Below are 65,312 nucleotides of genomic sequence, written 5' to 3'. Positions count from 1 at the left end.
AAAATAGGCCTGCTAAAATTATTCCTCAAAATTGCATTACATGCAAATTCTAATTAATATTGCAAATAAGAGGCTTGTCATGGAGACAATCCAATTACCCGTTACCTCGACATCTCCAGACTAATTGCTGTGTAATAAGTTGATATGTTTCCTTTGTATATATACAAATCGGCTGAGATTTTGGTGAATGTCAAACAGTAATGTGGAAATGAACAAATTTCCAACTCAGCATAAAAAATTTTTACCATTACAATTCATTATCTATTTATAATGATACACGGTTATATATTGGTTTAAATCATCATTTTTCTCCAGTAAACAGCTGTTTGTGGGGAGCAGCCATAAGTTTACACACGACTCGGACAAAGATCGACTGGATATGTTTGGTGCTCCGCAGGGTAGTCAGACTTTGTGGTGTTGGTCTAGTGATAGGCTTTGTGTCATAGACACGAGATAGCGTGTGATTTAATAAAAGTAAAAATTAACGTTTTCTTGGCTTTTGTCTTCAGAAAGGTTAAACGGCTTTGGAAACACAATTTTCCTTGGAGAAATTTCAAGAAATAGTTGCAAAGATCATGAATTTAGCTTAATTTTTCTAAATGCTGATTGGGTGGACATCTCCATGTGGTGGTGTCTTAATTTGTGCTTCCTAATTTGTTGCTGTCTTAACTATGATAAAGAAGGCTACGTATGCTCTCTTACAGGAGCATCATCCACAAGGCAATTCCATTTACCAGATCAACATGATAAAACACATCAAGAAAAAACATCCCAATCTACAGGTTATCGGAGGAAATGGTAAAGATAGTCTAATATTCATTGATAGGGGATGTATTTTTCCAGAATACTGAGTTTTAATCATTATTGATAGAAAAATAATTTATTTGTCATTGCAGAATATTGGGAAAATATTGAGGAAATGCCCATATTGATAAAATTATTTTTAAATCAAAGTTTTACTCGTTTGATACAGTGTTAAACATGTAGCTAGTAGACTAGGGTGATAGAGTAAGATATGTTTTTGCCAGGTACTTGGTGCCCAAATGGCAGCTCTTAGAGGGCTAGGACTCATTAAAGAAAATTTCAAAATTGGTAGTTTATTTATTTAACAGGTTATATTCTTCTCTTTAGGTTTGAGTTGTGATTAAATTTATCATTGTTTCTTCCAGTGGTCACAGCCAGCAGTCAGAAAGCTAAGAACTTTGATTGACGCAGGTGTTGATTGGCCTTAATCGAGTAGGCAATGGGATAGTGGTTCCATCTAGTATCACACAAGAGGGTAACATATTCTAACTGACTTTATACAAAACATATTATTTCGTTCACGAGTAACATCTTTTTCACATCAAATTGAATTCGCGACTGAGATCTCTTTCAATCCTCTTTGGTTCTACATAACCTATATATGAAACATTTTCAATGGTGATATATTTTTCGCAATTTCTTATCACCTGCTCACAATTTTCTGTAAATGTTCTCTATTGAAATAGATTAATGACTTTTTTTTGTTCTAGTTATGGCGGTGGGACGACCTCAGGGCACAGCTGTGTATAAAGTGGCGGAATACGCTCGTAGGTTCGGTGTTCCAGTTATTGCAGACGGGAGGGCGCGGAATCTCAGCTGTCGGCCATATCATCATCAAAGCTCTATCTCTTGGAGCATCCACAGGTAAAAACACAAACAGAAAAATCATCAAAAACTTTTTGGATTGTGATGCATTTTTGTCGTCGTTTCTCATAACTCAACTGAAATAAGCAATATTGAGACTGCTATTCAGTCTTTTCAGATGCAGAAAATTAAATATTTCTTCGTCTGCTTATAGAGAGAGAAAAAATATATTTTGTATGAAAACATTTTTTTTTTGACACGTGTTCTCTGAAGTTTGAAAAAAATTACCATCAATTACCAAGTACCTGGTTCAAGAGAAATAACTCTCACATAATAATTTTAAAAAAGTTTTGAAAGATGTTATTATTAGAGAAGAGTGAAGCGTGAGGGAAATAGAGTTCAGATACAAAACACTGTCTTCATAGCCAGAAGAACCCTTAAAATGCAATCGTAAAATGGCGGAGTAAGAAATGAGAATAAGAAAATGAAATACAACATTTGTTTATCCAGTGGATGATGTCAGGCTCCATGTTAGCTGGGACTAGTGAAGCACCAGGTGAAAATTTCTTTGCTGATGGCTTTCGTCTGAAGAAATACAGGGGTATGGGGTCTCTCGACTAGCCATGGAGAAACATAATAGTAGCCAGAGTCGATACTTCATGGTAATGATCACAATCCTTGGTTAATAGTCGCTTCTTATATTTCAGGTTATTTTATCTCGACTTCAATGGTAACCTCATCACTATTGGGATCTTTTGGATAAAGATCTGAAGCCCGATATCGCATACACAAGTTACCATCAAACGTTGCAAGCAATTGTTGTAATTAAGAAATAGATGATTATGTGAAAATCAATACACCTTGGTAGCAATTCAGGATGAAACTACTCTCTGATTTCATATTACAGAGTTGTCCTGCCTTGCAGATAGATATTGTGATGTTATGAGAGTGATAGTTTCTAATGTCAAACTGAAGAAATTTATTCAATTTACATGCACAAACAATCACAATTGAGATACCTAGCCCAACAACATTAACAGTTGAGTCATCATAAACTAAAGATTGATATGATATTTCCTTGTCAACATTAAGATTAATTTGTAAGCCGCCTTGAAAGTTATATACATTGAGTTTTCATGCAAAACAACAAACAACATAGTAAAAAGTGAAAAGGTTTTTAAGTCAAGCTTTGTATTTATTATTATTCAGAATTAATTCTTTAAAGATGCACCACTGCCGACAGAGCATAAATGGAATTCATTATTTGAACTATGATTTGGTGTTAATGGTGTATATAAGTCTAATTAACACAAAAAATAAATAAATTATTTTGCCTTGGTGGCATGCGCAATCAGTACTTCATTCCATATAGGACATAGTGACAACAGTAATTTTTTTTAGGGGAGGATGCTATTTTAATATTTCTAATTCATTCAACTTGAAGTAAAATAAGAATCTCAAAACTTATAAATGTTGGTAATCGGTGTAAAAGTAAGTAAATTTTGTAACATGAAGAAAAATTACTAAATCGACCTGATCCAGTTTTTGTTAGTGAAAAAATACCATTTGTCGGCTGGATGGAGCATCTTTAATAAGGTCCTATTGATTTATTTATATTAATATCACTAATTTTTTCGTTATACTATTAATACATATCCTTGTTTAAACAAATTAACCATTACAAGGGAAAAGTACAAAGCAAACAATTAGCATTTGATGCGCTGAACAATATTTTCAACGAAATTCATTTTAATCCAGTAAATAGATGTCATTTCATCTCCATGGTTAATGTTTAAAATTTTGTGTTTTTTTTCTTCTTTTTGAACATTGCTGGATTTTGGATTTCCTGGAAACCAGTTTATAATCCCTTGTGGCCGTTTTAATTTCATTTATTTCATTGTTCGTTTTGGATGATTTCATAATTCAATGCATGGTTTCAATCTATTTATGTTGTTTTTCTGACATGAAAATCTTGTTAAATGAATACAGTATTCTTCCTTACAAGTAATTATCCCAGTTGTTTTTCCTTGGCCAAAGTTTAAGTAGCCAATTTGTTTGTTGATGTAACATTCTTATGTGTACTTTCATTTCAATATTGTTTTTCTGGATGTAGGTTGTTCTCAAAAACTTTATAAAATATCTTTAAATTCAACCCTTAAAAACAGAATATTGCTTTGACTTTCTTGCATGGATTATTTCCTGTTGCATGCTTGATATCCTGTTTGGAAAATATTAATTTGAAGTAAACAGTAGTTACTAATTTCATTTCTCATGTGAATACAGTCAAACTTTGTAATAATGCTATTTAATAGACCTTTGCCTTACTGAATTATATCAGATACATTATTCTATATTTAAACTGTTTTTCTCAATTTCCAATTTTGACTTAAAAAATTGTATCTTAAGGCTGTTATAGGTTTCTTATTATTACGTGGGTTTATTTTTTAATGATGTGTACCTACAAAAACACAAAAGTATTATCTCTGTCAAAATGACTCTGCTTTTCTTAGATTAAAATGTACTTGATGCCAATGTTGACGAGGTTTGACTGCTTTTAATATATTAAATTTAGTGGAAATTCAGGTTTGCTGTCACATCCTGTCCTTAACATTTCATTTCATTTCTGTCTTTTTCCTGCCTGTATGAAAGTATTTGATTAAAAGCCAAATGTGTTGCGTTTAAACTTTAAATTGCATAATTTGCTGAACGTTGTGCTATTTGATTTTGTTTGAATCTACAGTGAAAGCGACAAACTGAAAGTAGCCCAGGGTGTATCTGGCCTCAATTTGTCGATAAGGTGATCCATCCACAAGTTTGTGCCGTATCTGATCGCGCAGGGATTCCAGCACGCATGCCAGGACATCGGGGCACGCAGTCTCTCTAATCTAAGGTCAGTTTATACTGGATTCGTTTATCCCATCATAGTTGTGTGTATTCTCTGTCTGGTTTAGTGAATACTTTTCTGCTGTTGTGATGTTGTTGCTCTTAGACTTTGTTATTGTAGAATTAAAAAATTAAGATTTATGTTCAATGAGTCGGCCATCCTGTTACGGCGACTGTCTCTCGATTGTTACATGGAAATATTTTTTTCATGAATGTAAGAAGTCGATGTAAGATTGAATGTTAAGAGTTTGAAAATTAATCCACGATTTCAATACTTGTGATATAAATCCCTGTTGGCCAATCATCAGATAATGTCTTTTTGTACCGCAAATGTCTATCTATCGATTGTACATCCATTTGACAGTTACCCATATTCTATCAGCGGATAAGCCCTCTTTACCCTAGAAATAAATGTTTTTTCATACCTAGAATTGGATTTTCAGAAAAAAAAAGAAAATGGCATTTTATTGTCAGTAGTTTGTTTTGGTGTTGTCATCCCATTGTTTAATGATGTTACCAGGCAAACGGAATAAAAAAAAGAAGTGGGTGGTTGCTGCCGTTTAAAAAATGGTAATGAGATATGTGTGAGATTTGATCTGCTCTAGCTTTGTAAAACATATACACCCATGTAATGTGATATAAATTTTGAAGACTGAAATGAAAACTAAAAAAATGGCACCATACAGGTAGCCATACTGGAATTTAACTTCAAGTCTGGTTTAAAACACATTTCTCTGCAGTCTTTTCATTGGTTATATTAAACAATATTTAGGGAATCCTTTTCCTTGATTTATTGATATTCAAATTTTTGTTATAAAAGGAAATGAAAAAAATCAAGTCTGCCCAAAAAATATTCTTACCAATTTTAAATACCAAAACCAAATGAAAAACTAGTTTTCAATAATACGCCGCATATTAAGATCAATTTCATCTTCTAAATAGGTTTAATTAAAATTATAAATGGTGTTAAAAAGTTAAGAAGTGTACAATGTTTACTGATGTATTTTACAGTAAAGTTCAAGACCACCACCTAAACTTGTGACCGCTAGTTTCCTCAAGTACTGAACCTTCCTGAAGTTATTTCCAAACCGTAAATTTCATGTGTTAAGCAATTTTCTAATTTAAAGTTACATTGGTAAAGAAGAAATTGTTTAAAAAGATCTAGTTAATCTCAACGCCGGCAGTGTTTTACACATGCTAATAAGCTTGCTAGTGTGATAGCTATACTTGCTTGTACTTGGACAATTATTATACTGGCTTGAATTAATTAATTAATATGTTTTTTCATAAATTTGGAGTGGGGAGTCACATAGTAACCTGTTGCTGTCCTTAATATCATTAATCCCACTATATGTCATTGTTTTGCTGTATACAAATCTCAATAGCAAATATTTGTAACATCCTATTTGTGAGATTATGTTGCTATCATTTTGAATTGTCCAACCAAATCAGAACTGGCAGAATTCCTTTCATATCTGGAATCCAATTTGTCCCAAGTTGTCAATAATAAATTTCTACATGAACTGATAATGCATGCGACAAGGGACAAAAACTGTTGTTTACAAAGTGACTTTAACAAGATAGAAATTACACAATTGGTAGGAGTGAAACAAAATTGGGAAACAACAACATGTGATGTTGTCAGAATCCTCGTTGGAAATGAGCATTGCATGTAAAGGGAGATAATTCCTTATCTCATATTTTTGAAAAATAGTTTATAAATGATATGTTTATTTGCAGAGAACCTCAGATTTTAAAAATGTAGTAATTTGTTGATACATTTCATGGTTCTATGATGAGAAGTATTTTGACTGGGGAAGGCAAGATCATAAATAAAAATCAGACTCTTTCATGATAAAAAATCATATATTTAAAGTCTTTTATATTTGGTCCTGAGGTTTGCTAGGCTGCCAAATTATTTTTTAACCTGAGAGTTATTCCAGCTATTTTATATATAATATTGTTCCAGGGATACCAGCCATTCATGTTCCGAAACCAATACTCGCCCCCTTGCAGCCCCAAACATACATTCCCCAACACAGGGAGCAACTCCGCTCGGAAGACAGATCATGTTGTCGAGGTAAATCGATCGTCAAGTTTATCACACTTATGGTAACTCATTCACCCCTGGAAATTTTATAATGGACTGGTCTAATCTTTGATTTGGAAGAGTCTAAAATGTGTGTTTTTTAGGGTAAATGAGTTAAACTCTTTATTTAGTGCTAATTATTGGATATTAGATTTAATCAGTTGAAATATATGGTCTTGTTCAAATAGATAAAAAATGAATTGTTTGGGTTCAGAATGTCCGCGTGGTTGGGCAAAAGGCTGCTATAGCTTATGACTTTCAGGTAGTGGTTATCTGGTGATGGCCTTTCATAGCTATAATTAAGGTGGCAATGATAATCACATACTTAAAATTGGGTTCATGTCTTTATACAGCGGCCAATTTCTTAGGCATACTGCAAATATGTTCACTTTCTTTTTTTCCTAATTATGTATTTTTTGATTGCAAGTTGTATAATTTATGGGCTTTTGCATTGCATCTAACTACCAAATTTATCAAGCAACTTTTGGCTTTGCCTTAGATCTATTTATAAAGCATATTGTATCAAACTCCTTTCACTACAATTATATCAAACTTTTGATAACTACGAAAAGTAATTTTGTTAAATATTGGATGACCTATACGGCACTATTAATTAGTTAACAAAATTGGTACTAATAATTCCTTACTTATAACTTATACAACATAAAAAAAAAATGCAAAAAAAAAAAAAACATATGGTGTATGTGAATTGATGAACGATAATATGGTATACATGTGAATTTGCAATGAAAGCTTTCATGTATGAATTCAATGTACATATCATAATTCTAGATTGAAAGTTTTTAAAATTATAGTGGACCAAGCAATTTTTTTTTTCTTTGAAAAACTTAAGAATTATGTATGGCCCTTTCATCCTTCTTATTCCTGTGAACAAAGATTATATTCAGACACATAGCCTATCTGAATTCCTTTGATTATGAAATCATTTCAATTCATAAAATTGTCCTAATAATTTCTGCTGATGGATCCATGGTTAGCAAAAATAAAACCTAAAAGATATGAATTTAGAAGGTTGTTCATTATTTATACAGTAGTAGAAAAAATCTTAAATGTTGATTAATAAGTTTAACTGATGTTATGTCCAAGGAAAAAGTGGTGTATATGTAATTTAGGACTGTTTTATATTAAAAGAATAATTTAACGTTAATAGTCAAATTTTAGATTGTAAAAGATTTGGGAAGTTGTATGGCTTACATAGAAAAAATATTGTTTCACCGGGTGTAGTAATACCTATTATTACTTTCCAGTCTTTAATTAGATATTATTTGTTGTTTGGATGAATTCATTTATTTGTTTTAACATGTTAATGTTATGGTTCAATTTTATGCAAATTTAAATCAATTTAGTTTTAAAGTGCTGATTATGATTTATAATGATCTTCTGAATATGTTACCAAGGCAAGTTTATGGAATATAAATGTAAATATTTTGTAGTTCATGTAGAAAATTTAAATTGTGATGTAAACTAACATGTAGACAGAACATGTTGTGTTAGTGTTATTTCGGACCTGAGAAGGCCCTCTATAGTGGCATGAATATTTATTCCATAGAAATGATTTTGATTTTACATTTGAATTTATTTTGGCCTTTTATTCGGATATTAAATATAACGTAGATTTTTTACCGTTTTTCTCTCATTTATGATAAAAGATAGTAGAGTTGACAAAACCAGGGCAAAATTTTTCCCCCCCCCCCCCCCCCCCCCCCCAGCAAAAAAATGTATAGATTTGTATGTAAAACTACTGTTATTTAATACATTGATGATCACTCTGTTTTAGAGGTAATAAAATATTTGTTGGCAAACAAAAATAATTTTCATAACCTGATGAAATTAAAAAATAGTGACATCAATGCTTGTATTTAAATTTCTTTCAGAACTTCTTAATAAAGTAAATTTGTTTTAACATACAATCCAGTGATTTCCATGGGATTCTTTTACCAAATCAATAAACAACATACAGAAAAGATCTGGTTTTCAGGCGCATTATCCAATTTTCTTTCAAAATGGTTATTGAAAAAAGGTTTGGAGGCCTAACAAAGAAAAAAATTTAATCGAGGTTTTAATTTAAAACCAAGTTACAAAAGTTGTTTTAAAACTCCAAAGAAAAATTTAGCGAAGTATTTAAGTAGTATTGTTTCTTTCATTTGATAGATTTAGTTAAACTTAACCCATTTTACTTATACTAATGTTCTACCTTTTCAGGTCAATGATGTTTTCGGGCGATGCTAAAGTTTGAACGGAGAACACTTCAGCACAAATTGAGGGAGGTGTACACAACCTTCACAGGTAAATAGACCAATGTTTCTGTCACATTTATTTAATTTTGCTATTCTTTATTTCTTTCTTTTTTTTGTAGGTCAAATTATTACTGTAATGCTGATTTTTCAAATAACTATAATATCATTGTTACGCCCCTATAAAACAGTTTCTATGTAAACTCTATTGACAAAAATGACAATAAATGAACTGTTCTGTCAAGTGGTCCAAAAAATGTTTTACTGTTAAAATGTGCTGTTTGACCATAGTGATGTCACAATGGGGTATAATAAAACAGTTGTTGACTGGGTTTTCGGGCAACAGATGATTTGTTGGACCTTCACACAGCTGTCGACCTCGGCCTTCGGCCTCGGGCTACAGTTTGTTTTCATGTCCAACAATCAGATGTTGCCCTCAACCCCAGTCAACAACTGTATACTGTTCCATATTCATGCTGATTTGTTATTTTGTTGCCAAATGTGTGGCTTCAACACTCGGTGTTAACTTTTGTTCTAAAAAGTAAAAAGACAAGTCCTTGAAAACAAAATTTATTTTATTTGACTTGTGGTATAATAGAATTTACAACTACCTAAATAAAAAGTGAATTAGAGGGTGACAGTGCCTAGTGTCACCCCTTAGTTTTATTTTATGACTTGTGGTATAATAAAATTTACAACTACCTAAATAAAAAGTGAATTAGAAGGTGACAGTGCCTAGTGTCACCCCTAAGTTGTTTTTTGACTTGTAGTATAATAAAATTTATTAGTGCTTGAATGAAAAGTGAATTAGAAGGTGACAGTGCCTAGTGTCACCCCTAAGTTGTTTTTTGACTTGTGGTATAATAAAATTTATTAGTACTTGAATAAAAAGTGAATTAGAGGGTGACAGTGCCTAGTGTCACCCCTATGCTGTTTTTGACTTGTAGTATAATAAAATTTATAATTACTGAATGATAAGTGAATTAGAGGGTGGACAGTGCCTAGTGTAACCTCCTGAATATCAAATATCCACTAGCTTCAGGTGACAGTGATATCCCTTGGATGTCAGACACACCACATCACATCTCTACTTTTGGTAGGATTAGAGATTCTATAGTAAGTAGGGAAGTAGATGATGACAGGGATATGTTTTTTTGTTGTAGTTTAACATGTCCGTCTGTATAAAGGTAAGGTAGTGTGTTACCATTTTGGATCAGGGACCTGCCAGGTTATTTTTTTTTGTGGTGACATGTAATTGACTTTTTAACAATCACATTTTTATCATCTCAACTTTGACAGCATTTCAAGTCCGCCTGGTAAATATACCATTGTCTCCTTCATACTTCATATAATAACAATCACGCTAAATATTACAATGTACATATTATATTACAATTAAGGGTTCTTCCTAGAAAATGGAAATGATGGCCGACAACTCTCCCAACACAACACTCCCCGAATACCTCCCTTTAATTTATATTATTTATTTATTTCTCGTGCATTTTTTTGCTTTTTTTTCTATTTGATGATGCAGCTCTATAGAGGTCAAATTGCGAAATGCTTTTTAAAATGACGTCTTATTTTAATCCGAATACGCCTAGATACTTGATATTGGGAAAGTAGCATGTTTAGATAAAGAATTAAAAACATTGAACCAAGTTAGGTCAAATGAAATATAGTATAATGGATCATTTTTAAAAAAAATAATGATAGTAAAATATGCTTAACTCTTTTTCATATCATAATCACTATATAGTACACCACACTTATAAGACCACCAAAAACAAGCCAACAAATCATCAGGAGACCTAAATGACGCCCGCTTTTTAAACAAATTGATCACCAATATCCAATAAGTCTAACCAAACCTGAGTACATGTATTGATATACAGTAATGTTTTGATAAATTACTTGGGTATAATATCAATGACTAAAAGAATCATACTTTTTTTTCGTTCTATTTCCTAAGTAATCATCAGTTGAAATAATATATGATTTTTATTCAAAATAGCGCTTTTACATTAAATATTCAAATTAGATTCTTAAAATAACGATTTTTTAACAAGTACTAGGAAGGCATCTATTATTTCTTGAATATGCTCAGAATATTTGTTATTCATAACACTGTTTATAATGAATTTAAACACATGTATGTTTTAATCTGTAGAATTCTCATTCCCATAAATCTTGCTTCATATAATATTTCAAAATTAAACAAGAACAACCAAGATATGTAATTAGGTTTAATTTAATGGTCCTTCATTTCCTGAAATACATCTGGTATGGGGTAGTTTTACGATAATATTAAAAATTAAATAAAAATAAAATAAAAAAACTTTTTTCAGATCATCAGGATTTTAACAATCTTTTGAAAATGTATATATCTTCTATTTGGTATCTTTACTAATTTATCGTGATAAAAAAAAGTTTCTTCTAAACCTCCTCTGCCTGTAGGACATGGTACATTTTAAATATTCATGTCATATTTGGTTTTACTCGGGTCATTGAAAAAAATCTATGTGCTATTTTTTTGTGGCAATTAAGTTTTCGTTTTTTGAAACAAAACGGATTTCTCAAATCTTGTAATTATCTTCTTATTTATGCATTTGTTTGTTTATTTATTGAAGTGGTGAGTGAATTGATAAAAAAAACTATATTTGAAAATAGATTTTATAGAATGATTTTGCAGGAGAAAAAATGAAAATAATGAAAATAAATAAACCAATTTCAGAAAAGTCTTGAGGATTTTCAAAATGTTTGCCTCATTTTTTTCCATATACGTTTCTGTGATATGTTATGTTTCATTTAATAAAATGTGACTTCTGAGATATGTTACGCTACTTTTTGGGGGCACCTGATTTGTTTTGAATGCTGTCGTATTTCACTTCCCTTTGATAACTATTTAATTCAAGAATTATTAATGCTGTTTTACCATTGTGATTATATGTATGTTAAGTTTTACCCTCTGACATAAGTCTACCTGCACAGAGGACTGCATGGAATTGCTGAATGGATATTAATTATCTCCCTTTAAATGGTTATCTCCCCTGTAAGATTTTATCTTCCCTGTTTGATGAAACATGACACTAATACATACTTCTCATAAATTAGTGAAGGTTAAAGCTTAGATTTTCCATTGCTCTCGCTAGTCTGTCTGCAAACCCATCTTTCAAAAACAAAATCCTATTTGCTTAGCTGTATGAAGATACGAATTTGTAGGGTGTATATCCAAGAAACTTTTAGTTCATGTGTTGCTTGCATTTTAGTTTTTTAGTATGCAATGGTTTATAGATTATTTCACACTGAAAAAGATCTTTTCATTGCCATGTGTTTTATAGCTGAAGATAGAATTTATTTCTGAATTGATTATTGCATATTTCTATTTTAAAAAAAAATATGTGTATACTCTTCACTTCAAATTACCAATGCAAGTTTTGAAATATTACGGGGAACAAAGAAAATGAAAACATAGATTGAATGTTCAAATTATGTGCACACTTAACAATAATACCAAAATTAAAAAAAGATATATGCTTCATATATAAGCATATTATACAATATATCGATTTTCTAAAGCAGTATTGGTATTATTTTATTAAATAAGCTATGGATTTTTTTTTTCAAATTTTCATGTCTTATTATGACCTTTCCATCAAAGGAGGTGTGGGGGTTTACGTAGTGTAACCAAAGTCTTTTCCATCTAGCCCCGTCCCCTTGCATCACATATTCATTTCAAAGGAACACACGGGATTCCTATTGTTTAAGTGTATCTTTCAGAATATTTAGAAAGTTTTATTTGCGAATTTCGTATGAATATAAGTATGAAAGAAATAATTTACTTACGTTTGTGAATTGAAGTTTTATATGACACTTTGAGGAGGGCCCATATGTATAGTGTTGTGAAACATATCTCGTATATAATACTTACAATGTACATCTGAGGCCATATTTGTGTTTTCTTCTGTTTTGTGTCCTGTTGAATTATGAAACCTATTTGAAAATTAAAAAAAAAAACATCCTTACAGAACTAAATATTTAAGATGTTCAAATTTATCTAGTTATGTACATTGTTCTTCAAACATATTTTCATTACAGTTGGTTATATTGGTAAATTGAACCTCAGGAAGAACCAGGTTATATTGGTAAATTGAACCTCAGGAAGAACCATATTTCTCTTTTTCCATAATCTTTTATATCTCAGTTGTTTGTGTTTGTTTCTCTCTCACGGGACTTAAAACCACAAGCACATGGACGCACAACAGAACAAAAGCACAAGTTTGGCCTAATGGTTGAGGCTTTAAGTCACCTTATTTTCTGACAAATTATTTTATTTTACAGCTTCGAAAAGAGGTTGTACTAGGAGTAGCAATCCCAAGCAGTGGAAGTTAGAAAGATGACAACATTCCAATCTGTTGGGAAGATTTCCGCAAACACAAGAAGGGGAGGTAACTGGGAGCTACCAATTGTTTCTGTAAGAATTATACAGAAACCGTAAATATTGCAGCGAAAGTTCGTCTCTTTGTTGTGTGGTTGTCTGTACAGTAGAAGGTATACTGGGTGCTATTTAGGATTTGAAGGTTAATACTGCATTATAATAACCTGGCAATAAGCTAACATCTATATCGGAAGCTTGACTTCAGCAGTTGCAGTTCAGCAACTATCCTTCATTAATAAGCATGTGCCCTAATTTAAGTCAAAATATTTTACATGACATTAAGGCGCAATACATTGTCAGACATGTATCTATTTTGAATCTATTTTTACAGAGATTCATAGCAAAACTTTACATTTGTTTTACATGATAAGTGCATATATTATGAGAAATCCTTGACAGATATCAAACACATAGCATGCATTAGGACTTTTCATTGGTCCCGAGGTGAAATGACCAGTCGGGTCTTCATTATAATTCAAGTGAAGTTTTGACAAGTTAGGTGGATAATTTAATGCCCTATCATTGATCTGAAGTATTTAGCAATTCATGCCTTTTCACTGATTTATACATTCAGATTTAAAGACCAAGGTGTGTCAATAACTTCGTTAAACACTTTCACTATAATTATTATTAGTACTATATATGTATTATTTCGACAAGGATTTCTCCATTATATTTATTTCTAAGAATCACACAGACTTTGTAGTGTATTAAACAAAGTCTAATAGTCACACATATTTCATAGAGTATTTAACAAACTCAGCGTTTCTAAGGATATAATTATATAAACTATGAATTAAACAAATGAATTATATATAAAGAAAATTTCCAACATTTTATATATGTTCCTTCTTTCAATTCTTTCAATTCCCAAAATATAGAGGGCTGAAATGAGAAACCAATTTATTGATTATAAGTAAAGAAAAGGGACATTTTGCTGTAATCCACCAATTTTTTTCGCGCACATAATATTTCGCGTCTTTGCTATCTGCGGCATTGCTATCTGCGAAAACATAAATTCGCGATCATGGAGTTCTTTTTGGCAATGGTGAAATGTCAGTATCTATACAATCGTATATTATGGTTTTCGTCCACGTATAAATCGCACCGGTGTATAAGTCGCACTCCCAATTTTCAGGAAAAAAAACGTTGTGACTTTTACTCCGGAAAACTTATACACGAATAATTCATTCATATATACTTTTATTCAGCTATTTAAGAAACATTTGAATTCACGTTCAAGCTCTTTCGAAATTACGCGAAAGTTTGTCTCTCGCGAAAATGAAGTGATTTACTGTATAGATTGCCTTTGACAAAGTGTTGTTTAATATTGATTTCATATTCTTTACAGCTTAACTCTATTTATTGCTTATGAAGCTTTATATACTGAATCTCAGTACCAAGTGCTATTTCCATGATTTTGCCAACATCACTGTTTACTTCTCATGATTGCATCAAATTACACATCAGTTCAACATTTAATAAGATGTTTAATAATTCAGAGATCATTGTTGATTAATGTACATTCTCAAATTCAAAATGATATCGAAATACACTGTACAGCATTGAGCAAACCAACTTTCTTTTGCGAATTTCGTGATCAAAATTAAGCCTTTGCTTTCGTTTATATTCGCAAATATAATCTACTACAATTGATAACTGTATTTAATTTTAGTGTTAAATTTATATCTGTGAATTTAATTTCATCTCCGTGAAATTTATTTAAGACGGAAATCGCGAAATTTAGTAGCTACGAAAGAAAGTTGGTTTACCATTTTATAGTTGATTAAACATATAATTCATTAAGTGATATAAACATGGGGACTGTTCACTCTAATTTATGCAGAGCTAGATCTCAAAAGGGACATTTTGGAAAAGATCTGAATTATGTATTCTGTCTTGAGATACAATGTATTACTACAAAATGTAGTTCTTTGGACGGTAAGTAAATTTTAGCATATTCATAAATTAAGTGAATACTACTGAGACTTTACTTATTCGTACGATTAAATGTGAAGTCGATGAAAACGGAAGTACTGGAATTCTACATAAAATTGAACTTCCAGAAATACTTGTTAATACATTTTGTATGATCTACATCAATTGAACTTCTAGAAATACTATCTTGGTTAGAAACTATGATATTGGAATAGGAATGTGCTTCGTTTAAAAGTAAAAACTGACACATTTCAAAGTCAGTTACGTACCTTTAATTTCTAGCTCTGTTTATTAACATAGAGGGAGGACCAACGATATTAGGGCCAAAGCAATATGTTTTCGAACTTTTACACATTAGAATAAATGATGTAATGAAATTACGTGATTTAATCATTACGGTATACATTAATGCTCTCGTAGGGACCATGTGAAGTAACTACAACAGCGGTTGTGCAATCTGGTTTTCTATATATCAAACAATTATTAATAATCGTAAACATTTAAATTGTATCAAATTTATATGTTATACTATACTATAAATGTTGTGTGATTTTCAACTTCATTCATGAGCATGTGTCCACACACGTATTGAATGGTTTTAGGCAAATGCTAGTCTAACATTAGAAGGGTCAAACGTTCATTATTAAGTTTATAAAACAGCAAAAAAGAAATTTGTTTCATTTTATTCTTATTACTGCATATAATGCATGTAACACTTTCTTCAGTTATATCGGAGATGTACTTAATTAAGAAAAATGCATTCCAATTTTTTGCTTTGAAAGTAAAACGATTTTTTGACTTTCTCACAACAAAGAACTACCAGTATTGTGTTATACAAACCGAGATATTGATTGCTTGTAACAATTCAAGTTTTCTTGCTAAAAGCAAAAATTGAAATTAAGCTACACTGTACATGTATATCTGCTCTATATTACATATGTAGTCTTGTATCATAATTCAACATGCCTGTAAAATATCTACTTTGTTAAATAAGTCATCTTTATAAGTAAAAGAGGACAGTAATGAAGCATTGTTTTAAAGTATCATGAATTCATTACGAAACAAATTTTAAGAAGCTGCAATAATGTCTTGGAACATCGCAATTTATGATTTATGATTAATTTTCTTTTGTGTGACTGTTTGACCTTACTTCATATTTATACCGATACTTATTACTTGTTTATTTTACCTTTTTTGCCTTCATCCTTATTTTCCTCGTTTATTTTGCCTTATGACAGGAAGCTGGTGTTGCCTTATTGCACTCTGTTTATCTTCACAATTTTTAAACGAAAACATTTACACCTGATTTTGTGACCGTGATGTAACGATGAAACGCTTATCTTACTACTTTAGATATCTGGATAGCTATCGCCTAGCTGATCAGTAGTCGCCTTTATTAATCAATATATTACTATGAATTAAGGGAGTCCACTGGCTAACACTGTCTATTATTTCTTTATAATAGAAATATGATATTGCTAGAATTTCATTGTACATTGCTTAAGTACTAGAACGCACTAGAAAAAATACCAATGTCTCTCCGGGAATGAAAAGATAAAACAAGATGCTTTTAGTAATACCAGATTATCGAAAGGGGAGTGCGATTCATTTCTGAACTAACCATGGTTTGTAAAGCATGGCTGTCTTCTCGTGTCAAATCGAAAGTTTATTGATGCTGCCTTTGTTGTTCATAAGTGCTTAACCTATATCAGTGCTTATCTTCTCGGCCTTTGAAATACTGTAAACCAGTTTATTTTAGTGGTGATTTTATTTCCCGATTTTCATTCCTAATATGGTCTTTACAAGTATGACGATTTATTTTCGCAATGTAGTCGTACTATTCTGCTCTAGCTGAATTTGAAACATTTTCGAGGTATTTGACTTCGGCGATTTCTGATCGCTAGCGACATTTAATTGCAAAAATAAAGTGGTTCACAGTAGCTCTTTATAACAGGAGTGAGCATTGAAACTATACTCTTCATTATTAGATATAAATTAACGCTTCAACGTAGCACATTTGTTTTAAAAAAGTAGTTACTTGATTTGTTTTGAGTCTCCATACATACCACCATGTTGAGTGTACAATGACGTAATAATGTTGTCGACCGGGTTTAGACTGAGCGGAGTAGAAGCTATATGTTATCATTACACATTACGTATATTTTGCACATATTATATGTTAAGTTTTCCTGGCATCCCTATAGCAACACAGTGTTGTAAAAATGTTAAAAAGCATTAAAGATGTTGTATTGATTTTTTTACATATTATTGTTCTCTTTGTCATAAGTATTTTTTGTCATCCTAAAAAAGACTGAATTTATTTTGAGTATACATGTATGTACCTATGTGAACATCAGGATATTGTATAAATAGATACGTTGAAATGAAATATAAACTCTGTTCTATGTTAATGAATGTTAATTGTTGGGTATAATTAGATCCTGTCAATAATGCTCATTTTGTTCATCAATAAATTACTACTATTGTTGCTGTTGTTTTGTCTTTCATTTCATTATTGACTTTGTTAATTATCCGAAACTTCACAAAATGCCTTGCTAGAACGCGCCCATAGGTGCATCAAAATGTTACAGAATACATCGTATTTTGAGTTGTTTGGTTTCCTATTATCAGCCAGGGTCATTTAAGGAACTGCCAATTTTAGGAGGTAGAGAAAATCCTGATTATTCGGAGAAAAAAACAACGACCTGCGCCAGTATCTGGCAAATGTCCCACATGAGACTCCAACTGTAGACCCAGAGGTGCAGGGCCTGTTGCAAAAATTCGGGACATCTTAACCATTTAGTTGGGCAATAAGAACTACGAAAAAAAGTGAGCATCTAAAGAAATATGTAGTAAATAATAATCTTGCTCAAAAGTTTCGTGAAGATTGGTTCCAAACAAATGAAGCTATTACCACTTGAAAATTCAGTGAGTGTGTCTGCTGTGTTCATCAGGAACTTGCATGATATCTCGCTAATACGTTATCAGGTAGTTCGTTACTTTAATGTATATAAGGTGAATATAATAAATTTACACTGTTTCTGGAAATCACAAAAGTATAGGGAATTAAACCCTAGAAAGCAACATTGTTTATTACTAATATTTTAAACATTTTGTTAATATTTCGGGATTAGCTTTCTGGTACACGTGTATATCATGACAGAACGAGCATGTAATTATAAGCATCATCTTGGCGAAAAGTATCAGTAATAGTAGTCACATGACCAAGCCGTACATGGTCGATGCGTCATACACGTAAGTTGATGACGTATCGATTTCTACATTCTCTATTTGTACACTCTAACGAGGATAAACTGGCATCGATGGGGGTCAATGTGTTCGTGGATGCTTTCTTAACAACTTAATTAATTTTAACCTTTTAAATAATTTTATCTAAATAAGGTTGCAGACTGAAGCTTTCATGTATTTGAACTTGTCTTTAAATTGAAACATGGACCCGTATTCGGCACTTGAGAAACAATTAAGTTTGAATTAAATGTGAACCAATATACCAAACAAAGCCTCACGAAAGTTGCGAATTATAGGTAGTGCTATACAAGTGACAATTATATATGTAGGAAGATTTTTTTTACGAGAGGAATATTTGAAATTGGGTAATTTTGAATTGTAAACATTAAATATCATCAGATTGGGGAAAATAACGAAGGAAAAAGAACGGTTTTACGGCTGTAGACTGTAAATAATTCGACATTGATTATCTATAATTTTGTGGATTTATAGACTGACTAACATCTTCACATGTATTTAAAACACTACCAGAAAAAGACGGGCGCGTGCTGGACCAAAAGTAGCAGTGTTTTTCATGCGTCTGTGATTTCTGTATGTTAAAAAAAAAGAATAAAGAAAATATAAGAAGGCAATGATTCTGGGGTTTTGAAGGAAAAAAGTGTATTACGAAACATGGACCCACGAACTATTGGCTAATAACTTTCCGTGATGTTATTTTTATTGAATCAAAGAGCTACTAATTAACATTGCTTGTATAAGAGGTCATTTACTGGTCATTCACAACACTTTTGGGATTATTTTGGTTGGCAAATTTTACAACTGGGGACTGGTTTCATCTATTCATTCAATGACGACTGATTTTCATAAAAGGTTGATATTTTGATATACTCTCGAATCGAAATACCTCGGAGATATTATTCACAGTTTATAATGCAATTGTGTTCTCATGGGCATTTCTTGGTCAGACAAACTAACAAATCATGGTGAAAGAAGCCTACAAAAAGCGTTTATAATTACAAAATCAACAATAGTATCTGTATGTGTGCCTAGATCTACTGAAACAAGGGCCAATTCATGTAACAATTATTAAACAGTGTTTTTCTCCTAGCTATATATCTGGGGGTCGAATATATACCCCCATTCCGAATGGCAAATACCCTAATTCTGTTCCAAATTATCTCACAAAATTCCCACTTGACATTTGATTGACCATTTTGAGTATCAATTATTTTGGGCGCCATTTTATGATATTTCTGTTGGGTTTTTTAAAATGCATATTATGAGAAATTGATCATATTGTAAGATATATTGATAAAGTTGTCATGTATGAGAGGAAAATGCTTCTCAAAACTTGTAGTAATCAATGTTTCTTGGAAATTGGCAACCTTACTGTTGCATTTGAACCAAAACCACCAGGAAACTGTTCAAACGACAAAGTTTGTTTTTATATTATGGCCACTATTGCTCCATCGGATTACCACGAATATCAGCGAAATTATATCAAAGACCCCAAACAACAAAAACTACACACGAATATTTCTGGTTATACAGTATGTCAAGTTCTTAACTCGTGAAGATCAATGATATAATAACTGATGGGGAAAAACCCAAGACAGTATTATGGGTTTACACACAATTTAAATCATTTACGGGACTCATGATCTTATCTAGTGATTCTTCTCCCATATTTGTGTTATCCTGTAACATTGTGACATTTTGAAAAGGTTACTCTCGATCAATAACATTTAGTATTAACATTAATTAGGGTCAATAAAACTGGTCCTTTTATGACGCGCGATAATTTCTTTGTATTCGTCTACAATTCTACAAATTGCTTTAGATGCTTATATATTATATCGGTTTATAAAATTGTACGTGCCATAGCTGGACAAAAAAACCTAGCAAGGTATTTTTTCTTCATTTACCTATTGAAAACAAATTTGTTTTGATGAATGAAGCTGTGTAAATCATCCAAAGGCACTGACAAACATGTATGATGGCTTATAAACAGTAATTACAACAATGTATGCACTGTAAAAGTTATTGTTTTTATGCCTTATGTACGTTTAGATGAAAATGTATATGCAGAAGTTGTTTTGTTATTACTAATAACATTGCATTAATGTGAAATGAAACGGTAGACCACAACTTGTTTTTTTCGGTTTGACTATGTGTAGCAATTTTCGTTGCCATATAGACATTCCGTGTGAGGCCTTATTTAACTTAAGACATATATATTCTAAGTATTGAAATTCTCAAAATGTTGATAATATATGGTGGTGAATATTATATTAAAAACTGTTCTTGATTCCTGAGTATAAAAATGAAGGCATACAAAGCTTTAATAGGTGTGCATGCATGTATTTCATTACCTTCATGTCTTGAATTGTACTACCGAATAATATACTCGTTGAAAACCCTTTATTTATTTGGTGTTAATATTCCTATCGCGTATCCAGTGCTAATTAGCAACAATTCGACAGTTTTGAATATATAGGCATGCCATGGCGACCTCACCTCATACCTGGGACATTCCGTTGTTTGATAAAAAGCCAATTAGGCTCTAATATGCCCACACAACAAAGTTCTATCGCTTCCAATTAGTGTCGCCTCCCCATCGGGGCGTCTACACTACCTTGTCAACTCTACACGTTGTCGGGTTAACGTACATGTAATTGTATGTTTTTATCAGGTTTTATTGTTAGCAGGCACTGTGATGAAGAGAGATGGGAGCTTGGATATACGAGGAGAGCTACATGTCCCATCTTTTAACGACATCATTCATTGACATATACCTCTGAATTCAATAGTGATGTGCTGCAATCAAATCAGCCTTTCAACCGGGGACAATATCACCATGGAATATGATTATAGAACGGACGTAATTGAATGTGTAATAGACCAGTTAATTTGTACATTTCATTGGAAAAGGACATTACTATTTCTTAACGTTAATGGCTTTTATAAATAAATTCAAAGGAAATTGAATGGACCAAAGCGAAATATTGACTATAAACAATGATTTACTGCAATTCATTCATGAACGATGATACATCTCCGCCTAGAAGTATGAAAAGCGACAATAACAGTGACGAATCAAAATATGATGTAATTAACGATGTCTATTATTACACAAGTGATACAGCTTACATAAACGATGATGATAGTGATGAAGATTACGAGGAAAATGATGACGAGAACGATGATTTACAGCGACGATGATGGTGACAATGACGACGATGATGACAATTTTTTCCAATGTTTCTGCTCGTCTGCTAGTCGAATGGCGGGAGTGTATTGTGGCTGTGCGGGTATAGAACGTCATGATAATCCGACCACTGAAGGTGACATTGAAGTTGTCCTAAATAAATCTGAACCGAGTATAATATCTGACCCTGATATTACCACGGCTCATCGCGTAACATTCAACACAGTTACTACTGATGGTACAAGCTCTTTTCACCGTCCGGAGTGTTATATACGACAAATCCAGTGTCACAAAGAGTACTCATAAAAGTCTCACTCCAGAATCCACAGACGAAATCGTCAACTCTGCAAACTTTGTTCCAGAAAAGCTTTCTATTGAGTTGAGATCTGAAGACCTTCCAGATGATAGACTATGTCCATCGCCATGTGTTATGGAGAAAATATATTCCATGGAAAGATTGGGAAAAGTAAACGACGTAATGTTATATAAAACAGACCGAAATGATATTGTACCTTCATCTGAAATGCACGGATATACTTCCAACAGCCAGGAGAGTGCTTTAAATAGAAGGGATTTTCATAAGAAAATAGGTCATACAGATATGTTTTCCGATAGGTTGCCACCTAAAGGTATTCGATTTAGAGGTGTTCCGAGTATTGTGGAAGGAATTTCTCCCCGTAAGAATTTTCGTCAAAAAGAAGATTTTTCTGATTGCCATGATGGAACAATATGGTCGATTGATTCTGAAAAACAAAGAGACGTTCCGAATGATGATAATTACGCAAGGTCAAACGTCAACAAGCATATCATTAACGAGTGTGACAAAACGGTTGATGGTGTATATAGTATACAGAAAACACATACAGGTGCATTTGGAGCAAAACAATTTCAAGCCAACATCATAGGTCGTAATTATCAATCATCGATACAGCCCGAGGATGCACTGGGCATTCACCAATGCGGCTCTAGACAGAACATATCATGTACAACTGCCCAAATCCAAGGGGAATATAGCACTAGAGATAGAGAAACAGGGCCAAACCAAGATACTGTAGTATTGCCGGGTTCTAAAGAATGGCTGGAAGGGAAAGTTAAGCCTTCCGCTAAGCATTTGGTTGAATATATGTGGTACATGAATTATTCTCGTCAATCGAGCGAAAACGGAGATGCAGACCCGTACAGTAATGTCATGAGAAATTGGGCAATTCCAGCTAACAAAGACCAAACAACACTCGATAATGAGAATGAAAACTTGTTATCGGCGTCAAAGACCAATTATTGGCATGAAGAACAACAACAAAAACTGTTGGCGAATTGTTATAGAGAAGGACAAGAGGACAGACAGTACCAGCATGAAAGGGTGACAATGAGGGAAGAGAATCCCTTATTTGTGTTGACGGGGACACCAGCTGACAGAGCGGGTTGTCTCAACACGATACCATCAGAAGCTGTGATGACAGTTCAACCTATCGATCAAAATATACTTCACCTGCCCGCCTTCCCAAAACCACGACGATCATCATACCTATCAACAATACCGGAGACAGAGCACTCCTTCGTCACTGATGAAACTTTAAATGAGAGTGAAAAAAAGAAACATACATCGGAGGGAAACATAGATAAAGTTTTCTGGGAATTTAAGCCAACTCCTGGAAAAAGAAATTGTAAATCCGGAAAGCGCCAAGGAATTTCTAAGTTGGATGCTAATACAATAGAAAGTCTGAATGGAAAGGGACGGGAAAAAGAAAAACATTTTCGTGACCCGGATTTTTACACAAAAAAGAAATTTCGTGAACAGGAAGAGCGGAAACGTTTTAGTGAACCAAAAAGGGAAACTGGAACGGTTATAAGTGAACAGATAGAAAATTCAGACGAAACTTTACGTCACTCGGAAAAGGCCACTGACAAATGCTCTGATACATCAAAATCAGAAATGGAATGGGGATCTAGAGCTCCTTTCGTCTTCACAGGAAGTAGAAAACCATCGAAGCAAATATCACCAATTAAGGAACTGGAAGTTCTTGAAAAAGGTAAGTCATTATTGCATGCTCTATATTTCTTTCTTATATCAAAATATATGAACCTTTGTAAGCATTTGTTGACACAACTGTTAAGTCATATTGCTTACAATGACACTACTCGTTTGAACCACAATGTCCGTGAAAATTAAGTCTCCTTTATGATATTTTTTAGGTTTTGTTATTGTCAAATGATTATAAGCAAATTACTAACTAAAAGGTGACCGAAGCAAGCAGATGCCTTTCCCGATTTTACCAACGATGAAAATATTACTCATTCCTTTATTTGTATATGTAATAAAAAGAATAGGTATTCTCGAATTTAGCGATGAACACATGGCAAGTGCAACAAGTTCGTATACGAGATGTGGTGAATGTTACAAAGTGATTGTTTTTTACATGTACTACTTAAATATAATGTACCGTAAATCACTTTAGTTTCGCCTATACAATTTTTCACGGCATCTATAGCACAATATATATATTAATTACTTATACTTCGTATAATTTAGTAATAATTGTATTAACACAAAGTTTATAACTTTAAGCCCTAGGGAAAATTGGGGAAGAATTATTAGTATTCCTATTCTGATAAGTGATTTAGAATGAAACTTATGCGGGAACCCATCTCTAAATATTCCTTTATTTGTATATGTAATCAAAAAATAGGTATCCTAGAGTTTTCATTATGAACATTTAATGACTTACAAATGGCAAGTGAACCAAATGTTTCGTTTACGAGATGCGGTGAATATTAGAAACTAATAGTTTGTACTACTTATGCATTACCGTAAATCACTTCATGGTCGCGTGAACAATATTTCGCAACATCGATATTTTCAACATATTCACGCGAATACATACATTCGCTGTCATGTGCTCTTTCTGACATCCGAATATCCATATAAACATTTTACAATTACGCGCAAACATTGAAGTTTGCGTTCAAACCTATACGCAAAATTACGCAACAACTTGTATCTCTCGAAAATAAAGTTGTTTACAGTACAGTGAAGATATGGAGAGATTCTACAAAATAAGTAAATTAGGCTGTCTATTGTCTATAAAAATTCTGTTTTTTTCAAGCTATGACGTGACTGCTTATTAAGATTAAAAAAATACTTATATTTGGCTTGTGTATTAAACATGTGTTGTATTCTCATGCATATCCGCACTGTGTGTCTGTAATATAAAGGGCACTGTCATCTTATGGTTTCTACAATAGAATTATATGTGAAACGAAACAAAATGCTGAAAAACGCATTATAAAATGTGTCACGATCAACTTCTATTTACATCACAAATACAACTGGCGTATATTATGTGGTTTAAACATAAGTGTCAAAAACGATGGAATAATATGATCTCCTGAAAAATTACTCTTTATGATCTTCAAGTGTATACTGTTTTGCTGAGGTCTAGTTAGTATATCAAGTTTCATTGAAATATGAAGCGAACATGTATATCTAAAGATGTCTCAGAGTACAATTATTTAAATGAGCATTTGACATGTAAAGGTAATTATAGAAAGATACGTTGGTCGTTTAAGATAACACTGGTATAAACAAACCTAATGCAGCGTGTATTTTTGTAATGAGTTGTCTGTGTGTTACTATGTCAGTCCCTGAAGGTCATAGAGGATTTTATACATTAGCATTATTGTACAAAACCATTTGGTTCATTTTTCGCCACCTTAGATCTCATATATCAGTCATAGTGACAAAGATTTGTACGGATGATATTAAGTGAAAAAATATTAGAGTCAGGTGCTCCAAAAGATAAAACATTTGCTGTTTTACATCGACCTCAACCGTCAAACAAATATAGGTCACAGTATTACCTAAAATTTATATCTAGGTCACAGTGACGCTCAACATATTTATCTAGGTAACAGTGGTATCCATCACAATCTAGGTCACAGCGACACCCAGCATACAAATCAAGGTCATAGCGACACCCAACATACAAATCTAGGTCATAGCAACACCCGACATACAAATCTAGGTCACAGCGACACTTCAACCTTCATCAAAGCCAGAACGAAATTTAACATAGAAAACTATGTCATAATGACACCCACCATACTAATCTAAATAGCAGCGAAGTCTGGTTCGCAACGAAACTCAACATACAGTCATAGTAAAATCTATACCTATTAAGTAAAACTATGTCATTTTCTTCTCTGTCATCATTTCGAATGATGGCGGAAACACAGCCACCATGTTGCCCTGAAAAAAATCAGGCATACTTTGACATTTTACAAATATGTTTTTCAATGATATTATGATATAAAACTTATAGATATAGGTTGATATAGAAGAAACTGCTCTGACTGAACATGCCAAATTTCTGGAATTTATTTCTGTCAAATATTGTTGTATTTTAACGCTGAAATGACGAATACTTATATTAATCCTTACGTGTACAGTGCGTAGAGTTGAGGTGGTCGTTGACCAACATTGTAATTAATCACTTTTAAAAAGGTCACAAAGTATGTTATATCCACCTTTATCAGTTGTTAGAAACATGAAACTAATTATAATCATTGTCAAAATAGCTTGACTTGATTCTCTTAACGTTACCAGGTTTTTGACCTGGTTAAATAAACTTTCTGATTAACATATCTAGAGGCTCTGTGGTAAAACATAAAATGTGAGTGAAACAGTTTAGTACATATCTATTTAGCACACAATTTTGTTATCTGGTTTAATATTTGAGGACAGCTTTCTCCCTCTCTATATTGTATTTATGTACAGTATTATATAGGAGTGTAAAGCCGTGGTAGAATGTGTTTTGAGTGCATGTATCAATTCTTACGATGCATTTTTCAATCTTAGAGAAAAAGCTGAGGGAATTAATGTGTATCTAGCAACTTGAATCAAGTTGTTCGTTCAAAAAAAGATTAGGCTAGCCACAGTTTAACGGCAATTTTCAAAACAAGATTAAATAATTTCTGGCGATATAGATTTTATAAAATTTTAGAAAATTCTTAAAAACTTTATTCTTCACCTACTGGTGAAGATATAAACACAAATTTTGCAGCAAATGAGAAATGATTTTTTTTACTAATAATGTGATTAAGCTAACCATGCTTTGAACAATTTGGCCCTGATAAAGAAGCTAATCTGCATAACATGAGCCGACATAGAGTATTGTCAACTTGAATAGCTTTTTATTTGTTTTCGCTATTTCACCATCACACATTCTACTTTTGTAATGTTGTTAGTATGCCTATATTTATCATATACTGTATAATGTTTAAAAGTTATTTTCTTTGTTAATTATGGTGGCCATTTTAGCTCGCCTATTCGAAGAATAGGGGGAGCTAATGTTGTCACCCCCGGCGTCGGCGTCGGCGTCAGCGTTGGCGTCCCATTACACGTTAAAGGTTTTTGAGCAAGTTTCTGTTTCGTCAATTGTTTAAGCTTAAGTCATCATAAATGTTTAAGATTTTATTTTCCTAATTTGTATGGATGCTGAACGTGATAATACAACCAATTTGGGGCCCTTCAGGTTTTTTTTGAGTCTGTTAATTTGTCATATTTTCATGTTTAAATAGTAAATACTTGAACAGCAACTTCTTCTGAATAGGCGAGCTTTGCTGTTCTCCAACAGCTCTTGTTATAATTTTACAATTATTGTAGCTGTGAGTTTTGGTATGGTTAGGGTCATTAATTCATACTAAGGGTTAGTTAGCATTGATAGAAAACATCTGTTCCCGAAAACATTTATGACAAACATTTTTTTTCTGTTTAAGCTTGATTTTTATGGACGTGTTTTGACTTTTTAATCATAACAAACGTATAAATATCACAAAATATAATGCTTGATGTGAGGATTCAATTCATAGGTCACACACGTGGTTTTGTACTCTCATTTCACGGGAACACTGCTCCTTAGTTGATAACTATAATGACAAGACCAATGAACGTGTCGACAGTAAAACGTAAATGTGCCGTAACTGGGCGAAGATTTTGACATGCTATTTTTCCTTCAGTAATATATTAAAAATGATAAGGTTTACTAAATTAACCTGTGAAAACCATTAACATGGACAGACAAAAATGTACATGTATGATGCCCTTATAACAGTAATTAGAAAACAGACAATATGCACTGAACAATTCTTGTTTTTATGTAATATGTGTGTTTAGATGGAAATATACCTGCAGAAATCACTTTCAAATGACATTGTACCTATAACACTGTAAAAATGTTAAATCAAATTGTAGACCACAATTTGGCATCGTGGTATAACTCGTTTCACTGCACTGTAGATGTGAATATAATGATTTTTGGCAGCACTGCCATTTTCAGCTATTATTTGTACTTGTAAAATTAAAACCGTTGCATTGTAGGTATGAGAAATACGGCACATATAACTTAAATATGACTACAACAATCGACATATTGACGGTAAATTTTACATCAAATGTTCACGGTATTGGACTTTGCTTACTGTTGCCATAGTTTTCTTTTAATATATTCATTGTTTTCTTTTCTGTATGTACCACAATCTGTAGCGATTAACTTGCTGATTTAATTGTTGGAATTCACAACCTGCTCTGAGAACTAGTAGATTGTATTGTCTGTGCATTGAAATTCGCTGCAATCAATTTTAGCGATTTCTAGTGCATTTACATTGTCATGTAAGTTACATTGTCAAGTAAGGACGTGTCAGGTTTTTTGGTGAAGGAAAGCCGGAGTACCCGGGAACAAACACCGAACAGCGGTCAGTACGAATTCGTTCGTAAGATTTTAATGTACTAGGATAAGTTGACTTACATTCTTAATTAAAAAGAACAGCATAGAAAGTAAAATATATATGTATATCATTTGAAAAGGAAATTGTTTTGTCATATGGAAATGTAAATTATATTGCCGTAATGCCAGGTGGGTTTTTTTTTTTTGGGGGGGGGGGGGTTGTCGAAATTTTCGAGATTTTGATATATGAAATTCGTGGTCTGGTTGCAAGAGTATATATATATATATACATGTTTATAAGACGCAGTTATCAATAATTTGCGAATCAATTTTTTCCTATCTATCAATGTCGCGGAAATACTTTCCCACAAAAAGAAATACCCATATAATAGTCGCACATACGCGGGATACTTCCATTATTATTTTGAATATGAACATGTCCATTGGTTTAATCGTATACGAATGCGCCGTAAGACGACTGATGTTGTCTACTTCCGCATACTTTGTCTTTTTAATGCCATTTTAATCGATCATTTCGGTGTAAGACAAATGTGTTTTTAACCAAGTTTAACATTTATGCTCTTTTTGTAAATATACTTTGAAATGAATGTATCAGAACTCAGGTTTAGTTGCCTTTTAATCTTATTGTCCTCTTGACGTAAATACATAAATACGCAAGAACTATGTATATGAGACTCGAAAGATTTTCCTTTCTGTAACATCATCTCTTTGAGGAAATTTCAATTATACATGTGACCAACTACATTGAACTTCACATCTAGAGAACATAGTATCTATATAGCCTTTTGTAATGACATGTATTGACTGAAAATTGACTGATCGCCAGCTGTCAATCAAACCGCACCTGGCTTTGCATTTTGTATTGTGTTGTTACGATGTTTGATACGACCTTGATAGGTACACGTGCGTTTGCGGACACGAGGCGTGGCGTTACACTGTCAATGAAGTGCATTTTAATGTAAATATTTACATTTTGCACAGCGACACGAGCGATCTGGAGCTAATAAATGTTACACCTGACGAGCTCGGTCAAAATTGAAGTAGTTGAATTTTTATATGAAACTTATGAAAAACTCTTTTAAATGTCTGGATAATTGAAAGTAGACTGAAAAGCTAATGAAAAACATTGCTTAGGGACTATTTCTTTTCACATTAACTTGTGGTGAAATTCAAATGTTTCAAAATTATGTTTTACTTTGAACTAAATGTAAATATAACAATTAAAGGATTGTTAGATTGCATTTATTGGAGATATAATGTTAAAAATATTCATAACGGGCGCTATTTATTTATCTGCTTCCCAGATTGCATTTATGTCAATAAATGCAATTACAATCCTTTAAAATAACGTTAAGCTTACTAATTAACGCATATTTTCAACTGTTAGACATTCCGAAAAATAATGTACATTACATTAACGTAAACTAGCCTTTCCGAAAAAAAAACAAAATAGCATATACAATTTACCTGAATTGTCAGTCCTAGAGTCGTCAGTAAGATAATAGAGTAAACAATTTTTTTTTCAAATGAATACAATTATGTATTAAGACAGTTTATTATACGTTTTATCATGTTTTATGTACAAACTTAATTATCGAATTGTCCGGAAACTCGATACAGCATAAATAAATTACAATTTATTTGCAAAGAGTGGAACATTCTGACGATACTTGTTTTCGTAAAATAATCATGTTTTTGGCGCATTTGAATATTTTGAATATACCGGCTTAATTATCGAATTGTCCTGAAACTGGATGTAGAATAAGCAAATCATAATTTATTTGCAAAAAGTGAAACATTTTGACGATACTTGTTTTCGTAAAATAGTCATGGTTGGCGCTATTGAATATATTTGAATTCTGCATCAAATATATCAAAACAGTGTTCCATATTTTTACTAACATATTATTTTTCATATTAATTTCATCAGATGAGCCACTCTTGCTGCCATTCTTTCTGATGAAAATATTCAAAAGAAAATATATTTATTCCAATTCTATGATCTTGCATGAGTGGCTATGTAATATGAAAATTAAACAAGTAAAATATTTTGATAGAGGCATATCAAATTACTAAATGAGATTCAGGCTCTTATAAAGCCTTCTGATATAATAATACACGTATAAGAGAACTTACCAAAAACTGTCCTTGGATTCAATTTTACGTTTCATCATTTGAAAAATACATACCTGAAATGTTGTGAAAGAATGTACAATATAAGATTAAATAGTGTTTTGATTGCGTTAAAGGTTGTTTGAACGCAGTTGGAGCGCTTTTGCTAAATGTTTCAAAATAGGTGGATGTTGTCGTCGAGTTCTCCATTTTTAATGATGCCGAAGTTTATAGAAAGCACCAAATGACAGTCTTAGTTACTTCCCTTTATCCATACTTAGGTCTAAGGCAACAATGACCGAACGATTTGTGAAAAATAAATGTATTGATTATTCTGATACCTGGTACCTCTATCTTCATAGACCCCAGTCGTTAGCTGATATCAACAAATTCTGGCGCGTTTTGTGGTCTGTCTTGAGCACTTGCAGTCTATTAGTCTATTCAAAGAGCCAATACATTACATAAATCGTTAATGAATTTAAAATAGCAGATGAAGAGTAAAGAATAGAATAGGATAAGAAATAAAAGTTGTGTGAAAAAATGATCAGATTATATTTGAATTACTGAATTAAAATGATAAAGATTAGAAGCCTCAGTGAAGATTATTCTCTCTGAAAACGCGTATCCCTAGAAGATGCAAAAGAGAACTTAAAATGATTGCAGACAAACTCAAAAGGTTATAAATTCTTGTAAATGATTGACCCAATCCTAAGCTACATAAATATTTTGGGGAAATAATACTTTTTTATGACAATAATCTTAGTTTAGGACATTCTGTAACTTTTGATAAAAACTAACAACTTACGATTTATTGATCATTAGTTGGTGGCCGTTAAAATCCTTAATGTTTTTTTTAATTCGGATTAAGATGAAATGTGAGAAAAGTGAAAAATGTTCTGCATTAAAAATGATGTTATGAATGAAAACAATTCATAGAGTCGTGCTGAAATTAAGTGTGTTTCCAGTTTTCCGGTTACATAAATGATTTTTCTGTGAAATAAATTTGATACTATGAAGGTGTTCGTTATTTGATTATGATGACATTTTTATATACGGTGATAATCAAACTTACATCGAACATTGAACTCATGTACTTTATGCTTATATAACTGCCAGGTATTGATAAATGTTTCAATAACGTCATTGGTAACCTAAAGGTCATTAATCAGAGTACATCTAAAATAAAGTTAATTAGTCTGTCAAGTATAAAAGTTCCACGTGATTGAATAAAAGGTCAGACAATGCATTAGTATCCGTAACCTCAGTCACTGGTCAGTAACTAGTCCAAGCAATGTCGGCAAGAGGGCATCAAATCCGAACAAAGAATAATTGTAGATCCGCTTTGGTTGATGGTCACAGCCCAATCTTTTTACTTGGTTTTTTTTTTTTTTTTTTATTTCGTCTGAATGGTCGAAATTCTCGCTGGACACTTACTATAGTAGCTACAATTACGTTTATAAATATGAGAATGCACAAAAATCCATATATTTTTTTCTATATTTTGTCTAATTTAGTTAGTATGAATTTTGTTATATTTTTAATGATATGAAATTGGCCTCCGCTGGCCGTCCGAGATTCTTTTCGGGCTATATCTGAAAAAACCTTTCAACGCAGCTTCTTGAAACTTTCTGTATAAATCAGATAAGTGCCCTCATTGTGCCCTTTGCTTTTGCGGACCTTTCATTTTTGTTTTGATTTTTCGTTACCACGGAAACTCGGTCAAAAATACCACGTTGACCGTTCGTTTTGTTTCCGGGCTCTAACTCTAAAACCGTTCAACGCAGCTTCATGAAACTTTCTGTATACATCAGACAAGTGCCCTCCTTAGTTGTGTATTTGGCTATTGTGGACCTTCCTTGTTTGGTGTTTTTTCTGTAACCATGGAAACTTCGTCAAAATACCAAATAACTGTTTCATTTTACGGCCTTTAACTCAAAAACCGTTCAACGCAGCTCCATGAAACTTTCTGAATATGTCAGACAAGTGTCATAGTTGTGCCTTTTGCTATTCCATGTTAGGTGGGTTTTTTTGTTACCATGGAAACTTGGTCAAATAACAAATGACTGTTTCTTTTTGTTTCCTTGCTATAACTCCAAAACCGTTCGATGCAGCTCCAGGAGACTGTATTTATCAGATTACTGTTTCTTTTTTATACCTGCTGTTATTTTTTTTCAGTTTTACAATACGCACATACATTTAAAGTTCTTGTAAGAAATTACCCTACCTGTAGATATGATTTTTGAGAAACCGAACCAAATGGTATATAATTACTTCAAAAGAATACCGGTACTAAAGCCGGTGAATATATTGCACTTTATCGAAATATAGACATCTCTACTGCAATCTGTGATATACATCGACGTTTTACTAAACACTGGATAACTCTACAAAGTCAGTAAACCTTAGTTTTTGTCCTGCTAAAGATTAAGGCTATTTACAGATCTGTATCCAATCTAGCAAGGCCTGTTGGTCCATACCTCGACTTTTGTTTGCTCAAATTCTCATGAAATAAACACTAAACAATAGATTGGCTCTTTATTCTTGGCATACAACTCTTACAGAGGGGGAGCCGTTTATTTTAAATGATTTGTCATTATAAAGAAATATCACACCGTATTTGAAATTTCTTTAAGCATTTAAGCAACGATGAGCGAAAACAACGCCATGCTGACCTTATAAGCATCAGGCCAGGCGCTCTTAAATATCGGTTAGCTCTAACGTGTTTGTATTAATCGACTTGGTTTCCAATCCTGTTTGATTGTGTATGCAAATCTGTTTCGACGTTTGTATAATTATCCCTGATAGAAAAGAGGTGAACCTTGCAGTTATTAGTCCTGGTTTCTGACATGTGTCAAAATCACTCTCCAAGCCATCGCTTTGGCCTATTTTGTATAGTGCTATATAGCTAATAGGTATATAAGTATGACCTTCTTTATATGAAGTGCATGTGCTACGGAGAAGATATTAAACAACAAAGGGACTATAGCTTTCGACTTAAAGATGCTCCACCGCTGACAAATGGTATTTTTTCACTCTCAAAAACAGGAGCAGACGATTTAGTATTTTTCTTCAGTTACAAATGTAAACTACTTTACACAATTACCACCATTGAAAAGTTTGAGCTTCTAATTTTACTTCAAGTTAAAAATATGAAAAATAATTAATTGCATCCCGAAAAAATTCCGTGTCACTATATCCTATATGGAAGGAAGTACTGATTGCGCATGCACCAAAGGCGAAATAAATTATTTTATATTATTTTTTGTGTTAATTAGACATATATATATATACATGATCAAACATCAATTATTGTTCAACTGATGAATATAATTTATGCTTTGTCGGCGGTGGAGCATCTTTAAAGACAAAAACAGTAAAGGAGAATGAATATCAATAAGAATGTCTTACGGTTACGTTACCATATACTCAATGTTAAGAATGCACATATGTCAACATTTTTGTACATAGCCTATATTTCGCTAGAAAAGTAAGTATTTTTTTTATAAAGATTGAAGTTTGTGATTGTGTGAAAGTAACGTTATAAGCCAGAACTATTAAAGCAGATGAGGACAAGGACGTTAAACTACATCAAGGGGTCACTTTGCCATATATATTATCGTTATCAATTTTGAGAATTGACAAAATTTCCAAGCATAGATATGCCAAGATCTTGTACACGTAAAACAAATCAGGACAGATAATTTTATAATAGTGTCTTTAATGAAATTCTTAAATGAAATATTCTAGAAGGTCAATCAAAATAAAACCAATACAAACCTATGTACTCAAAACCGTTTTACATTTTCACAAATTCATGTCAACTTTTGTATACCAGCTTTTAATGCTATAATTCTTGACTAGGTCACTGTGACCTACATTTCAAATTTTTATCTATTTTCGGAACTGCAATTAAAAAAACCCTGCTAAAATGCAATTATATGAGCTCAAAAAAACTGGATGTCTTAAATATCATACGCAATGCTGACCCTAATTTATCATCATGCAAAATGTTTTGCTTAACAATGTATGACCGTAAAACGGTGCAAAGTAATACCCTTCTTTGGGTACATTGTAAATAAATTATACAAGTTTTGGTTTTGTTTATTATATCTGTAAGGACGGCCTCCCATGTATGCGGTGTATTGCGTGTATGAAGTGCGTAGTGCGTGTTTTGGGAGACTGCGGTATGTTTGTGTTGTGTCTTCGTGTATAGTAGATCCCTCTCCGTTTTATAGTGCTATATCACTGAAGCATGCTGCCGAAATTACCAAGCAACAGGTCACATTGTATTGAAGTCGTCCAACCACTCCCTTTATGCTGAGCGCTAAACAAAAGCTACTACTTTAATAGACCATGGTGTATCTCGGCTAAGGGACAGAACCCAAAGCATTTATCACAGGGGCAAGCGCTCAACCATTCCATGCAATGTTTCTGAAATTTGTCAAAGAATATTTTGTTAAGGAAACAAGATGGACATTTTCCCACAAACGTTAAGATGATTTATCAACAGCTAGTTCAATATATGCATGTCGTACGATCGATAATCAGAGGGGGGCTATATTAAGGTCGATGTTAATTACAAGCTGAAAATTGAACCAGGGATTGTTATGATAAATATATACAACTGGCAATACTCATTATAAGGCACAACGCGCAGAGAGCATCAGCGTCAAGCGTTGACAGTCTTGATAAGCGAGTTCGTATGGTACAACTGGAAGTAAGGTTGTCTAAATTTGGTCATGCCATGTCTCCGTTAGGGACGCATCGGTAATCTCGTTAGAGAATATTGAATCTGGGATAATCTCCTATATTTACCGTTACTCCCTGTAGTCGGAGTATTTCCATGAGGTCTGAACGAGATTTGGACTTTATCAGATTCCCAAGTGGCCTGCACATAAGTCCATCATCCAAGGCAATGAATCCAACTTCCAAGCTCAGGCGCCAAATGAGAATTAGGGACGACGAAGTGTCACCAGATAAATTAGAAACAGTTAAGTCATCGGCTCAGTCAATCAAGTGTTTTATTCGTTCAGTTTGTGGAAAAGACAAAACCGGTAGAGCTTGTAGGTCGGCTCCTATTGACATACCCTCTCGTCGACCACACCATTGTTCGGACTCGTATCTCTACCTTGGTAAGTACATCTATTTTTTATCATAGCATACTATACATTTATTGACCTGGTATGAGGGAGACATGAAGATTTGTTGTTTCCCCTTGATGAGTACATCTATCTTTTATCATAGCATACTATACATTTATTGACCTGGTATGAGGGAGACATGAAGATTTGTTGTTTCCCCTTGATGAGTACATCTATCTTTTATCATAGCATACTATACATTTATTGTCCTGGTGTGAGGGAGACATGAAGTTTTGTTTCCCCGAGACAATCATGACATTTTCGTGGCGTTCTAATTTTGCGATTTAGACATACTGTAAATGTACTTATTTAGTGGTAACCTTATTTAAGCGCTTTTCGCGACGAAAAATACTGCGCTAAATATATTTGCACTGGTTGTATTTTCTGTGTTTTGTGAATATAGTCATTATAGTGATTTTTTGCATTATTCATCCCGCTAACATGTTAAAAATGGTTTTTAAGCCTTCTTTTATGGGGTTAGATTGCACATTTGTTTACTAGATTTATAGTAACGTATTACTAAAACACAATTAGTTTAGCAATAAAATTTGATTACACCAAAATAAGTACGTTTGCGGTACATGGATCTGCATATATGGTTTTTGATGGTGATTTATTTTTGCGGTTTTCATGCTATGACTATGAATGTAACACTGCGTGATTTATTTTTGCGTTTTCATGCTATGACTATGAATGTAACACTATCATAACATAGCAAGAATTGTGCAGGCTTTTTGAATGCTTGGTAAAATTGGAAAGATTTTTAAAACCAAAATGCTTTAGAAATCTATTTCACAATTGATTCTCCTTTTTGGGGGGGTTTTCCGTACTGTAACTCTAAACGTTTTAATTTCTTACGAAACCGGTTGTATACTGACACCACCTCCAGTCGATATTAATTGCGCTGCCATAAGGTCAGCTTGCCGTCAAGGAAGGAAAAATGTCACGACGTGCAAATTTATGATTCCATCCTCCTTTCTCGCGGTGATTTTGTAAAACAGAAAAAAAAATCAATATTGTACCCAAATCATCTAAAGTCAATATTAAGTGCATGAAAAATCAGGCATCTTTGCTTTTAATTAAAAATAGTGGCTAAAAGTTTTTTTTTTTCAACAACCAGAGGGCTATCCATCATCAACATGTAACTGTTGTTTAGGAAATGAGGGTTTTTTAATCACAAAAGGACCTCTCTCTAATGAAATATCCTAAACTGTCGCTACTTTTAAAGATGCTCCACCGCCGACAGAGCATAAACGATATTTCTCATTTGAACAATAACTGATGTTTAATCGTATAATATGTGTCTAATTAAAACAAGTACACTTATAAAATAATTTATTTGGCTTTTGGTCCATGCAAAGTTAGTACTTCATTTCATACAGGCATATTGCCAGGGATTTTTTTCGGGATGCAATTAATTATTTTTATATTTATTTGATTTAAAGTAAAAGTATAACCTCAAACTTTCTAATGGTAGTAATGGTGTAAAGTAAGTCACTTTAGTAACCGAAGAAAAATTACTAATTCGTCTGTTTTTGATAGAGAAAAATAGCATACGTTTTAAGGAATATAAAGTGAGATGGCAACTTCTTCCTGACTGTAGAAACTATTGTGGGGTTCTTTAGGGGTGTGTAACACCGGATGATTTCTGATGATAACAATGACAACAATCACACTTGTCTGGCCGCCATGCTGGTTACTTTATTACCATGTGGTACTTCCGGTTATACATATAAAATACGGAATGGGTTATACTAAATCCGGAATAGGTTATACTAATATGCGGAATGGACATTACAGCTATCGTCAATCAAAGGTGATGGAAATTTGGGTCACTTTCCTCCTTAATGGTGGTGTTTGGAAGGATCTCGTATGTCTTCGAGAGCGATGACTTCGAGAAAGGAGGGAGGAGTGTAGCGGTATTGGACTGGGTCGATCATCGGTGACCTGGTAACTCAGTCAGCAGAGCACTGGGCTAGTGTTCTGAGGGTCCCGGGTTCGAATCCCGGTCTGGCCGCTACATTTTCTCCTCTCCTGTTACAATGGTAAATTAATATAGTCTGATTATGCTAACTTTGATGTGTTCATACCTACCGATATAGAGATAAAGTTTTTTTGTCATATACAAAATAAGTGTTTTCTCCGTGACACCAGTCGTACGTCGATGAGTTTAAATAACGTCAGAAAATCAGGCGGTTCTGACTTGTAACGGTATTCAGGCTTAGTTCTACATAAGTGACAATGTCTGATGTTACAATCACAGTGCTAAGCGTCTGTCTGACTCGGATTTAACCGTATTAATTCTGAATCCTTTGGGATCTTTTTTGTATTAGTAATTACCATGACAATGCATTCGTTGACTCAGTTTTTCCTGGAAGAACTAGACTAGACTAGCAGGGTCGTGTGCAATTTCCATCTCCTATGTGTTAACGACCACAACACGTCTTTTCTCGTTTTCAAACCACGCGATATCTCGTCGCGATCACATTTTGACCTATACTGATAACGTGCGTATTTTAACGGTGTTGTTTTTATTTTAGCGGTAAACTAATTTTTGCGTTTACCGCTTTTCCCGCCTACAATGCTATGGTAAAGTAAATTTACGTGACTTGTTTTTTTCTGTATGCTTTGATTAATACAGCTATTGTGTCATAGTTAGCATGTTACTCTATTCATCATTGCGCTAACATGTTTAAGGTTGCCTTTGCGTTAAAATCATTATGTATTTCACGTGGAATTCAACCACGTTTTTATTTCATTCTTAACCAGGGGCGTTGGAAGCGGGGGGGGGGGGGGCAGGGGGGCAATTGCCCTCCCCCCCCCGTTCCCCAGGATGGGGGGGGGCAAACATGTCTTTTTTGCCCCCCCCCCCATTTTCGCCGAGTGAAATGTTCTAAACATGCACATTTTTGTACTTCATTCTAGAAAATTTTCCGCTGCGCGGCGCGTTTCCTTAAACGTTCTAAAATCACGTAATGTTCAAAGCTTTAATAATGAAAATTCAATACACCCGAACTAGACTAAAAATGTCCATCGAGGGATTATACTATTTCAAAAAATGCTTCTTAAAAGATTAATTTGTTAATATGTCTTAGCAAGACAATCAATTCATTATTATTTTGAATTTTGAGTTACACAACAATGTGCCAATGGTGTGAATCCTGTATGTTCAGATCGAGCAGGGTTGCATAATAGTAAGACGACACCCACAATTATCATTTTTAAATGCAGGTAACTTTAAATAGAAAAAATACCATGTGAAGAACGCTTAAAAATCACCAAAATACAAAATCATAATATTTTTTTCTCGTGGGGGGGACCCCCTGGACTCCACAAAAACCAAAATCTCGCGCCTACGGCGCTCAAAAATTCAACAAAATGCATCGTAAAACTCATCTCAGCTATTCTAAATCTTAATTTTTCCCGGGGAGAACCCAGGACCTCACAAACAATAAAATCTCGCGCCTTCAGTGCTCGCAAATTCATCTAAATACATCGTAAATTCATCCCAGCCATTCCAAATCGTAATTTTTTTCCCGAAAGAAACCCTCGGACAGCCCAAACACCAAAATCTCGTCTTCGGCGCTCTCAAATTCAACAAAATGCATCGTAAAACTCATCTCTACCATTCTAAATCGTACATTTGTTTACCGGGAAGACCACCGGATCCCCTTCGGCGCTCCAAAAATCATCAACATACTTTGTAAAACACATCTCTGTCATTCTAAATCGTAATGTTTTCCAGGGTATACCCCCGGGGGGGGGGGTGTTGTGTTACGAAATATTGTTGACCTTTGCCCCCCCTCCCCCATTACGTTTCATCTTCCTACGCCACTGTTAACGCTTTCTTTTTCAATGAAAAATATAGAAATATATAGTTTTAGAGTATGATTACTATTTAATGAACTTTTCAATTCTACATTAATAGACATCTGTAGATTGTACGATCAAAGTAACTGAGAGACACTCTATATAGTATACGGTTGTAGAGAGCGTAAATAGACATAGGCTAGTAGATAGTGTAAATAGAGAGAAGCTAGTAGATAGTGTAAATAGAGAGAAGCTAGTAGATAGTGTAAATAGAGAGAAGCTAGTAGAAAGTGTAAATAGAGAGAAGCTAGTAGATAGTGTAAATAGAGAGAAGCTAGTAGATAGAGGAGCTAGTAGATAGTAAACGGAGAGAAGCTAGTAGATAGTGTAAATAGAGAGAAGCCAGTGGAAAGTGTAAACGGAGAGAAGCTAGTAGATAGTGTAAATAGAGAGAAGCTAGTAGATAGTGTAAATAGAGAGAAGCTAGTAGATAGTGTAAATAGAGAGAAGCTAGTAGATAGTGTAAATAGAGAGAAGCTAGTAGATAGTGTAAATAGAGAGAAGCTAGTAGATAGTGTAAATAGAGAGAAGCTAGTAGATAGTGTAAACGAGAGAAGCTAAGTAGTAGTATATAGAGAGAGAAGCTAGTAGATAGTGTAAACAGAGAGAAGCTAGTAGATAGAAAAGAGAGAAGCTAGTAGAGAAGCTAGAAGATAGTATAGTGTAAATAGGAGAAGCTAGTAGATAAAAGTAGAAAGAGAGAGCTAGTAGATAATGTAAATAGAGAGAAGCTAGTAGATAGTGTAAATAGAGAGAAGCTAGTAGATAGTGTAAATAGAGAGAAGCTAGTAGATAGTGTAAATAGAGAGAAGCTAGTAGATAGTGTAAACAGAGAGAAGCTAGTAGATAGTGTAAATAGAGAGAAGCTAGTAGATAGTGTAAATAGAGAGAAGCTAGTAGATAGTGTAAATAGAGAGAAGCTAGTAGATAGTGTAAATAGAGAGAAGCTAGTAGATAATGTAAACAGAGAGAAGCTAGTAGATAGTGTAAATAGAGAGAAGCTAGTAGATAGTGTAAATAGAGAGAAGCTAGTAGATAGTGTAAATAGAGAGAAGCTAGTAGATAGTGTAAATAAGCTTAAGCTAGTAGATAGTGTAAATAGAGAGAAGCTAGTAGATAGTGTAAATAGAGAGAAGCTAGTAGATAGTGTAAATAGAGAGAAGCTAGTAGATAGTGTAAATAGAGAGAAGCTAGTAGATAGTGTAAATAGAGAGAAGCTAGTAGATAGTGTAAATAGAGAGAAGCTAGTAGATAGTGTAAATAGAGAGAAGCTAGTAGATAATGTAAATAGAGAGAAGCTAGTAGATAGTGTAAATAGAGAGAAGCTAGTAGATAGTGTAAATAGAGAGAAGCTAGTAGATAGTGTATAGAGAGAAATAAGAGAAGCTAGTAGATAAAATAGAGAGAGAAAGCTAGTAGATAGTGTAAAGAGAGAGAAAGCTAGTAGATAGTGTAAATAGAGAGAGAAGCTAGTAGATAGTGTAAATAGAGAGAAGCTAGTAGATAGTGTAAATAGAGAGAAGCTAGTAGATAGTGTAAATAGAGAGAAGAGTAGATAGCTAGAGATAGTGTAAATAGAGAGAAGCTAGTAGTAGTGTAATAGAGAAGCAGTAGATAGTGTAAATAGAGAGAAGCTAGTAGATAGTGTAAATAGAGAGAAGCTAGTAGATAGTGTAAATAGAGAGAAGCTAGTAGATAGTGTAAATAGAGAGAAGCTAGTAGATAGTGTAAATAGAGAGAAGCTAGTAGATAGTGTAAATAGAGAGAAGCTAGTAGATAGTGTAAATAGAGAGAAGCTAGTAGATAGTGTAAATAGAGAGAAGCTAGTAGATAGTGTAAATAGAGAGAAGCTAGTAGATAGTGTAAATAGAGAGAAGCTAGTAGATAGTGTAAATAGAGAGAAGCTAGTAGATAGTGTAAATAGAGAGAAGCTAGTAGATAGTGTAAATAGAGAGAAGCTATTAGATAGTGTAAATAGAGAGAATCTAGTAGATAGTGTAAATAAGAGAGAAGCTAGTAGATAGTGTAAATAGAGAGAAGCTAGTAGATAGTGTTAATAGAGAGAGGCTAGTAGATAGTGTAAATAGAGAGAAGCTAGTAGATAGTGTAAATAGAGAGAAGTATAGATAGTGTAAATAGAGAGAAGCAGTAGATAGTGTAAAAGAGAGAAGCTAGTAGATAGTGTAAATAGAGAGAAGCTAGTAGATAGTGTAAATAAGAAGCTAGTAGTAGTGTAATAGAGAGAAGCAGTAGATAGATAGATAGTAAAATAGAGAGAAGCTAGTAGATAGTGTAATAGAGAGAAGCTAGTAGATAGTGTAAATAGAGAGAAGCTAGTAGAGAGAACTAGTAGATATGTAAATAGAGAGAAGCTAGTAGATAGTGTAAATAGAGAGAAGTAGTAGTAAAGTAGAAAATAGTAGATAGTGTAAATAGAGAGAAGCTAGTAGATAGTGTAAAAGAGAGAAGCTAGTAGATAGTGTAAAAGAGAGAAGCTAGTAGATAGTGTAAATAGAGAGAGTAGATATGTAACTAGTAGATAGTGTAAAGAGGAAGGAGAAGTGAAAGACTAGTAGATAGTGTAAATAAGAGAAGCTAGTAGATAGTGTAATAAGGAGAAGCTAGTAGATAGTGTAAATAGAGAGAAGCTAGTAGATAGTGTAAATAGAGAGAAGCTAGTAGATAGTGTAATAGAGAGAAGAGTAGATAGTGTAAAAGATAGTAGTAAAATAGAGAGAAGCTAGTAGATAGTGTAAATAGAGAGAAGCTAGTAGATAGTGTAATAGAGAGAAGCTAGTAGATAGTGTAAATAGAGAGAAGCTAGTAGATAGTGTAAATAGAGAGAAGCTAGTAGAATAGTGTAAATAGAGAGAAGCTAGTAGATAGTGTAAATAGAGAGAGAAGCTAGTAGATAGTGTAAATAGAGAGAAGCTAGTAGATAGTGTAAATAGAGAGAAGCTAGTAGAGTGTAAATAGAGAAGAGTAGATAGTGTAAATAGAGAGAAGCTAGTAGATAGTGTAAATAGAGAGAAGCTAGTAGATAGTGTAAATAGAGAGAAGCTAGTAGATAGTGTAAATAGAGAGAAGCTAGTAGATAATGTGTAAAGAGAGAACTAGAGAGAAGCTAGTAGATAGTGTAAAAGAGAGAAGCTAGTAGATATGTAATAGAAGACTAGTATATAGTAAAAGAGTAGATAGAAATAGAGAAGCTAGTAGAAAGTGTAGAAAATAGAGAGAAGCTAGTAGATATGTAAACAGAGAGAAGCTAGTAGAGTGTAAAAGAGAGAAGCTAGTAGATAAGTAGAAAGAGAACTAGTAGATAATGTAAATAGAGAGAAGCTAGTAGATAATGTAAACAGAGAGAAGCTAGTAGATATGTAAATATAGAGAGAAGCTAGTAGATAATGTAAACAGAGAGAAGCTAGTTAGTAAATAATAGTGTAAATAGAGAGAAGCTAATAGATATGTAAATAGAGAGAAGCTAGTAGATAATGTAAACAGAGAGAAATCTAGCAGATAGTGAAAATAAAGCGAATATTGACAACGTTTTCCTACCCCCCGTGGTGACAATGTAAGGAAGTGGTAGTTATCTATTTTGCCCATCGTTAACATTATCAGTTTTAGTTTAGAATATTTTAAATTGCCATCATTCTACGCATGTCATACGAATTACCTAAAACAATCTTTAGATACATTCAAGTAATGTGTTTTATTGAGGAACGTTGTCGACTAAATTACAATCTGTGTTATTGAAGGCCTTAAGCTAACCGTTAGAGGTCGTGTTTAGATAATCAATCAACAGATAAGCCTACATAATAAGACATATATTATCTGTGGGCAGTGATCACTTTGTAAGAGTTAGGAGAGTGCATAATACTAAAGACTAGAGTCAGGCCGATTCACGATTACCTAATGGTATTTTTTTACAGAAAAGTTTTTCGGATTATCTCCCTTTATCTGCACCTTGGGGGTAAAAATAGCGTTATGCCCTTGAGTGTTTATAACGGATTAAATCTAACCGTATTTATCAATCTAGAGCTAAAACTTACTTGAGAGGGGAGGGGGACTGATTATATTGGATCACCCAGTGACTTAACTATCAGGAAATTCCATACTGCACTGATTTTCTCTGATCTTGTGGTTTTGAAAATTAAGATGGATTTGTAATACTATCCGTGAACGGTATGGGTGAAATTTAATGTTTCAAATCTGACCTGAGTTCAAACTTGTCCGTTTTCAGTTCAGTCTTTCGTTAAACAATATAATAACAAAATTGTACCGCAAATCTAATCGTGTTTATTTTATCTTTTGAAAACCGTCACCGTGAAAAATCACGTTTGTCTCGCCATAATGCATTGACCAAATACACACAGTCTCTCGTTTCGGAAAATAACCCGGTCATGCCCAATAATCCGGCTATATCCAAAGGCTATATCTGTCGACATGGCCAGACTGGAAAGTCACAGGGACCCGACACAGTGTGTAGCATAGTAATATATCTAATGCCTGGTTATATATGTGCGAGAGCCTATGTCCCACTCGTTTCGAATTAATGCTGGCACACTATAGTGTGTCCAGATGGCTTATTTTATCTGGCGCTTCAAGAGATTACTTCCAATGTCTAATATTTTGAAGTTATCCAAATATCATTATCTAAACCATATTTTCAAATCTAAAGGAAATGTTTAGAAATGCGTGCATACTGCGTAGTAGATACTGAATGATAGCAGAGGATAAAATACAGAATATTATTACATAAATCATTACTGCATATAGTATATCGTGATTAAGACATTTAGATTAACGTGAATTCTTATATCATTGATATTTATGTATCTATTTATTCTATATTCATTACATATATATTATATATATGATTATCATTTGTATTTATGTATATATATTACTCGACTATATGATATATATCATGTATAATATACCTGTATATAATGAATATACAAGTAAATAATCGAATTGATAAATACATAAATACAGATGATATAACATCATATATATACCCATTTCTTCTTTGCGTATTTATTATAAATATATTTTAATTTCTATTTTCATTTCTGCACTATAACATTTATGAACTTCCAAGGAATCTCATTCTTAGATCTTGAAAAGAATGCACAAAAAAACCCAGATATTTGTCTTTTCTTTTTCTTTTCTGACAAAGCGTCATTTTTTCAATAAATATGAAGTACGTGTATATCGTAGAAATACCTGAAGTCCAACCCCTGTGCTGTATAGTTTTACTAACATACTTTGTGGTCCGGGTCGCGTGCTCGATGCTGCGTGGATTTCACACGCGATGAACAATAAACTGAAATGAATCGTTTTAATAAAGAAGTTTACTCACACGATTTGTTTTGTAAACAAACGGATTTTGTGACGAGTCACTATTGTTAAAATTAAATAGAAGGTGTCGAGAAGTGCAACCGCCTGGAACGATTTACGAGATGGAATTTATGTAAAAACAAAAAGAGAGCGCCGTGGATGGAATTGGTTTAGCCAAAATCTGACAGACGAATTCCTAAATAGTTGCGTTTGTGTGCATGCAGCTTGTATCATTTCTATCGGCAATGCAATGTTTGGATTTACGCTTTGCTGAAACGCAACGGCAAGATTAAGATACGAAAAGAATTTGATTTTTTCCTGGTGGTCTTGATTTGCTGTTTCCTTGCCAGGGAATAGTATAATATGTATTGCCGTAGACTTTCAAGAATAGAGATATAGAACTTGGGATTGCGTTATGGCCAGTGAAACATAGCAATTTCTATTGAGTCGAAAAACGTTTAGATGCGATCGTGCATTAACGAGACAGATCAAGATAGTGTTAATATGACTGGAATGGTTAAAAATGGCGTCGTAACTAAAGATACTGCTGCTGGTACTGCAAGTGAGTCAAAAACCCATCCGGAGCAAATGGTCAGTTTCATGAATGATACAAGCGACCCCGCACGTGACGCTCGCGCTGTACAGGAAGAGCCTGAAACAGCCAAAACTACACAAACGTATTCCCACGAGTTAGGCGCTCTAGTTCAAGGACTTTGGGACTATTATCGTCAACAACGAAGGGTCCGGCTTCGAACCCCTTCCACGGACGACGAAGTATTCGGTAAAGTATTGTTTCCATCTATTATATAATGAAAAAATTATTTTGTTCAAGCGTTCGTTAAAACTGGAATCGTTTTCATTGGCTATGACGGAAAGAAATCGATTTTGACGTCATAGTTGAAACTATGACGTAACGGTATCAGTTTAGTTCTAGAATTGTTGTATCTGTTTGATATTGATTTTCACTGTTCTTTTTTGTTCGAAATGTGTTTGATTGAAACTAGATATTTGGCAACAGTTTATTACCATGGGGATAAATGATGTTGTGTCTATGTTGTAAGGAATGTAAACATGACAATTCAAAACTGGCGAAAAACCTAACGTATCCCATAACATTTCTATGGTGTAGGGATTTATCTATTTAATATTATTCAATTATTTAAATCAACTGTTTATTTATTTATTTATTTCATTTCTTTATCAATATTAGCGATTTGCTTGCACAGTTGCCAAAAGGTACTCAGCAAAATAATAACCAAATAAATAGCTTTAAAATAAGTGTTTTACTAAAATTGTAATTTTATTCAAATAACATTTTATATATTTTTATTTCAAAGTGCTTATTCTAATGTTTTGATGTTTTCAAAAGAAATTGTCTCTACAGGATATTGTACTTGATGAAGCCATTGTCAAAAAAAGCTTTCTTTAAAACATGACATTTCAACAACAAATATCTCTTTTTTCGTAAAGTCAAAAAAACGTTGGTCTTTTATCCGATACGTTTATGAAATAGACATTTTCTGTGATGAGAAATAAAACAGAAGTTCTTTTATCTCGGTATATGTGACCGATTAAACTCTGTTCCTGCAGCAGAGACTCACTGTAGACAATTACAGAGGTATATTGGGTTTCTGAGAGTGAAACATTCTGTCAGATGTGCGTCCAGCTGATTTGTATAAATAGTAACATATTACGGTGTCGATTTCATCCTACAGGTACATATGTATTCTGTCTGTAATGTAATTATGGTGTTTATAAATGTAAACACGGAAGTATGGGGAGCCGTGGTATAAATATATACCAGGTTTTTGCTTTTTCTATCGCACTGTTACAACGTAAATTATATAAATATCTGTGATATGCTCAGTCAGGCCAAATTTTCATCACCGTTCGTTAACTTTAAATACGTTCCTTAACTGTGAATTCTCCATAGAATAGAAACACAAGAGTTTAGCAAAAACATCTTTAAGTTTTCCAATGCTTTCCTTTGGAGGATTTTAAAAATTAAGCTATTTTCAGATTTAAAGAATAAGATGGCAGTCAACAACTACAGTGTATTGACATAAAAATCTGAGCTTAGAGGTAATACAACTGTACAAACCGGTCCTTATATGTAGTTTGTCTATATAGGGGAATGTGACAAAAGTACAGGATTTCTCGGAAACTGATAAGGATTTGTCCGTCTTAATTAAAAACCTGATTAACTATTATATCTCTCATTGGTCATTAAAGGATATAAACTCTATCATATTAATCCATTTGTTTTTCACAATTAAACATATTGCAAAAATATAATGAGTCTTAAAGGCCCACTACCTTTCCGAAACGACTTTTAATTTTTAAAATGGGAATGTAAAACAAGATCGATAATTTTGTAGAGTCTTAAAAATTATTAGCTTACATTTATCATCACCTTCTGAACGATTTGGTTAAAATAAATAAAATGTTTATTTCATAACGAGGGTCGTATTATGTTTCCCACCGTCGTCCTAAATACCGCGCGGTAGTTGACTTTCACTGCGCCAGACGGCAAAACAGCGAATTGACTCTCCACTGTTTTCATATATTACGCAGGAAATCTTGCATATGTTTGGTGTCGTAACCTTATTTTAGGTCATCGGTATGCATTTTCTGATGTTATTAATGTTCTTTATGAAACCTTTATATTTTGCTCCGGAAAGGTTATGGGCCTTTAAAGGAATATTGATGCTAAAACGGTGTCTCTGGAGAGACAATGGCTCGAGAGGGATACTTCCATTGCATTTGAAGATTTGAGATATTGTCATAATTTCTCATTTCTGTCCCAACCATCATGACCTTGCACCACTAACTTATATTAAAAACATTACCTTTTAATGAAGTTGTTTACCTTTTCTCAATTCACGTGCCTGGAATACCTGTCATGTTTGAAAATATGTAAAAATAATCAAAACTGGACTAGGGGATGATAATCGGCTTATATAATGACGAATCCAGTTAACTACAGCTAATTATCTTTTTGTTACTCTGTAAAACACGTATCGAACTTGTTGCGACTGTGCAATCATAAACCTTGGCACGTGAAAGCGTCAGGAACCCTAAACTTTAGGGCAGTAATAACATCGAAATGTAGGTTAGGTGTCAATTATAACATATGTTTTCTCCATATAGTGTAATTAATTGGTGTCAAATATGTCTAAATGGTATTCCCTGGTTGTTAGCACTGTCTTAACATCTGTGTATTCACCGCTACTCACACATTACTATGCCAAAACTAATTACAAGATATAGTAATTAGCGTAGTGATCTAGATGTCGAAGGTTTGGGCCTCACGTATTAGGCTCTTAATGTGTTTACCACAAAGCGGTTACTGAAATAGATTTTTTTCATGAAAAAGAAATCGATTTTGTTTTTGTTTTGAGAGATTTTCTCAATATTTATGAAGTAATGTGTCAAACTTTATTCCGTCTTTGCATATTACAGAGTTAGCTCCCTTGCAGGTAGGTATCCATTGTGACTTCATTATTTTGTGGGCGTAATTCTTGTCGTTTTCTCCGAGAAAGGTATGACGTTATACTCGCAAACACATGACGTCACAATCAATACCTCCCCACAAGGGCATATATCTCTGTAATATGCATATACAGAACATTAGTGATTGCAAAATACGTTTTCTACCTTTGAGCTAATGGCATTGCACTGCACATCGTTGAAGTGTCGCCCAGGGTTACAACAAATCATGGTCCATGCTGTATAGTGTCGCCCAGGGTTACAACAAATCATGGTCCATGCTGTATTAATAGAAAATAAAGATTGACCTTGCAATAAAGATAACAGTTTCTCAACTGAACTTTTATGAGGAAACATGCTCTAAGTATTGTCAATTTATATTCAATAATTTGATTATTGTGTTGTCATGGCGAAAATGGCAAATACGTACGGCCCGTCATTCGAAAAATGGCCTTACAAAGGTATGAACATGTTCTTTCCAGATGAACAATGTCATCATTGATATTAAAGTCGTTTTTTGTACATTTTCGAAACACACCATTTTCCCCATTTATGGAAGCTTCCTTGTCGGTTGATATTTTTCTGGAATCTTTTGACCGATTTGGGTAGAATTTCCCGGTATTGAACGCACTTGTCGTTAAAGATGTATTGAATTACTTTGGCAATTTCCTATGACATTTCAACACTGCAGTTGTAAATAAAGTTGGGAAAAAAACAAACATCCTTAACATTTTAAGAAAGAGTATTGTTATCTTATAGTGAATGTGTTTTGTAGTCAGAACTCGTTTTTTTTTCTATTATAAATCTAGTGTTCGGGAAAGTCTTAGTTATCCCAAGAGTGATATATGCAACTTTAAACAGATAGAAAAGAAATATTTCTAAAATTAATCTTAATTTTGAGTTCCATTTCCATTAGCCTCCGTTTTTTTCCTTTTCTGTTTGTTTCCCACATATATCGGGGAAACGAGAATGCAAGATGTAATAGTTTACCATAACCGATATAGTAGCCCGACAAAAAGTTCTCGGAACTGACAGAGGAAATAAGTATAATTTTGAGAATATTATGCAGTTCAGGTTCAAGGATCATGTGAGAATCTTAAACTTAGGTTTTGACTTAGTCAATCATAAATGATGCAACTTTTTTAATGTCATCTTTGTTCGGCTAAGTCTAAAATTAAGACAGTTTTAGACAGTTCTGGTCAACATGATTACATAACAGCGAATCCATTTACATACAATATTCATTCGCCATCTCCGAAACCGTGTCACGACCCCTGTCCATATCGTCTGCCTCCGCCTTCCGGTCGATATCAAATTAAGAAGGAACAGAATCGAAAATGCAAAGACAATTTACTGTCACTGTTTCGGGAATTCTTTGTCAGTCGCCTGGGTATTTTACACATATAATCAAGAATTTCAATTTGTTTTCCCCTGTCTTCTCTCCACTCTATTTGGCCTAGCTTACTTGTATGGACCAAATTGAGGAAAATGAGAAACATACTACATAAATTAATATGTGAATCGATGCTTTGTTGAATACCACAGCAACTTTTGTTTACTTTTCAAATATCTTTGTACAGTATAAAACAGTGATTAAAATTCTATATACCATTCAACGTTTGATAGGTCATTCACTTTTTCGTTATAAAAGCCATATTAGTTCACAAATACCAGTACATTAAACTGGTATACTGTTAGCCAACTTGCTTTTGCGCAAAATTAGATTTCGCGGACAAAAAGGAACCGAGAAAATATCTTGCGGCCAAAAAGCGTCAACTACAACTACAATACAGTGCTTGTTGGACAAGTAAAACGCGAAATTAAGTTACCACAAAAAAGGTTGATGCACAGTTAATATTACACTTTCATTCATGGCATTATAATTTATCAATATCTTAACATCATTTTAATGCATAATTAGAACTACTACTTTATTAGAAAAGAAATACCTTTGACGTAAATACAAGATTAAATCGGGTATTGTACACTTTCATTTTCCCCTATTTTACACAGTCTTAGAATTGTCAAATATGCGAAACGTAAGTGGTTAAAAGAAAGTTTCCATGAATCCTTATTTCATGTGCTTATACCCGGACCCCAATTGTATTGAAAAATCTACGGAGCATTCTTAACGCTATGGTCAACAAAGACCGGTAGATGACGTTGTCTTTTCTCCAATTACGATGTCGACTTTTAAAAGCTTTAAGAGGGATACCGTTTGAAATATTTAATTCGATAGATACCCTATAGAATAAATAATCTCTTAGACATAACGATGGAATCTCTGGTTATCAAAACAAGGAAGTTAAAAATTTAATTGTTTGTCTTTAAAATAATCACGTAAAGCTGTAGAGCGAATTTTCGTAACACCCTTTACCTGTAGAGAGTCACGTATCGTTTTTAGAGCATAAGGCACACCTTTCAAAGGGCCTTTGTTCTTGTAACATTACTCCGCGGATTAATAGAAACGCATATTCAAGTGGCTTTACGATATACGATTCGGTTTAAATACAATATTTCTCAAATAAACCAGTTTACGAGATCGTTTAGAGACCACGCATTAACTAATTACTGATTTTTTGAAGCATTACAAGAACGTTCAACTCACGAATTACAAACATGGGAGGCTGTTCAGATTAACGGCTTCCGTCGACACAATACAGACGTCATACCACAATGACTAAAGTATCAATTAAGATCAAAGAATTTTATCACATTGTTTATTCTCAATGAAATATATTAAGATATTTTGACTACTGAACAACTAGAAATTTGCTTTGTGAAGAATTTTTAGTATCATGCAATGCTCTTCAATCACGATGTTAACATTTGGGAGTTCCTTCAGTCAAGGCAAATCGACAATGCAATGCACATCGTCTTCCCCTCGCCTGCATCACACATGAGCTTCATCTTAAAGGTGCTACACCGCTGATAAATGCACATTTTTATCCATTAAAAACAGAAACAGACAAATTATAATGATTTTCGTTAATTAATAATGTTACATAATTGACACCATTACTTCCATTTATGCTTCTTATTTTATTTCAAGAAAAAATAAATATTGAAAATTAGTAATTGCGTCCTGAAAATGTTCCAATACACTATGCTCTATATGAAATAAAGTACTGATTATGCAAGCACCAAAAGCAAAATGAATTATTTAATATTTAGTTAATAAGACACATATTACACTATTGGTTATTGTTCAAATGATGAGTATCATTTATTTTTAGCATCTTTTAGTAGGAGTAAATAAAATAATAATAATAAAAAAAAAAAACAAGAACAAAGCTTGACCCCGCCACTATCATACGAGTGCACGTGTGAGATAATATAAGAACGACCACATTCCTGTTGACTTGTGATGACGTAACTCTCACTCTGGCAAAATAGTGCTGTCACAATGAAACGCATCAGCGTCTGAAACGCCCGGCATGGTTCTCCTTAACCCGGTAGTACGAGCTCGTATAATTAAATTTCACATCTCACTCGCCCACGTAATTTGAACATGTATCTCTGTCTAAGCTGTAAGTCAATTGTACCAGCTCTTTTACAAATAGATATAAAAGGTCCTCACCAGAAACAAAAGCATGCAAACAACCGTTTATATGACTTAAGTGAATATGGCGTGCTTTCCCTTGATACCATAAAAGTGACTTAAACAATTCAAGCTGTAAAACCACGGCAAACTTAGTTCACAATCAAAACAATTACGTACCACGCCCACGCACATTTCCCTGTCACAGCGCGCTCTCACGGTCTTGTAGAAAACGTCGAAGATGTCTATATAAAGTATTTACGTTTCTACGACTTGACAATAAAAACAAATCTACCATAGAATCCGTCCATCAATTGCATTAAACATGATGTAATAATATTGATTTTAATTGTTTTCGACTGAACTGTAGGTGTTTAAAAATCGTTTTTGTGCCTTTTCAACGACCGCTTTCCTATGCCCCAAGTAAGTGATCTGACATACGCATGTTGTTGTGCATTTGTACAGCAAGCCCACTCAAGTAGGACTAATGCTGTCCTAGATTCTCCTACAACCCAATATTGATTTACCGTAAGGGTGTATGAAGAGTTCGCCCGCTGTAAAACATTTCTCCAGTCTATGTAACAGAACAACAAAACAATAACTGTGTCGTTGTTTGTCTTGGCGTGCACGTCACGTGAACATGGTATTCTTTAAATCATACACTACCGATACAATGCAATCATTAACATCTCCATCAACGCCCTCTACCCCCGACACAAACACCCACCGAAATTCCTTTCCCACTAACACTAACTCTCAACCCTTTCGTCTGTCCTTGAATTTACGGAAACAATCATTTTTGCTCCCTTGATTGAAGTTGACCATGCATTTAGTACAAAAAGGTCAAACCGATTTAATGTATATTCCAGCCTGGGGTTTATTTATTTGCGAAAACTATTTTAAAAGTCTTAAGCTGAATTCGTCTCTTTCTTTCAGCTTACACTACAAAACAACAAAATGGATGCTTTCAACTTCATACTGTAATAAATTTTAGTGGCAAGCAAATTTCTTAATTAAAATCAGGTGTCATAATGTCAATCGAATATAATACAGTTGGATATTTCCTTTCACGACTGTACGCATGATTTAGTTGTTGATATAACTCTTTAGAGCTGTATACCCCGGGTATTATGGTATTTAAATGCAGCGTAACAGATTCGATTGTTGTTGTTGTGGATATCTGAAATCGAAACCACTCGTGCCAGTCTGTCATGCATTCATCGAAGTTACATAGATGTTTGTTTCTGATGTTCTCATTCATATATCACAAAGCTTCTTGTTAGCTTCGGTTTGTTTTCATCTTCTTTGTTGTAGTATTATGCTGTAGTAACATCTGTGAAGAAATGTACATTTCAGTAATCATTTTCCTTGTCAGTTTCACCTAATCGTATGTCGTGTTGATTTCAATGGCGGATGTGGAAAAGAGTGATGATCACGTGGAAGACGTTTTAAATTGATAAGCTGTCAGATCATGAAATCATTCGTGTCAGTCATGTTCATATCCTATCTTACAAGATGACATGTCAATCATTTCCCGGCGCTTGTCTGTCTCAACACGTGGTTATTTTCACAACAGTTTTATTTGTATTCCATAATACAAGTTTCTTGTTTCCAATGATAATAATAACGATCGACCACCAACATTGTCTTGTTCCACAGTACTCGTACACCAGGCCTCGGTGTGGATTACAACGTTACTGTGTCAAGGTCAAAAGTGACGTCATGGTAGTATAGATATATAAAACTGTGTTAGCATCTTACATATAGTTGGAAGGGACATTTTCGCAATACTTAGCATACGGAACATCTCTAAAATTACTTCGCAATACTTCGCATACGGAACATCTCTAAAAGAATTCTTGATTACTAAACCAGATTTTAGGAATTGTATTGTTGGTATATATATGTTACTGGAAATGTTAGGTGTCAGGAAAGATGGTTAATTTGGGTTTTTTTAAATAAGCTAGATCTGAAAGATATCTTGTAAAAATACACCGTATGAAACACATTTGAGGTGCGAATGAAAAAACCCCATACAAGTATGTGCATTTTTCACAACTACTGTCTTTTTGTCTCGATATTTTGTCATCTACAAATATTCTAACGTGAGAAATGAAAATGATATTTCTATCCCAATGTATTGTTTTCTTCTGAAAATCGATATTTTCCTAATATTTTTGAGTAGATTTGGTAAAATTATTAAATATTTGAAAAGAAGGGTGCAGTGATTCTCTGCTGTCTCGAGGTGGTACTCTCTTTGGCAACATTATATACTTCTTGCCATCGTAGATTCATTGATGAAGCAACTGTTCATGCTCTTTTACAAAACGTGTCTGGTTTTCCAATGGTATACTTTGTTCCCGTTCCATCGATTTCGGTCTTAATCTTTTCATTTCTCTCACGCTGGTGTTTTTTCCTGTTTTTGTTGATAAAATATATTGACGCCTTTTCAGTTCAAACAACTTTACATTTTTGCTCAGATTCCTTAAGCATTGCCAATGGAATGCAATAATTCAAAGCTCACCTTCCGGTTCTGATGCATGCTGGTATTTGTCTCCTAATCTCATCGCGTGCCGTGATTCTAATTCTAATACGGGATTGACACCGAGGAAGTTCCGGTCCTAGACGGTATTATCAACGGATCTCCTCTACGCTTTGTTACACTGTAGCTTTAGCGATCGACGTCCTTCTCTTATTTACATCAAATCGTTATTCCATTTCTTTCTAGACGTCTCATATCTCCCCAACACCTTCACTGGATGTACAAATCGGAAAAGTACACGGAAGAAAAGCGAGGTCAAGCAATTTTAACGTCTGAAAGATAATTTGTTTGTTTCGTTAAGATGACGACACAACTTCTTTCATCTGCTTGTTTAGATAGTAATTGCAACGTGACTGAAAATTGACAGGTAGAAATTGCATTTGTAACGTTAGATCAAAAGGTGTAGGTTGTGGTTACCGATAACACAAAACGACCAATAGATTTTTCTGTATGGTAGAGGTAATTATGAACTGGACTAGGAGTACAAAATATAGGTCGCTTACATACTAGAAAAAAAATACAAAAAGAAACATAAATGTGTGTGAATGTTTAAAGTATAAATAGGATTAATCCTATCAAGACAATGATAAACAAGATTCGTACCTAGTAAGTATACCTTTTTAATCTTTAAAATGTAAGCTTGCCATTAAAAGAGGGTTTTTAAGTTAATTTCCTTTATAGATCCTTTTTTCTACCATGTCTCTTTGGGCTAGCATGTTGTGATAAGTGGATAATTATTTCATTTATTTACTTATTTCTCTTAGTAGTCATTAATGATTTAATAATTAATCAATCCTCATCTATTTCTGTCTCCCTGTCTTTTATGTCTGTTTGTCCATCTATCTCTATATGTCTGTTTTAATTTCTATCTATCTGTTGTCTCTGTTTTATTCAGTCTTATTTATATATGTATGGTATGTTTTTAACGTCTTTTCATGGATGCTTTAAGAAGAATTTGATTTTTCTGTTGGATGGTGATGTCCATTTCATCATAACAGATTATTAATTTGGTACAGCAATGTTTAGACGTGGTAACAAGAATATAAACGATTTTGTGTCAACATGCTTTAAACGGCGGGTGATAGATGTGCGGTAAGGCGTAGATAATACGACATCGCAATAACAACTAGTCACGACTGTCTGTTATTCTTCCATGAAACGGAAATTATTGAATATGTTTCAAACCTGTATCTTTTATAAAGCGCAAAAATAGAAAGAAATACGAGTTGACCTAGTTCGTATTAGCTCATCTTCGAATCAGGAAGATTGGCTAAATAGATTTATATTATCCAGTAAATAGTCGTAATTGTAGCAAAGATTGATGTAGAAATTGTTAATAGCTTATCAGATTTATTTTATTGACTTGACATGATGTTATACCACGACGATAAGGAATTTTTACAATATTGTATGATCGAGAAGAACGCTACACAAGTTAACAGCATCTTATAGTAACATATAACACAATGGCTTTGAGACTGAATGGTAATAACATGAAAAGGTTTAATAATAGAATTAATTGGTTCGTCTGTTACCTATTGTGAAGTTGCTTTACAGAGAAATATGCTTCACAATTTATTATCTTCCTTAGATGATTTTAGATACATTGTTCAATAGATTAGAAAGAATAAGAATATCATGGAAAAGTATTACTGTGATCACTTCATGATTTCGTTTGCTGGTCTTAAGTTGACTTATTTTTTTATCTAAGTCTAAGATAAATGATAAAGAAAAAACGAAATATTGAATCTTTTGTGGAGATCGTATTAAGAAAATGATTGAAACACAATATTAATCTAGTTATATAACATTCAAAATAATGGAATTATCACTATCTAATGTAATGTAGGTTTTCAAGAATGTTGACCTTATTATGACTAATTTGTTGTGTATACTACGTTAGTACTATTAGGTTGATCAGTTCAGAACAGCAAGGAGAATATTTTAGTGCCAAAACGTTTATACGTTTTGTAAACCCATAACCTTCCGTTATAGACCTTGCATGATGAGGATATTTTGTTTTATTATCCTGGAACGCCATATATAAATATCAAAAGTGGGTCGATCAAATCTATGGTATCTCTATTAAAGGGCCAATGAAATGGATATCTTCTTCAATGGTTATTCGAAATCCCATAAATATCGACCGTAAGTGAAGACACCAGTCGATCTAATCATCAATGTGTTTGTCGTATGTAATTTTTATTATACTACAAATATTGCCTGCCACGAATGTGATTGGCTGCGGTTTGGACATGATATTGAAATTGATTGTTTCTCAACACATGTCGCTAACCGATTTATGGTCGTCTTACACGAATTATTGTTGAAGCTATTAGAGAACACATGCACTATGATAAAACATAATATTGATGTGCGTGGAAATAAATCAGGAAGTGGAGTGATACACGTTAGACTAAGTGCGTGTAACTACATATATACAGCTACCTAATGTCGTTTTCATATCCACCTCATAGTTCTATAGAAATATATCGTCTCTCTTGACTGCGATATTAATGCTCTCGAAAAATGACAAATATCATGCCACGCATACTGTAAAACATGAAATGATCACGGATAAATTGTATCCGTGATTTTGAAGTTGCAAAGCATTTTGTTGGACAACATATTCGTGATTGGCTAATTTAATGTTAATCAAAACCTTTATTAGATAAATCTCGTTTTTCATATTCGTGGTTCCACAAAAAAATGGTAATATGTTGGTTTAATAATTTTTTCAGCATCTGCGAAATGGATGGTTCCGATGGAGTTACTATATACTGTAAAGTAGCTATAATAATATATAATAAACCATTTTACCAACGTTTTTCTTTTTTTTTCTGACGTCAATCAATGATGATGCAAAAGACGCCTACTCTGTAGAAACCTCTGGTCGTATTTTCTTCAAATCTATGTAAAATTGTACTATCATATCGATCCATATCTATGCTAGCGTGCATCATTTTTCATGTTTTACCTTAGGTATATTTATAGTATCATTTGGATAAATGTTAATGAAATATCTTCATTTATCTGGGTTAATTTTATTAACTCGAGGATGATGCTCCCCGATGCCAATTGTGATGTTTGTTAAGACATTAACTAAATACCAGATTATCATATTCTTGCAATGATTTTTTTTTCAAATTGAATTTCTGTAAGACTGTCACGACATTTTCAGATATGTAGAAAGTACATGTTAAATATTTAAATCGATTAACCGATCATACTGGTGGTCTGACTGATCACTTAGTAGCTAATATCCAGTATGTTGTCATCCCTATGGTGTTTTTTTTTATCTCTATGTGAATGTATAATGATTTCTTTTGCTCAGTTCTTGTGTTTCTTTAAGCTACCCAATAAGTACTATTCTGTATTCCAATATGAGCAAAGATCATAGAGGACCAAAATGAACCAAAATGAGAAAAATGTCCCACAAGCTGTGCCTTATTAGCGGATAAATGAAAATGCACTCGGTGGTCTTAGAAGAAATATTGACCTCTGATCAATTGACACTGACCATAAACAATGATTCAAACCAAGTCCTATTGGTATTTCTATATAACGGTACTTAAACGATATTGAGGCCACTGTGGTCAACTTTGGTCATTCGGCCGTCCATTTGTTGCTCTGTCCACTGTTCAATTACCCAAGTCAAGCCACTTACGCCACTGATTAAATATTTCTAGAGCGGATCTTTATGAATTTATTATTATATCGTCTACATTGTAAATATAATACATACAATATTCTGTATTATAAAGTTACATGGTCACGACACCCAACCATAGACGTTGAAGCTAATCCGGGCTTTATATGGAAGCAAATATTATTTTACAAATAAGATGTGTTCATTTTAGACACTCACGGAGGTGTCTCTAATAATACAAGGATTAGAAACCAATTTTAAAGCCGTTTTCTAATTTGTAATGGGATATATATAGTCCAAGGAAATGGGCCAACAGACAACAAAAGCGTTACCTGAAGGCATCTACTGGGGTAAGTCTACATCTTCACTTATTTCAAATTTCATACCTTTTTTACGTTATATTATATTGTAAACCAACATGGATACTAAATTTCGCAAATTCTATTTAAAATCAAGTTCATGACGATTAGCCTTTGCGAAGGAGATAATTGAACTGAAATAAGTTGTTATGTAAATGTAATAGGAGTGGAAAAATTCACCGCCAGAGCGGTGTCGAATCTGGGACCCACCGTACACTAGCCAGTTAACGTTTTGCCACCAATTAAGCCACCTGGTCGCCAGCGTTCGACCAAATCCGGAACCATTAAACAAATCCACTCCCTAATTTAGTCTTCACCTTGAACCACTTTTTTCTTACACAGGTTCGGATATTCCCCAAATGCTTAAAATAGGGTTTCAAATTGCACATTCAGACCAAGGTTCGAATCATGTTCCCTCCGAACACTAGCCGGTTGCTCTACAGAATGCGCTACTTGGTCGTCATGCAACTGAACCGATTCATGACCGTGACATAAACTTTCGCGAATTAACCCTGATCGCAAAACTCACCAAAATAAATCGCACACGAAAGAATGTTGGTTTGCAGTGTTTTTCGTAAAGGTTTCCCACAATATTAATCTATAAAGTTACTTTTTAAGATTGCGAGAATTTATTGTTGAAATGAGCTGGATAAAAGAAACTCACGGTTGTTATGAAATAAAATTTTGCCAATTTCGTTTTATCTCTTGTCATTAAAATACGATTAGTATATTCAAACTTCGGAACAAAGTGCCTCGTGTAAATTGATAATGTGCTTTTATGATAACGGTAAAATGCTTTATCAAAAGGAATCGACAAACATTAATTGCAAACGTTGTAAATAGGCAAAACTGTAAGAATGTGTAAAATACGTTTTTGTTATAAAAACAGACACCAGAATGTTATTGCTTTAAAGTATTCGATATATGAGTGAATATTCATTACATAATTAGTTTTATTTATAAAGTAATGGTTTTACTAACATACGCATGTCGATTTTTGTATGAATTTCAACTAAAATGTAAATAAGTTTTATTAAGTGTATCATTTCATTGCTGTGGTATTATATTTAGAAACATGCATTTACTACCAGAGATCGACACACTAAATGTATAATTATATAATTATATGGCTGTATTGGTATCGATTTGTATTATTCAATATCCTGGCTACCGAATAAATACGTTGTTTATCGATGTCAATCAATCAATAAATCAATAAAACTTCGTTGACATCAACATTAAATAGCATGCTGACACCTATCAAAATACATAAGCATGATGAATTCGTATACAGCTATCATTATATATAGCCTCTCGAAAGGTGAGTTGGTTAATTGGTTGCAAATGTGAAAATGTGTAGTAGGTTTCCACAAACTAGACTTAGCTTAGTCGTGTGTGGAATATCAAACACTTAATGCTTTCTCGGTATGTTTGATCAGCTTCATAATAAGCGATCAGTGCTTTTAAATATTGATTATATTTAAAACGGATATGAATATGTTTATCAATTGACCGTTGAAAGTTAACTTCATCTGGGTTCCGTTAATAACGTTAGCAGTCGTGTATGGAAATTAAAATTGGTGTCACAAATTGACATGGAAATGGTAAATTAATTAGTGAAGGGACACATCAATTATTGAATCACACTTATATCAGGACGCACTATGTGTTGTTTTGTAATTCTGTTATTTTCTGAGATGAAGATGAAATAACTAATTAACATTGTAACATCACAGAAAAACATTACCTCAAAAATTAAATGCCCGTGATACAATGTACATGTATGGTCATCAGTTCCCTGATATCTTGCATTTGACAAGTGCTCTGATCAATATAATTAAAGAAAAACTTCCAATACATTTGAGTATTCAAGTTGTAGGAGTCAGAGTAAGAAAATTTATAAGATGTTTGTTTGTTACTGTAAACCAACTTATATTCGCGGTGGCTACTTATTTCAGCGTTCTCATGTCTAACGACCGCACGGCAATTAAGGTTCTATTTTACCTTTTTTGTGAATATTTTCGTGGGAACTGATTTTCTCGATTTCTTTTCACCGGCGAAAATGCTATATATAATCGCAAAAATAAGTTGATTTATACTTTATGAACCTCTATTTTCAAACCGTCTTTTCATTTCTGCGAACTATTACAATTCGTGTATTTTGCAAGAGATGAACATTCGCGAAAATAAATTGCCTTGAAATCCTTTAAATTACAAATAATATAGTTTCTGAACTGTAAATCCCGAAACAAAACCGCATGAAAAAAAGTCACGTGGCAAGAAAAAATATGAAGTTAAGTCGCCACGGAAATAAGTTGATTTGCAGTATAAATTATAGGGCCGATCTGATTTTAGACGTATATTAGGGAGAACAAGTCTTTTCCATTGAGTTAATAAATTCTTCAGGATTTGGCAACCTCCGTTCATCCCTGTCTAGATTTGGTACAGCCTTGGCCTTGGTTTATCTGAGTGTATGGTAGACTGGCTTTGGACTTACAATGTACTACTGGTTTGATAGGTCAAGGGCTAATTCTGGATCTATTTTTAAACTTCCCCGTTGAATATCACCGATTAGCGGAATAGTTGAAGTTACTTTTGAGCCTTTAAGAAAACTTTAAATCCGTGCCAGCGAAAAACATGATAGTCTTATCTTGCTATATATAAAGTTTGACGGGAATTTCCTTGCTATATATAAAGTTTGACGGGAATTTCCTATCAATGATGGTTGTTAGTCGAGTTTAACTGAATCTTCTTGGTAACGTTTGGCTTTTCTTATTGAAGTTCTACGAAATGTTTGCATTGGGAAACATACTGATCTCATCGTTTGATAACTTCTAATATTCTGGATCTATAAACCATATTGAATAATTTTGTAAATGAACATACTATTTAACGTTGAAATCAGACTTAAGCTCATTTTGAAATACTGATACACTATGGTTTTTTGTGGTTTTTTTGTTTGTTTTGTTATACATCCATGTTGTACAATTGTACTAAATTAAATATATCTTTTTGTAAACTTCATTTTTCAATCAATATTTATACTAACCTGTTGTCAAATCAAGAAATGTAGACATGTTTGTATTTCTGATTTACAAGTCTACCGCGCGCTAACCCTGCTAAGAGGTCAAAGGTTATTGGAATTCAAAACTATGAGATGCCAGAGGCTCGACAATTTGTTAAGCACTGTGACATGTAAACAATACAATTATAACAATATGCTAAGATGTTTATGAGTGGACGACAGTTGAGTAAAAGTCCTACTTACATGTTAGCATTCATTACTACCTACTCGAGTTGCGAAAACATAAAGCACAGATTGGATACACGGTAATATTTGCTATGGGAATTACTGTCCATTTAATTCAACAACATCAATATTGTCATGCGTAAAATAGATATATACCCCAAGGATTTATAGTTGAGGCTTACTTACGTCATTGTATAAGCATAGCTGTATTGGAACCTATATTGCATCATGTTATCTCGTATGTTATAACGACTTCTAGCAATACACAAGGGCGTGGCATTTATCAAACTCACATACCCTGAATTTAACAATGAACTGTTTCAACCTTTGTGCTGGAAGAGTTTAAATTTGCCCAAAAGTAACCGCTTTTATTGTTTAGGATGTACCCCATCCTCGATACTCCAGAGGTTCCGATCGTAAGTGATCGGAACCCCTGGAGTATAGAGGATGGATGTACCCTATCAGTGCATATTTCATTCCGGGAAAAAGTGTTCTAACCGCTATTTTTAAGCATGGTAAAAATGAAACAAATATGTATATAAATATAATTATGTTTTCCAAAATATACACGCTAGCGTAAAAAAATTACCATCGAAATGTCTATCGTGTGAACCAATAAAGAACTAATTAAATTTGAAACCTTGGTACAAATGTACTCATGAAAGGGTTAATAATGATTTAAACAGTTTTAATAAAAAAAATCATTTAACTGCCTTTAATCGAGAATTAGATTTTTGAAAAAACGTCTAATTTCTTTAAAAGTCAAATGTGAAAGGAAACCGTACATGGCACGTTCAAAGGAAATCTATGTCACCTAAAGTACCAGAACGATGTATTTCTAGATGTTATAAGAACCTATTTAAATCCAAGACCCATTCGTCGAATTTCATTACAATTGGATAAAAACGAACAAATTACAGTTTTTTGACATTTCAATTTTTGTCCGTATTCTCCTATTTGACAAGGTTTAACCTCATGAACTGCAGAATAACAACTTGGCTTTCATTCGCCCTAGTCTAGTGTGTATAGCGGGTGTTATTGATGAAGCACAAGACGCTAACTCTTCCAGAGCTCTTGGCTATGTTCTCTAAATATAGTGGTTTATTTGACCTTTTGAAGACATTGAGTTTGGACTTAGGTCAGTATTCACCGCTTTTTTAATTATTGTTCAAATGTCCTAATATACATCATATTTAACAGCAAGGCTTGAGTCATAACTGCTTCTCTCACAACTACAGAAAGTCTCATACAACTCGTGTATGTGAGGAATCATTTCAGTTTCAGATTACACAAACTCCATTGCAAGATCTCTAGTGTTACAAAAATATCTTTTGACTGGCTTATTTTACTTTGAACGGCAAAGTAATGCAGATGACAGTATACTTCCGCCATTTTGCAAATTACATTTCAGTTAAGTGCCATGATACCCGGAACGACACTCTATCTAAAAGGAGAATTGCGATCAAACATGACTTCAATATCGTTTTAAAGTGTATATCAGACGTTTTCCTCTGAAGTATAGACGGAGGTTGTCATGGAGATGCTTAAAATATTACAATGTAAACATATAAGCAGGTTACTGTAAAACCACTAATTTTTGCGTGCGATGATTTTTAGCGTTTTTTGCTATGAATTAGAAATCGCGAAAATCCATCGTCGCGAAAAAGTTTCTAGTTGGGCAGAGTAGAACCATGTTATGTGTGCAACACTATCATAGAAAATGCTGTAAAGGTATTATATATAAATATCACATAACTGGCCTGTGCAGCCATGTCATGCAATTTTGACGTCATAATCACTATATGACGTCGCATGATTGTCTCAGTAGACGTAAACGTCACATTTCAGCCAGATTTCTACTGTTTTATGTAGAGACAAAATTTTAAGTTTTACTTATATTTCTATCATTAAAAGTTATGGTATAAATAGAATCGTACACTCGTTAAATAATATGATATGCCACTCGCCTAAAGCCTCGTGGCATATCAAATTATTGAACTAGTTTGGTAAATTTCATATTACATAGCCACTCATATAAGATCCCCTATTTATTACATTGTTCGAAATCAAATATAAGGTTTTATGGTGAAAATATAAGTGACATTATCACTGGAGTGAAAATATCACTTTTGATATTTTCAATCGTTTTTGACCAATTGGAATGCAGCATTGACAATGAACTAACATTTTTATTGTTACGTTATTAGTTTGTGCACAAAAATGACGTCCTATTTTTGTGTACAAATATGACGTTATACTCACAAAAATACGAAGTAATAATCACAAGGGCAAATAACTCTGTACAATACAATGGCAGAATGACCTTTGGCGGAACTAGTAGTGATGGTCTCCTGGAAATGGAAGCGAGAAAACAAATGTAATAAATAGAATATCCCTTGTTTCTTGATGAATGAAAAATATCATAGTTTTAACCCCACTCGATGAAATAAAACTGGTATTCATCAAGAAACAAGGAATGTCTTCTATATAACAATAAAGAAAATAATCCCTACTGTATCATTTCACTATATAGATCGAGATATTTGAAGTGAACTGGATTACAAGATATCATCAAACAATCTATCACTTTCTCTCGATACTTAAATATGTTCTCCTTTAGAAAACTACTTTTAGATACATAATAAAAATGTGAACGAATAAAGGTCTCTTAAGTTTAAAATGCTGAGTCAGATTCTCAGATTTCAGATAATTACGGGTAGGACCTTTATTGAACTCATCACTGACAGGGGAAGCCATGGGTCAATAATGCGATACTGGCCACCTATATAATTACATTTATACGATTGTCACGGATCAAAGACCAAGAGAATTAACGCGACCTTCTCAAACTTCACACAAAAAGGTTCATATTTATAAAACATTTATGTATCAAACTAATAGTACATTTTGTATGGAACCGAGAAAAATCTGTAGATGACCTACATTAATTTCTTATCGATAAAATGATAAATTACATATGTTACGTTTGTTATATGTACTGTGTATTTCCAATCTATATGATAAACCATACGCATGGACAAAAGAAAGGCAAAATGAATTTGAAAGATTTATCAAAAGTAGTATACTTTTCATGAAATAATGATATTTTTCATGATTAATTTGGTTTTAAAGTACATATTTAGGACCTACGTTTATCGGGAATATTTGTAATGTAATATAACATTGAAGTTACCTTAAGCGATAGAACTGTTATCTATAAATAAATAACGATGGACCCACTTGACCGTGATCCGTGTCATTAAACCGCTCACCTGAGGAGTTTGCACCTGGTGTAGTGGTATTGTGATTGCCCTTTAAACAACTTTAGTAACTTTGTGGCATTCTGTTTACATCAGTACGAGATGAAATTACATACAGTTCTTTAGCAATAGATCGAACTGATGAATTTTTATCGTATGAGTTCAGCTTATGTAGATAAATGAACACTGGAGAAATGTTCAATGGTCGGCATTATTACTTCAATATTATACTTTGATTTTGTTTGTACAGTAATACAAGGAAAGACTGTTTCATATTTCTTGTCTATTGTCGTTATTCAATTTCAATCTTTGCTTACTAAAGCATTGTTTAACCAAATGAATTTTCTTTAT

At 33.4% G+C, this 65,312-nt stretch overlaps 1 long non-coding RNA gene across 1 annotated transcript; it reads left to right on the top strand.

Moving 5' to 3' along the window:
* Positions 1-8,824: 8,824 nt before the first annotated feature.
* LOC138336049 (uncharacterized) lies at positions 8,825-17,696 on the top strand. The gene is made up of 2 exons (XR_011210384.1): positions 8,825-8,887; positions 13,174-17,696. It is a non-coding gene; the product is annotated as an uncharacterized lncRNA (long non-coding RNA).
* The last annotated feature ends 47,616 nt before the right edge of the window (positions 17,697-65,312 follow it).

The sequence above is a fragment of the Argopecten irradians genome, chromosome 12 (genome assembly GCF_041381155.1).
Source record: "Argopecten irradians isolate NY chromosome 12, Ai_NY, whole genome shotgun sequence".
In the NCBI taxonomy this organism is placed as follows: Eukaryota; Metazoa; Mollusca; class Bivalvia; order Pectinida; family Pectinidae; genus Argopecten; species Argopecten irradians.
Note: the sequence above shows the minus strand (reverse complement) of the source record. Positions and strands in the feature narration are given on the sequence as shown.